At 44.4% G+C, this 60,948-nt stretch overlaps 3 protein-coding genes across 5 annotated transcripts; 1 reads left to right on the forward strand and 2 right to left on the reverse strand.

Annotated features, from left to right (window-relative positions):
- Window positions 1-20,006: 20,006 nt before the first annotated feature.
- On the reverse strand, window positions 20,007-31,348 carry st3gal7 (ST3 beta-galactoside alpha-2,3-sialyltransferase 7). 2 transcript variants are annotated; one of them, XM_029765340.1, is made up of 8 exons: window positions 31,086-31,346; window positions 30,384-30,529; window positions 30,086-30,206; window positions 28,159-28,517; window positions 27,669-27,855; window positions 25,452-25,592; window positions 20,600-20,749; window positions 20,007-20,413 (listed from the first exon to the last, which is right to left on the reverse strand). In XM_029765340.1, exons 2-8 carry the CDS (start codon window positions 30,521-30,523, stop codon window positions 20,327-20,329), a joined length of 1,185 nt encoding a protein of 394 aa, XP_029621200.1. In that variant the 5' UTR covers window positions 30,524-30,529; window positions 31,086-31,346; the 3' UTR covers window positions 20,007-20,326. The 2 variants fall into 2 exon arrangements, with proteins under 2 accessions (XP_029621200.1, XP_029621202.1); XM_029765342.1 differs by lacking the exon at window positions 25,452-25,592 and having other exon boundaries at window positions 31,086-31,348.
- Window positions 26,075-44,180, forward strand: ankrd2 (ankyrin repeat domain 2 (stretch responsive muscle)). Its single transcript, XM_029765344.1, has 9 exons — window positions 26,075-26,365; window positions 33,396-33,459; window positions 37,953-38,057; window positions 38,835-38,975; window positions 39,693-39,791; window positions 40,092-40,190; window positions 40,523-40,621; window positions 41,573-41,671; window positions 41,789-44,180. The coding sequence occupies exons 2-9, from the start codon at window positions 33,397-33,399 to the stop codon at window positions 41,903-41,905; spliced, it is 822 nt and encodes a 273-aa protein (XP_029621204.1). The 5' UTR covers window positions 26,075-26,365; window position 33,396; the 3' UTR covers window positions 41,906-44,180.
- morn4 (MORN repeat containing 4) lies at window positions 38,697-60,624 on the reverse strand. 2 transcript variants are annotated; one of them, XR_003879765.1, is made up of 6 exons: window positions 60,450-60,624; window positions 59,227-59,305; window positions 56,912-57,026; window positions 56,725-56,834; window positions 56,348-56,595; window positions 38,697-38,970 (listed from the first exon to the last, which is right to left on the reverse strand). XR_003879765.1 is itself a non-coding variant. In XM_029765345.1 (5 exons), the coding sequence occupies exons 2-5, from the start codon at window positions 59,291-59,293 to the stop codon at window positions 56,447-56,449; spliced, it is 441 nt and encodes a 146-aa protein (XP_029621205.1). In that variant the 5' UTR covers window positions 59,294-59,305; window positions 60,450-60,624; the 3' UTR covers window positions 55,811-56,446. The 2 variants fall into 2 exon arrangements, 1 of the variants encoding a protein (XP_029621205.1); XM_029765345.1 differs by lacking the exon at window positions 38,697-38,970 and having other exon boundaries at window positions 55,811-56,595.
- Window positions 60,625-60,948: the final 324 nt, after the last annotated feature.

Below are 60,948 nucleotides of genomic sequence, written 5' to 3' on the forward strand. Positions count from 1 at the left end.
GACCTGTTATCCACCTCTCCTCTCCCCCACAGTCGTAATGCCAGTACCCTCACCTCGTCTGACCTGTTATCCACCTCTCCTCTCCCCCACAGTCGTAATGCCAGTACCCTCACCTCGTCTGACCTGTTATCCACCTCTCCTCTCCCCCACAGTCGTAATGCCAGTACCCTCACCTCGTCTGACCTGTTATCCACCTCTCCTCTCCCCCACAGTCGTAATGCCAGTACCCTCACCTCGTCTGACCTGTTATCCACCTCTCCTCTCCCCCACAGTCGTAATGCCAGTACCCTCACCTCGTCTGACCTGTTATCCACCTCTCCTCTCCCCCACAGTCGTAATGCCAGTACCCTCACCTCGTCTGACCTGTTATCCACCTCTCCTCTCCCCCACAGTCGTAATGCCAGTACCCTCACCTCGTCTGACCTGTTATCCACCTCTCCTCTCCCCCACAGTCGTAATGCCAGTACCCTCACCTCGTCTGACCTGTTATCCACCTCTCCTCTCCCCCACAGTCGTAATGCCAGTACCCTCACCTCGTCTGACCTGTTATCCACCTCTCCTCTCCCCCACAGTCGTAATGCCAGTACCCTCACCTCGTCTGACCTGTTATCCACCTCTCCTCTCCCCCACAGTCGTAATGCCAGTACCCTCACCTCGTCTGACCTGTTATCCACCTCTCCTCTCCCCCACAGTCGTAATGCCAGTACCCTCACCTCGTCTGACCTGTTATCCACCTCTCCTCTCCCCCACAGTCGTAATGCCAGTACCCTCACCTCGTCTGACCTGTTATCCACCTCTCCTCTCCCCCACAGTCGTAATGCCAGTACCCTCACCTCGTCTGACCTGTTATCCACCTCTCCTCTCCCCCACAGTCGTAATGCCAGTACCCTCACCTCGTCTGACCTGTTATCCACCTCTCCTCTCCCCCACAGTCGTAATGCCAGTACCCTCACCTCGTCTGACCGTTATGGTGCAGAACATGTATCCTAGCAACATCAACCTGTAGGATACAGCTCCACGATAGGAGCACTGAGTGAAAGAAGAAGAATATTGTACTCTGTCTGAATGCTTCTGAACTTTAATAGCAACATAGTGTTCGTTTAGGATGTGGAGAACGTCTCAGCCTCTAATGTTTCTAAACTCCAGAGCCTTCCCTTACTAGTAGGGACTCAGGGAGTGACAGGGACTTTGTTAGTACAGGTACAGTAGCAGTCTGTATCATGCTCTGTCATCGATGTCTATGATGAGCCTTCCTATGTTTGCCCATGTGGCTCAGTAGTGATATGTTATACTTGCACTGCCAGTGTTTCAACTCACTAACCCTCTGCTCTCTGCAGGCAGGTATGTGGGGAGAGGTCATGAGAGGAGCGGTGCTCCTGTCTTCTAGTTTATGGGGCCAGACATTCAGGTGAGCTCCAGCTCACTAGGACAAAGTAACAACACAGTATTGCTGCACCAAAAAGGGCTGGAACCTAATTTGACAAATGCATGTACTTTAGACTTTCTCATAAATTGAATTTAAGTTAGACAGTCCTTGGAGGTAAAACAAATGTTGATTAACATTTATTTTGATCTTCAGCACCTGCTCAAAGCTAAAGGATCTGCATGTTCTTTAGATTCTGTATAATCTCATGAGATGAAATGCATATAAATGCAATTCTGCCTCAGATGGCAGAGGACAGTGTCCGAACCCTGGAAGCTCCTCCCCCTGACCTCTCAAACCCTAACAGAGGGTGGCAGGTAGCCTAGTGGTTAGAGCGTTGGGCCAATAACCAGAAGGTTGCTGGATCGAATCCCCGAGCTGACTCAGGTTCTGCCCCTGAGCAAGGCAGTTAACCTACTGTTCCCTGGGTGCCGAAGACGTTGCCTCTCTGATTCAGGGTTAAATGTGGAAGACAAATTTCAGTTTAATACATTCAGTTGGACAACTGACTAGGTATCTTGCTTTCTTCCTAAAGGTCACACTGAATAAAGGCTGCTATCCCATGATGCCTCACTCTATTTAATGTCTGCCACTCTGGCCTGGGATCACTCTGGTGCTGCTCACTAAGGACTGTACACACACACACACACACACACACATGGGTTAGAAAGAGGTGTGGGCTCCCGAGTGGTGCAGCGATCTAAGGCACTGCATCTCAGTACAAGAGGCGTCACTACAGTCCCTGGTTCAAATCCAGGCTGTGATTGGGAGTCCCATAGGACGGCTCACAATTGGCCAAGCATCGTCCGGAGTAGACCGTCATTGTAAATAATAATGTGTTCTTAACTGACTTGCCTAGTTAAATAAAGGTTACATTAAAATTACAAACAGTGCACTGATCTCACAACACAGGATGTTTTTTTAGATCAAGCCAGAAGAGGGCAGTGACGTGTCACTATGAGAACTTCTCTCTCTCTCTCCTCTCTCCTCTCCTCTCTCCTCTCCTCTCCTCTCTCCTCTCCTCTCTCCTCTCTCTCACCTCCTCTCCTCTCCTCTCCTCTCCTCTCCTCTCCTCTCCTCTCCTCTCCTCTTCTCTCTCTCTCCTCTCCTCTCTCTCTCTCTCTCTCTCCTCTCTCCTCCTTCTCTCTCTCCTCTCCTCTCCTCTCCTCTCTCCTCTCTCCTCTCTCCTCTCCTCTCTCCTCTCCTCTCTCCTCTCCTCTCTCTCACTCTCTCCTCTCTCTCTCTCACTCTCTCTCCTCTCTCTCTCCTCTCTCTCTCTCTCTCTCCTCTCCTCCTCCTCTCTCTCCTCTCTCCTCTCTCCTCTCCTCTCTCTCTCTCCTCTCTCTCTCCTCTCTCCATCTCCTCTCTCTCCTCCTCTCTCTCTCTCTCTCTCCTCTCCTCTCTCTCTCCCTCTCTCTCTCCTCTCTCCTCTCTCTCCTCTCTCTCCTCCTCCTCTATCCTCTCCTCTCCTCCTCTCTCTCTCCTCTCCTCTCTCTCTCTCTCTCTCCTCTCCTCTCTCTCCCTCTCTCCTCTCCTCTCTCTCTCTCCTCTCCTCTCTCCTCTCCTCTCTCTCACTCTCTCCTCTCCTCTCTCTCTCTCCAACAGTAAACTGGCCATTAGTCTGTGTTCCTGGAGACGTTTGCTAAGTTAGAGAAGCGTTTGAGTGAAGGTCTGGTGGGCTCAGCCGCCCGAGGCCAGACCCCCATGCAGGACCTCTGCAACAAACTGGAGAAGTTCATACAGGTGTGTGTAGTGTATACAGTCCTAGCTGTATAGGGAAGCTTCATGTCATTGAATTATTTTTTTATATCCTCCGAGTGCCAGGTTTAAAATATTCAAAAGATTGATAAAGTATTTATAAAGCATTTATAAGACATCTGTCTGTTTCCTCGCCCTCAGTCATTCCATCTACAGAGTGTGTGGACAGAGTTTAAGGGCCAGGCGTTCATGACAGAAGGACCTGGCTTCAGCAGGGAGTGAGAGTCTTGTCTACTGCCAACTAATGGTGCTTTTCCATCTAAACTGGCCCCACACCAGTGTTTTATGTTAATGTATGATATGAGGCCTCTAGCCCCTGCTCCCTATGTTCTACAGTAGATATGAGGCCCCTGGTCTCTGCTCCCTGTGTTCAACAGTAGATATGAGGCCCCTGGCCTCTGCTCCCTATGTTCTACAGTAGATATGAGGCCTCTAGCCCCTGCTCCCTGTGTTCTACAGTAGATATGAGGCCCCTGGCCTCTGCTCCCTATGTTCTACAGTAGATATGAGGCCCCTAGCCCCTGCTCCCTATGTTCTACAGTAGATATGAGGCCTCTAGCCTCTGCACCCTATGTTCTACAGTAGATATGAGGCCTCTAGCCCCTGCTCCCTATGTTCTACAGTAGATATGAGGCCCCTAGCCCCTGCTCCCTTTGTTCTACAGTAGATATGAGGCCCCTAGCCTCTGCTCCCTATGTTCTACAGTAGATATGAGGTCCCTGGCCTCTGCTCCCTATGTTCCACAGTATATATGAGGCCCCTAGCCCCTGCTCCCTATGTTCTACAGTAGATATGAGGCCCCTGGCCTCTGCTCCCTATGTTCTACAGTAGATATGAGGCCCCTGGCCTCTGCTCCCTATGTTCTACAGTAGATATGAGGCCCCTAGCCCCTGCTCCCTATGTTCTACAGTAGATATGAGGTCCCTAGCCCCTGCTCCCTATGTTCTACAGTAGATATGAGGCCCCTAGCCTCTGCTCCCTATGTTCTACAGTAGATATGAGGCCTCTAGCCCCTGCTCCCTATGTTCTACAGTAGATATGAGGCCCCTAGCCCCTGCTCCCTATGTTCTAGAGTAGATATGAGACCCCTAGCCTCTGCTCCCTATGTTCTACAGTAGATATGAGGCCCCTAGCCCCTGCTCCCTATGTTCTAATGTATACCTGAAAGGATTAGATAGGCTTAAGCTATACGGGGCTCCAGACAAACAGTTTTCAGTTGGTGGCACCAGCCCATGATTTTCTTTTCTTTGCACTGTCACGCAATAGAAAAAGAAGTAGTATTTATTTTATTTCACCTTTATTTAACCAGGTAGGCCAGTTGAGAACAAGTTCTCATTTACATCTGTGACCTGGCCAAGATAAAGCAAAGCAGTGCGACAAAAACAACACAGAGTTACACATGGAGTCAATAACACAACAGAAAGATCTATGTACAGTGTGTGCAAATGTAGAAGAGTAGGGAGGTAAGGCAATAAATAGGCCATGGAGGCGAAATAATTACAATTTAGCATTAACAAGTAGAGATACTGGGGTGCAAAAGAGCAAAAAGATAAATAACAATATGGGGATGAGGTAGTTGGGTGTGTTATTTACAGATTGGCTGTGTACAGGTACAGTGATTGGTAAGCTGCTCTGACAGCTGATGCTTAAAGTTTGAGAGGGAGATAGAAGACTCCAGCTTCAGTGATTTTTGCAATTTGTTCCAGTCATTGGCGGCAGAGAACTGGAAGGAAAGGCAGCCAAAGGAAGTGTTGGCTTTGGGGATGACCAGTGAAATTGTTGTTATCGTAACCAGTGAGCTGACTTATAGATGACCTGGAGCAACTGGGTTTGGCGACGAATATGTATTGAGGGCCAGCCAACGAGAGCATACATGTCACAGTGGTGGGTAGTATATGGGGCATTGGTGACAAAACGGATGACACTGTGATAGACTACATCCAATTTGCTGAGTAGAACGCTGGAGGCTATTTTGTAAATGACATCACCGAAGTCAAGGATCGGAAGGATAGTCAGTTTTACGAGGATATGTATGGCAGCATGAGTGAAGGAGGCTTTGTTGCGAAATAGGAAGCCTATTCTAGATTTCATTTTGGATAGGAGATGCCTAACTTGGCTTTCGAAGATTTTAGAAAGGCAGGATGGATGGATGTAGGTCTATAACAGTTTTGGTCTAGAGTGTCTCCCCCTTTGAAGAGTGGGATGACCGTGGCAGCTTTCCAATCTTTGGGGATCTCAGACGCTTCGAAAGAGAGGTTGAATATGCTAGTAATAGGGGTTGCAACAATTTCATCTGATAATTTTAGAAAGAGAGGGTTCAGATTGTCTAGCCCAGCTGATTTGTAGGGGTCCAGATTTTGTAGCTCTTTCAGAACATCAGCTGTCTGGATTTGGGTGAAGGAGAAGCAGGGGGGGGGGCTTGGGCAAGTTTCTCCAGGGGGTGCTGAGATGTTGGCTGGGGTAGGGGTAAACAGGTGGAAAGCATGGCCAGCCCTAGAAAAATGCTTATTGAAATTATCGAATATCTTAGATTTATCGGTGGTAACAATGTTTCCTATCCTCAGTGCAGTGGGCAGCTGGGAGGAGGTGCTCTTATTCTCCATGGACTTTACAGTGTCCCAAAACTTTTTGGAATTAGTGCTACAAGATGCAAATTTCTGTTTGAAAAAGCTAGCCTTGGCTTTCCTAACTGACTGAGTATTTGTTTCCTGACTTCCCTGAAAAGTTGCATTACGTGGGGGCTATTCGATGCTAATGCAGAACGCCACAGGATGTTTTTGTGCTGGTCAAGGGCAGTCAAGTCTGGGGTGCACCAAGGGCTATATTTGTTCTTAGTTCTACATTTTGTGAATGGGGCATGCTTATTTAAGATGGAGAGGAAAGCACTTTTAATGAGCAACCAGGCATCCTCTACTGATGGGATGAGGTCAATATCCTTCCAGGATACCCGGGCCAGGTCGATTAGAAAGGCCTGCTCGCTGAAGTGTTTTAGGGAGCGTTTGACAGTGGTGAGGGGTGGTCGTTTGATTGCGGATCCATTACGCACACAGGAAATGAGGCAATCATTGCTGACATCCTGGTTGAAGACAGCAGAGGTGTATTTAGAGGGCAAGTTGGTCAGGATGAAATCTAATAGGGTGCCCATGGTTCTGGATTTGGGTGGTACCTGGTAGGTTCCTTGATAATTTGTGTGAGATTAAGGGCTTCAAGCTTAGACTGTAGGACAGACTGCGTGTTAAGCATGTCCCAATGTAAGTCACCTAACAGTACGAACTCTGAAGATAGATGGGTGGCAATCAATTCACATATGGTGTCCAGGGCACAGCTGGGGGCTGAAGGGGGTCTATAGCAAGCGGCAACGGTAAGAGACTTGTTTCTGGAAAGGTGGATTTTTAAAAGTAGAAGCTCGAATTATTTGGGCACAGACCTGGATATTATGACAGAACTCTGCAGGCTATCTCTGCAGTAGATTGCAACTCCGCCCCCTTTGGCAGTTCTATCTTGTCGGAAAATGTTATAGTTAGGGATGGAAATTTCAGGATTTTTGGTGGCTTTCCTAAGCCTGGATTCAGACACGGCTAGGACATCCGGGTTGGCGGAGTGTGCTAAAGCAGTGAATAAAACAAACTTAGGGAGGAGGCTTCTGATGTTAACATGCATGAAACCAAGGCTTTTACTGTTACAGAAGTCAACAAATGAGAACGCCTGGAGAATGGGAGTGGAGTTAGGCGCTGCAGGGCCTGAGTTAACCTCTACATCACCAGAGGAACAGAAGAGGAGTAGGATAAGTTCGGAACAGAGAGTAAAAGATTCAAGGCATAATAATAGATTCAAGGCATAATGTACAGACAAGAGTATGGTAGGATGTGAATACAGTGGAGGTAAACCTAGGCATTGAGTGACGATGAGAGAGGTTTTGTCTCTAGAGGCTCCATTTAAGCCAGGTGAGGTCACTGCATGTGTGTGTGTGGGGGGGGGGGGGGACAAAAGAGCTAGGTAACGCATATTGAGCAGGGCTGGAGGCTCTACAGTTAAATAAGACATTCACTAACCAAAACAGCAATGGAAAAGGCATATTGACATTAGGGAGAGGCATGCTTAGCCGAGTGATCATAGGGTCCAGTAAGTGGCTAGGCGAGCTGGAGACACGGCGATTCAGACAGCTAGCGGGCCGGGGCTAGCAGGCTAGCAAAAGGGCCTTCGGGGGACATCGCGACGGAAGAGCCTGTTGAAACCCCCTCAGACGGTTATGTTGGCAGACCAGTCGTGATGGATTGGCGGGGCTCTGTGTCAGTAGTAAAAGGGTCCAGGCCAATTGGCAAAATAGGTATTGTAGCACAAGAAATTGGCTGATGGACCTCTTCAGCTAGCCGGGAGATGGGCCTAGCTCCAGGCTAGCTCCAGGCTAACTGGTGCTTGCTTCGGGACAGAGACGTTAGCCAGGAGTAGCCACTCGGATAGCAGCTAGCTAGCTGCGATGATTCGGTGTTAAGGTTCAGAGCTTGCGGTAGGATTCCGGAGATGTGGAGATGTGGTAGAGAAAAAGCAGTCCGACATGCTCTAGACAGCTAGCGGACAGCTAATCATAATATAAAGTCATACACAGTGTTTTATTAAGAGGTGTAATAGACTACTGAGATGGTATTCAAGAAATATGTTGTTTCATCTAACAACATGTCCATGCAGGAATGCATGATTAAAGATATTTTTATGTGCAACCTAATCCAGTTATTGTCATGCATTTTGGCTTGACAACTTGGCAATTGTTGTTATATTCAATTGTTGCAACTGGGCTCCAGAATTTTCAGAATATTATTTTGTTCAATAGAGATGAATTTCCCTACATCTTTATGTGCACTACATCTTTACTCAGGTGGTGTACATCTTTATGTGCACTACATCTTTATGTGCACCACCTGAGTAATTGGAAACGCAAAACATATTAGCTAGATCGCTAACTGCTGGCCACTGGTGTCTATGTATTATTAATCTAACAGTAAGTTTAATCAAAGATGAGCTCAATGTCCTATAAAAACATACACTATATATAGAAATGTATGTGGGGACACCTTCAAATTAGTGGATTTGGCTATTTCAGCCACACCCGTTGCTGACAGGTGTATAAAATCAAGCACACAGCCATGCAATCTCCATAGACAAACATTAGCAGTAGAATGGCCTTACTGAAGAGCTCAGTGACTTTTAATGCCACCTTTCCAACAAGTAAATTTCTGGCCTGCTAGAGCTGCCCTGGTCAACTGTATTGTGACGTGAAATCGTTTAGGAGCAACAACGGCTCAGCCGCGAAGTGGTAGGCCACACAAGCTCACAGAACGGGATCGCCAAATGTTGAAACGTACAAATCGCCTGTCCTCGTGTAACAGTTTTTCTTCCGTCCCTCTCCTCGCCCCTACCCGGGCTCAAACCAGGGTCCCTCTGCACACATCAACAACTGACACCCTCGAAGCATCGTTACCTATCGCTCCACAAAAGCCAAGCAAGGGAAACAACTACTTCAAGGTCTCAGAGAGAGTGATGTCACCAATTGAAATGCTACTAGTGCGCACCCCGCTAACTAGCTAGCCATTTCACACCGGTTACACTCAGTTGCAATACTCACTACTGAGTTCAAAACTGCCTCTGGAAGCAAGCCACACAAGCCTAATATCACCATGCACAATGCCAAGCGTTGGTTGGAGTGGTGTAAAGCTCGCTGCCATTGGACTCTGGAACAGTGGAAATGTGTTCTCTGGTGTGATGAATCACGCTTCACCATTTGGCAGTCTGACAGAAGAATCTGGGTTTGGTGGATGCCAGGAGACCGCTACCTGCCCAATGCATAGTGCCAACTGTAAAGTTTGGTGTAGGAGGAATAATGGTCTTTTTTTTCATGGTTCGGGCTAGGCCCCTTAGCTCCAGTGAAGGGAAATCTTAATGCTACAGCATACAATGACATTCTAGACGATTCTGTGCTTCCAACTTTGTGGCAACAGTTTGGGGAAGGCCCTTTCCTGTTTAACATGATAATGCCTCTGTACACAAAGTGAGGTCCATACAGAAATGATTTGCTGAGATCCATGTGGGAGAACTTGACTGGCCTGCACAGAGCCCTGACCTCAACTCCATAGAACACCTTTGGGATAAAATGGAATGCCGACTGCGAGCCAGGCCTAATCGCCCAACATCAGTGCCCGACCTCACTAATGCTCTTGTGGCTGAATGGAAGCAAATCCCCACAGCAATGTTCCAACATCTAGTGGAAAGCCTTCCCAGAAGAGTTGAGGCTGTTATAGCAGCAAAGGGGGACCAACTCCATATTAATGCCCATGATTTTGGAATGAGATGTTCAACGAGCAGGTGTCCACATACTTTTGGTCATGTAGTGTAGCAGCTGTAGCCTACTGCCCAATGGGTCCTATGCACTCACAATGGCTGTTGCGCATTTCACACGCTCCATATCTCAAGCCATATTAATATATTGGTTGTAAAATAGTTGCTAGGCCTATAGAGCTAAATATTGAGAGTTGAGAAAGACACATCATACCTGCAGAAAGATGAGTACCTCCTCTCTTCAACCAGCCAGGTCACTCAAGATCCACTGCAAAATTAGACGTCCGTCCAGGTAAGCAGGACGTCAGGAGATGATGTCAAAACCGGCCACTAGGTGAGTGCTATTACCATTAAGTAGGCCTGTGTTTTATATATATTTCCACACTATGAGGTAACACTGTTAAATTGTGAAAATTCTGATAATGCCCTTTTTAGTGTAAGAGCTGTTTGAAAATACATTTCAGCATGTTTTGGTGGGATGGAGATTTGACATCACCATGTGATAAATTAGTTAATAGCCCAATAAGAAAGACTTCTAAAATGCTACCTATAACAGCTCATTTTCAGTTTTCCCTTCCCTACTCAGACCACACCCTGACAGACTTAGCAAAATTCTTGCTTGAGAAATTGCTCTTTGCTAAGAAGCAATTTTTTTGTTGTTGACCATTTTAATTGAAATGATTTGATATTTAGATAAATACAGCTGTGTTGGGTTTAACCCTTAACTTAACCAGTCAGAATTAATACCTAAACATACTGTAACTTTCGAAATTTGACATTTATGGACAAGGTTTTGGACACCTGATTCTGCAGTGAAACTGATGTATTTTTCCCGCAATTGGATTTTAAAATCTTATAGCCTACATTCACAGCCTTCAAAGATTTTTTTTTTTCCTCCCGCAGTGCCGGGGAGAGGGTGGCTGGCTCATCACAGCAGCAGACCCAATTGAAACAGGGCAGAGACTTTCATTACAGGAATCATAAGAATAATGCACATCACTGTTAGACCAAATCATGTTTTTTTCTTCCTAAAATAACACAAAGTTTGGAGTGAGGTGATCATGTAAAATGTACAGCTCACACCGATGTGACCAATTAAAAACTTGCAGGGGGCTGGAGTCTGGAGTCTGGAGCCATGCAATATGGAGCCATGCAATATGATAACCTTCTGCTAGAATAAATGAAATGATCATCACATTGTTACCCACTGTCAGAGGAAGGTGCCATATGAGTCCATTTGGCAAAATGTGTATCAGTACCAGTTATCTCAGAACTATGAACCCTGTCCCTAGCCTGGTGTCATAGTATGGAGTCATCTGTGTGGGGTCTACAGATAGTGTTTCATCACAGAGAACACAATTGGAGGAGGGAGTCCACAGCGTCTATCACCCAGTCTACAGGGGAGAGCACTCACCATGCTGCAGTGCTTATGGGGCCCAGGACTAGCTAATAGTACCTGTCACTATAACAACCAACCGGTGCTATATGTACTGTGTAAAGGCCTGAAAGGACAGAGCTGTGGATATCAAGGACTTCATCTATAGTATGTAATGCATTTGTATATCATCATCTATCAGAAAAAAAATCTCCCTATGTATTTATTTGTTGCATTTTTTAAATGTATTTATTAATATGTTGGTTATTGTTTTGTGTTAAAGATGAAAAAATGTAATTGTCTTTACATAAACAAAATAGCATTCTGATGGAAAGGCTCGGCCCTGTTCTTATCCTCCTCTACTCTTCTCTCTCTCCTCTTGTTTTTCCTCTAGCTGCCTCGTCTCATCCTATCTGCTCTTATCCTCCTCTACTCTTCTCTCTCTCCTCTAGCTGCCTCGTCTCATCCTATCTGCTCTCTCTCTCTCCACTTGTGCTTACTCTTTCCCCTTTATTCTCCACCCCTCTCTCTTTCTCTCTCTCTCCCCTGTCTCAGGGAGAAGTTGATGGACTGGAAGGACTTCCTGTTGTTGAAGAATAAAAGGAACATCACCATGGTGTCATGTCCTGCCTCACAGTAACCCCGCATCCCCCTGGAGCCATGTTAGAAATCTCTAATGGCATCCTATTCCCTATTTGTGTTCTCCCAATGTTATGAGGTTAGAGAACAGCCTCAATTCGTCAGGGCATGGACTCTTAAAGTTGTTGAAAACGTTCCACAGGGATGCTGTCCCATGTTGACGCCAATGCTTCCCACAGTTGTGTCAAGTTGGCTGGATGTCCTTTTGGGTGGTGGACCAGTCAAATGTAGTGTTATTGGTCACATGCCCAGAACACAACAGGTGTATACTTTACAGTGAATATCTTACTTACAAGACCATTGCCAACAGAGTTAAAGAGTTAAAAAGAGTTAAAGTAAGAGTTAAAAAGAGTTAAAAAGTAAGACAAAAAAAAGTAAAGCAGAGTTAAAAATTAAGACAAATATTTGCTAAACAGAGAGAAAAAAAGGAAATAGTAACACAATAAAAACAATGAGGCTATATACAAGGAGTACCAGTACCGAGTCAATGATACACACGGGAAACTGTTGAGTGTGAAAAACCCAGCAGCATTACAGTTCTTGACCCACTCAAACCGGTGCGTCTGGCACCGACTACCATACCCCGTTCAAAGGCATCGAATAGCCCCCTTGATATGCAACTTTTCAGGGAAGTTAGGAACCAATATACACAGGCAGTTAGGAAAGCAAAGGCTAGCTTTTTCAAACAGAAATTTGCATCCTGTAACACTACCTCCAAAAAGTTCTGGGACACTGTAAAGTCCATGGAGAATAAGAGCACCTCCTCCCAGCTGCCCACAGCACTGAAGCTTGGAAACACTCACCACCAATAAATCCGCGATAATTGAGAATTTCAGGAAGCATTTCTCTACGGCTGGCCATGCTTTCCACCTGGCTACCCTGACCCCGGTCAACAGCCCTGCACCCCTCACTGCAAACTGCCCAAGCCTCCCCATTTCTCCTTCACCCAAATCCAGACAGCTGATGTTCTGAAAGAGCTGCAAAATCTGGACCCCTACAAATCGGCAGGGCTAGACAATCTGGACTCTCTCTTCCTATAATTATCCGCCAAAATTGTTGCAACCCCTATTACTAGCCTGTTCAACCTCTCTTTCGTATCGTCTGAGATCCCAAAGGTTGGAAAGCTGCCGCTGTCATCCCCCTCTTCAAAGGGGGAGACACTCTAGACCCAAACTGCTACAGACCTATATCTATCCTACCCTGCCTTTCTAAGGTCTTTGAAAATCAAGTTAACAAACAGATCACCGACCATTTTGAATCCCACCGTACCTTCTCCACTATACAATCTGGTTTCCGAGCTGGTCATGGGTGCACTTCAGCCACGCTCAATGTCCTAAACGATATCATGACCGCCATCGATAAGAGACAATACTGTGCAGCTGTATTCATCGACCTGGCCAAGGCTTTCGACTCTGTCAATCACCATATTCATATTGGCAGACTCAACAGCCTTGGTTTCTCAAATGACTGCCTAGCCTGGTTCACCAACTACTTCTCTGACAGAGTTCAGTGTGTCAAATCGGAGGGCCTGTTGTCTGGACCTCTGGCAGTCTCTATGGGGGTGCCACAGGGTTCAATCTTCAGGCCGACTCTTTTCTCTGTATACATCAATGATGTCGCTCTTGCTGCTGGTCATTCTCTGATCCACCTCTACGCAGACGACACCATTCTGTATACTTCTGGCCCTTCTTTGGACACTGTGTTAACTAACCTCCAGGCGAACTACATTGCCATACAACTCTCCTTCCGTGGCCTCCAAATGCTCTTAAATGCATGCAAAACTAAATGCATGCTCTTCAACCAATCGCTGCCCGCACCTACCCACCCATCCATTTCACCTGTCTTTCTGCTTGTCTCCCTATTATCCCTTGTGTACTTGTGTACCTGTGTTTACTATTTGTCTGTTGCCAGTTCGTCTTGTTTGTCAAGCTTACATGCGTTCGTCCTGTCAGCTCCTGTCTTTTCCCAGACTGTCTTTTTCTCATCCTCCTGCTTTTGACCCTTGCCTGTCCTGACCCTGTACCCGCCCGCCTGACCACTCTGCCTGTCCCTGACCCTGTACCCGCCCGCCTGACCACTCTGCCTGTCCCTGACCCTGTACCCGCCCGCCTGACCACTCTGCCTGTCCCTGACCCTGTACCCGCCCGCCTGACCACTCTGCCTGTCCTTGACCCTGTACCCGCCCGCCTGACCACTCTGCCTGTCCCTGACCCTGTACCCGCCCGCCTGACCACTCTGCCTGTCCCTGACCCTGTACCCGCCCGCCTGACCACTCTGCCTGTCCCTGACCCTGTACCCGCCCGCCTGACCACTCTGCCTGTCCCTGACCCTGTACCCGCCCGCCTGACCACTCTGCCTGACCCTGACCCTGTACCCGCCCGCCTGACCACTCTGCCTGTCCCTGACCCTGTACCCGCCCGCCTGACCACTCTGCCTGACCCTGACCCTGTACCCGCCCGCCTGACCACTCTGCCTGTCCCTGACCCTGTACCCGCCCGCCTGACCACTCTGCCTGTCCCTGACCCTGTACCCGCCCGCCTGACCACTCTGCCTGTCCCTGACCCTGTACCCGCCCGCCTGACCACTCTGCCTGACCCTGACCCTGTACCCGCCCGCCTGACCACTCTGCCTGTCCCTGACCCTGTACCCGCCCGCCTGACCACTCTGCCTGTCTCTGACCCTGTACCCGCCTGCCTGACCACTCTGCCTGTCCTGACCCTGTACCCGCCTGCCTGACCACTCTGCCTGTCCCTGTCCCTGAGCCTGCCTGCCATCCTGTACCTTTGCTCCTGCTCTGGATTATTGACCCCTGCCTGCCTTGACCTGTCATTTGCCTGCCCCTGTGGTTACAATAAACATTGTTGCTTCACACAGTCTGCACTTGGGTCTTACCTTGATTCCTGATAGGACCAGATTATTAATGACCACACATTCCAAAACAGACTGCAACTCTTTGTTAAGGGTTTCAGTGACTTCATTAGCTGTGGTTGCTGAGGTAGGCCAGTTGAGAACAAGTTCTCATTTACAACTGCGACCTGGCCAAGATAAAGCAAAGCAGTGTGACAAAAACAACACAGAGTTACACATAAACAAACGTACAGTCAATAACACAATATAAAAAATTAAATATACATATATATTTTTTTTCAACTATACAATTTTTCAATTCCTCATCAATCCATGGAGCCTTAACAGTTCTAACAGTCAGTTTCTTAACAGGTGCATGTTTATCAATAATTGGAAGAAGCAATTTCATAAATTAAGCAAGTGCAGCGTCTGGATGCTCCTCATTAATCACATCAGACCAACAAATATTTTTAACATCATCCACATGATCTCTTATACAGGCCCAGCTGTTGGAACAGGATATAGCCCCTATATTGTGATCACTGCATCCAATGGATACAGCTTTAGAACAAAGTTCTACAGTATTAGTAAAAATGTGATCAATACATGTGGATGATCTTGTTCCTGTAGTGTTTATAAACACCCTGGTAGGTTGATTAATAACCTGAACCAGATTACAGGCACTGGTTACAGTAAGAAGCTTCCTCTTGAGCGGACAGCTTGATGAAAACCTGTCAATATTCAGGTCCCCAAGAAAGTAGACCTCTGTTTACATCACATACACTATCAAGCATTTCACACATATTATTTAGATACTGACTGTTAGCACTTGGTGGCCTATAGCAACACCCCAAAAGAAAAGGCTTTAGATGTGCCAAGTGAACCTGCAACCACAACACTTCAATTACACTTGACATAAGATCTTCTCTAAGTATTACAGGGATATGGCTCTGAATATATACAGCAACACCTCCCCCATAAGCATTTCTGATTCTTCTATAGATATTATATCCTTGTATTGCTACTGCTGTATCATCAAATGAATTATCTAAGTGAGTCTCAGAAATTGCTAATATATGAATGATATCTGATGTTAGCAAGTTATTGATTTGATGAACCTTTTTTCTAAGGCTACATATATTAACATGGGCTATTTTCAGGTCTTTCCTGGGTAGCTTCTCAGAGATAAACATAATATGGAAAAGAGCAGACAAAGCAAGAGAAAAATATATACACTCAGCAGTCCATTAATCAATTGGTGTGTGTGTGTGTGTGTGTGTGTGTGTGTGTGTGTGTGTGTGTGTGTGTGTGTGTGTGTGTGTGTGTGTGTGTGTGTGTGTGTGTGGGGGGGGGGGGGGGGGGGGGGGGGGCTGCGGGGTTGAAGCTATGGACCCATAGGCTTGGCTCTCTCATCCCTTCCAGGCTTCTGGGAGGGAGCGTGGACAATGAGCCTGTCATAGCGGATGTAAGCAATGTCCCCGCACGCTCTGGCAGCTTTCATGGCTGGGATGACTTCTTTCCTCTTCTGGTACACAGCTTCAGGATAGTCCTTGTTGAGGAAGATATACATTCCTCTGACAGCTACCTTGTCCTTGAACCTTAGGAACTTGACCACCATCGTCCTGGGCCTATCACCTAGGCCGGTGGTGGGTTTTCCAGTCCTGTGGGCGTGCTCCACCTCAATCTTCCTGTGGTCCATCTTCAATTTCTTAGAGATCATTTTCCTCACTTTGTCCTCAGACTCTGTCCAGGTCTCATGTGGAGATTCTGCAATTCCGTCCACAACCATGATGTATCTGTCATTGTTATCATGGATTCACACACAGAACTGATGTCCTCTCTCAATTACTTACAGATTGCTGTCATCTTGCCATTCTCCTGTTTCGACTAATCGAGCTGACCCTGGGAGAACTGCAAACTGTTCTTCAGGTCCTGGACCTCTCTGGTCAGGTCATCAATTATTTTATTAGTAGAATCCACGAGTATTTAGACAAAAGCTATTTTCTTGTTGTTGTAAGAAATGCCTGTAGGTCTCTTTTTGTTCATGTAAAAGATCCTTCACGTGTGATAGTGAGACACCATTGTCCTCAACGGTTCTCCTGCCGGCTTTGGTCTTTGTCATGGTAGCTAGCAAAGTAGGTTATGCTATTACACCTCGCAGGGCAGGTCATGGGGAAAATTGAAATCAACAAACTGCAGGGATCTAGACAGCCACAAACCCGGGACAATCCGCAGTCCCATCCACAATGGCTAACCGCGTTGCGGGCTGCATTCAAGAAAATCCCGCTAGCTTAATATGCAGCTAGCTAGCAGCTAGGCTAGCTGAGACGCCAAATAGCTCCTCAGACCTGTCCTTGGTCAGCAGGATCACTGGAAAGAGACACGCAGTCCCAGCAACTGATGCCAACTGCGTCACGGGATCCAAACAAAGAAGCTAGCTAGCTAACATGAACTTTCCAACACACTTTCAAACAAACAAAACCGAACTCTTCCTCGTTTCCACGTTCAACAGGAAGTGTGCTTACATTGGGAGGCAGTCTGAGTCTGGTCTGAGTCCTTAAGGTGCCTTTTGGCAAACTCCAAGCAGGCTGTCATGTGCCTTTTACTGAGGTGTGGCTGGCCACTCTACAATAAAGGCCCTAGTGGTGGTTTGCTGCAGAGATGGTTGTCCTTCTGGAAAGTTCTCCAATCTCCACAAAGGGACTCTAGAGCTCATCGGGTTCTTGGTCACCACCCTGACTAAGGCCTTTCTCACCCTATTTCTCAGTTCTGGAGTCTTGGTGATTCCAAACTTCTTACATTTACATTTTTTTACATTTTAGTCATTTAGCAGACACTCTTATCCAGAGCGACTTACAGTAGTGAATGCATACATTTCATACAATTTCATACATATCATACATTATTTTTTTTCTGTGCTGGCCCCCCGTGGGAATCGAACCCACAACCCTGGTGTTGCAAACACCATGCTCTACCAACTGAGCTACAGGGAAGGCATTCTTCCATTTAAGAATGATGGAGACCACTGTGTTCTTGGTACTGGGTGTCAAGTAAAGTGTTAACGCAAAGGTTCACCCATTTGGAATGTTATTTCATTTTTGTGCGTCTCTGAGCGATGTTCAATTGATTCCCAGGGTCATTTCATGTTTTTATGTGTATCTGAACTGTTGCCATTCTAGCAGGCAGAGTAGCGAATACCTCAGATACATATGAAAACATGAAATTACCTCAAGAATGTTTATTACTGAACTTACTTAGGCTTGCCATAACAAAGGGGGTGAACAATTATATAACCAATACATTTTAGTTAGTTATTTTCTATTAATTTATAAACATTTGTGGAATTTCCTTTCACTTTTCTGTAGATCAGTGACAATTTTCTTTTGTAATGCAGCAAAATCATAGGCACTGTAGAGTACATAACCTTGTAATATGTAGGCCGGTTAAATGTAAATTGTGTAGAGGAGCAGGAAAAGGTCAGCATTTATGTGTAGGTAGGGGCAGGTTGTGGAAGATACTACAATGTGTTGAGGTAGGGGCAGGTTGTGGAAGGTACAACAATGTGTTGAGGTAGGGGCAGGTTGTGGAAGGTACAACAATGTGTTGAGGTAGGGGCAGGTTGTAGAAGGTACTACAATGTTCAGGAAGGAGCAGGTTGTGGAAGGTACTACAACGTGCTGAGGTAGGGGCAGGTTGTGGAAGGTACTACAACGTGTTGAGGTAGGGGCAGGTTGTGGAAGGTAGTACAATGTGTTGAGGTAGGGGCAGGTTGTGGAAGGTACTACAACGTGTTGAGGTAGGGGAAGGTTGTGGAAGGTACTGTACTACAACGTGTTGAGGTAGGGGCAGGTTGTGGAAGGTACTGTACTACAACATGTTGAGGTAGGGGCAGGTTGTGGAAGGTACTGTACTACAACATGTTGAGGTAGGGGCAGGTTGTGGAAGGTACTGTACTACAACATGTTGAGGTAGGGGCAGGTTGTGGAAGGTACTGTACTACAACATGTTGAGGTAGGGGCAGGTTGTGGAAGGTACTGTACTACAATGTGCTGAGGTAGGGGCAGGTTGTGGAAGGTAGTACAATGTGTTGAGGAAGGGGAAGGTTGTGGAAGGTAGTACAATGTGTTGAGGTAGGGGCAGGTTGTGGAAAGTACTGTACTACAATGTGTTGAGGTAGGGGCAGGTTGTGGAAGGTAGTACAATGTGTTGAGGTAGGGGCAGGTTGTGGAAAGTACTGTACTACAATGTGTTGAGGTAGGGGCAGGTTGTGGAAGGTAGTACAATGTGTTGAGGTAGGGGCAGGTTGTGGAAGGTACTGTACTACAACGTGCTGAGGTAGGGGCAGGTTGTGGAAGGTAGTACAATGTGTTGAGGTAGGGGCAGGTTGTGGAAGGTAGTACAATGTGTTGAGGTAGGGGCAGGTTGTGGAAAGTACTGTACTACAATGTGTTGAGGTAGGGGCAGGTTGTGGAAGGTACTACAACGTGCTGAGGTAGGGGCAGGTTGTGGAAGGTAGTACAATGTGTTGAGGTAGGGGAAGGTTGTGGAAGGTAGTACAATGTGTTGAGGTAGGGGCAGGTTGTGGAAGGTACTGTACTACAACGTGTTGAGGTAGGGGTAGGTTGTGGAAGGTACTACAATGGGATGAGGAAGGGGCAGGTTGTGGAAGGTAGTACAATGTGTTGAGGTAGGGGCAGGTTGTGGAAGGTACTACAATGGGTTGAGGTAGGGGCAGGTTGTGGAAGGTACTACAATGGGATGAGGAAGGGGCAGGTTGTGGAAGGTACTATACTACAACATGTTGAGGTAGGGGCAGGTTGTGGAAGGTACTGTACTACAACATGTTGAGGTAGGGGCAGGTTGTGGAAGGTACTGTACTACAATGGGATGAGGTAGGGGCAGGTTGTGGAAGGTACTATACTACAACATGTTGAGGTAGGGGCAGGTTGTGGAAGGTACTACAACATGTTGAGGTAGGGGCAGGTTGTGGAAGGTACTGTACTACAACGTGTTGAGGTAGGGGAAGGTTGTGGAAGGTACTACAACGTGTTGAGGTAGGGGCAGGTTGTGGAAGGTACTGTACTACAACGTGTTGAGGTAGGGGCAGGTTGTGGAAGGTACTGTACTACAATGTGTTGAGGTAGGGGCAGGTTGTGGAAGGTACTGTACTACAACGTGCTGAGGTAGGGGCAGGTTGTGGTAAGTAGTGCAGAGGTGGTCAATCTTGTTCTTAAAGGCCCAGTGCAGTAAAAATTCTGTTTTCCCAGGGTTTTGTATCATATTGCTGATTAATCTAACACTGTAAAAGTGTTCAGTGTTATTTCCTGATAGTTGCTGGTTGAAAATACAATCTACACAGGACCTTCTAATGAGCAGGTTTGCATGGGAGGGTGTTTCTGCTTTCCATGGTGGCGTCACCATGCAGTAAATTAGTTAATAGACCAATAACAAAGAGAGTTCCAAACCTCTGCCAATAACAGCTAGTTTTCAGTTTTCCCCTCCCCACTCAGACCACTCCCAGACAGTCCTAGCTAAATTCTTTCTTGAGAATTTTTTTTTTGCCCATTTTTATTTAAATCTATTACAGTAAGGTACTTAACTGTTACCCAGAAATGATTTGATATTGATATACAGACGGCTGCTTTGGGCATTTAATATATAATAATTACATATGACATTTAGCAGACACCTTTATCCAAAGCGACTTACATTAATGGGTGCATACATTTTTATAGTGCATAATACAGTATATAATAATAGTACATGTTTCAATTAAGCCTTGATTGGTTGAATCATCATGGTAGGTAAAGGAACCAGGGGTTGTTAATAAAGGTCACTGGTTCGAATCCCCGAGCCGGCAAGGTGGAAAAATCTGCCATTCTGCCCTTGAGCAAGGCAGTTAACCTCCAACCACAACTGCTAGAACAGGGTCCATCCCTGGTACTGTCTCTTTGTCACAACGCCCCTGTGAGGTCAGTCAAGACACCTGCAGCCACTAGCTCTCTGAGGAAGAGTTTCTCAGCACTCACATCATGTACCACCTGGACAAAGACAATCAATACAGGAAGATACTTAAGAGACTTTCATTTGAAAAATATATATAATTCAAAAGTGCTTCGCTGACCTGGACCTTACTAGTAGCACAAGCAAACAAATATTTTTATGGGAACAGCAAACAATCAGCGTTTGTCATTCTCTCTCCACTGCTCTTATATACTGTAGTGTACCTGGGCCTTGATGGCGTCCATACATAGACTCTCATAGTAGTGTAGTCTGGCACCGGGATGCTGCAGGTCATAACCAAACCCTGCCAGGCTCACCTCATCACACAGCTGTAGGGCCATCACCACCGCACTGGCACCTAACGTAGGAACCAACTAGAAGAGAAGACAGGATGGTAATTAAGTGTTTATTAAAACTTCATTGAGATAGGGGGCAGCATTGGGAAGTTTTGATGAAAAGCGTGCCCAAAGTAAACTGCCTTTTACTCAAGCCCAGAAGCTGGGATATGCATATAATTGATAGATTTGGATAAAAAACACTCAAAAGTTTCCAAAACTGTTAAAATAATGGCTGTGAGTATAACAGAACTCATATGGCAGGCAAAAACCTGAGAAAAATCCAACCCAGAAGTAGGAAATCTGAGGTTTGTAGTTTTTTTAAGTAATTGCCTATCCAATATCCCGTGTCTGTGGGGTCAGATTGCACTTCCTAAGGCTTCCAGTACATGTCAACAGTCTTTAGAAGTTGTTTCAGGCTTGTATTGTGAAAGGGGATCGAATAAGAGCTGTTTCAACAAGTGGTCAAGCTGAAAGACATTAGTTTAGTCTCGCGCGTGGCCGTGAGCGTGACGCTCATTCTCTTAACTTTCTAATGACAACAGAATTGTCCGGTTGGAATATTATTAAGATTTATGATAAAAACATTCTAAAGATTGACTATATACATCGTTTGACATGTTTCTACTAACTTTAATGGAACTTTTTTGACTTTTCGTCTGGACTTTGTGCCCGCGCTTTGTGCATTTGGATTACTGGACTAAACGCGCAAACAAAAAGGAGGTATTTGGACATAAAGATGAACTTTATCAAACAAAACAAACATTTATTGTCTAACATGGAGCCTTTTTGAAATCTGACACAGAGGCTGGATTAACAATAAGTTTATCTTTAATCCTATGTATAACACTTGTATCTTTCATCAATATTTATGATGAGTATTTCTGTAATTTGATGTGGCTCTCTGGAATTTCACCGGATGTTTGTTTGAGACAATGCATTTCTGAACATAACGCACCAATTTCAAATGAGGTTTTTGGACATAAAGATTAACTTTATCGAACAAAACACACATTTATTGTCTAACATGGAGTCCTGGGAGTGCCATCCGGTGAAGATCATCAAAGGTTAGTGATTCATTTTAATGCTATTTCTGACTTTTGTGACACCTCTCCTTCTTTGGAAAATGGCTGTATGGTTTTCTGTGGCTAGGTGATCGAAATTCCATCATTTGGTGTTTTGTTGATGGTGGTGGAAAACACTGTCTATGGTGCCGCTGGAGAATCTCCTGTATGTGTTCAATTGGGTTGAGATCTGGTGATTGAGATGGCCATGGCATATGGTTTACATCGTTTTCATGCTAATCAAACCATTCATTATAGGGGCATAGCCATGGTAGCTAAAATAATGGAAAAAAACAATGGCCTGCACAGCGTTTTTATACATGATCCTAAGCATGATGGGATGCTAATTTCTTAATTAACTCAGGAACCACACCTGTATGTAAGCACCTGCTTTCAATATACTTTGTATCCCAAATTTACTCAGGTGTTTCCATTATTTTGGCAGTTACCTGTATGTCCTTTAAAATTATTAGTAACCTTCCTCTGTTGCTGTGTGTATCAGTAGTAGTAACCTTCCTCTGTTGCTGTGTGTATCAGTAGTAGTAACCTTCCTCTGTTGCTGTGTGTATCAGTAGTATTAACCTTCCTCTGTTGCTGTGTGTATCAGTACTAACCTTCCTCTGTTGCTATGTGTATCAGTAGTAGTAACCTTCCTCTGTTGCTGTGTGTATCAGTAGTAGTAACCTTCCTCTGTTGCTGTGTGTATCAGTAGTAGTAACCTTCCTCTGTTGCTGTGTGTATCAGTAGTATTAACCTTCCTCTGTTGCTGTGTGTATCAGTATTAACCTTCCTCTGTTGCTGTGTGTATCAGTAGTAGTAACCTTCCTCTGTTGCTGTGTGTATCAGTACTAACCTTCCTCTGTTGCTGTGTGTATCAGTAGTAGTAACCTTCCTCTGTTGCTGTGTGTATCAGTAGTATTAACCTTCCTCTGTTGCTGTGTGTATCAGTAGTAGTAACCTTCCTCTGTTGCTATGTGTATCAGTAGTAACCTTCCTCTGTTGCTGTGTGTATCAGTAGTACTAACCTTCCTCTGTTGCTGTGTGTATCAGTAGTAACCTTCCTCTGTTGCTGTGTGTATCAGTAGTATTAATCTTCCTCTGTTGCTGTGTGTATCAGTAGTAACCTTCCTCTGTTGCTGTGTGTATCAGTAGTAGTAACCTTCCTCTGTTGCTGTGTGTATCAGTAGTAGTAAACTTCCTCTGTTGCTGTGTGTATCAGTAGTAGTAACCTTCCTCTGTTGCTGTGTGTATCAGTACTAACCTTCCTCTGTTGCTGTGTGTATCAGTATTAACCTTCCTCTGTTGCTGTGTGTATCAGTAGTAGTAACCTTCCTCTGTTGCTGTGTGTATCAGTAGTAGTAACCTTCCTCTGTTGCTGTGTGTATCAGTAGTACTAACCTTCCTCTGTTGCTGTGTGTATCAGTAGTAGTAACCTTCCTCTGTTGCTGTGTGTATCAGTACTAACCTTCCTCTGTTGCTGTGTGTATCAGTAGTAACCTTCCTCTGTTGCTGTGTGTATCAGTAGTAGTAACCTTCCTCTGTTGCTGTGTGTATCAGTAGTAGTAACCTTCCTCTGTTGCTGTGTGTATCGGTAGTACTAACCTTCCTCTGTTGCTGTGTGTATCAGTAGTAGTAACCTTCCTCTGTTGCTGTGTGTATCAGTAGTAGTAACCTTCCTCTGTTGCTGTGTGTATCAGTACTAACCTTCCTCTGTTGCTGTGTGTATCAGTACTAACCTTCCTCTGTTGCTGTGTGTATCAGTAGTATTAACCTTCCTCTGTTGCTATGTGTATCAGTAGTAGTAACCTTCCTCTGTTGCTGTGTGTATCAGTAGTAGTAACCTTCCTCTGTTGCTGTGTGTATCAGTACTAACCTTCCTCTGTTGCTGTGTGTATCAGTAGTAGTAACCTTCCTCTGTTGCTGTGTGTATCAGTAGTAGTAACCTTCCTCTGTTGCTGTGTGTATCAGTACTAACCTTCCTCTGTTGCTGTGTGTATCAGTAGTAGTAACCTTCCTCTGTTGCTGTGTGTATCAGTAGTAGTAAACTTCCTCTGTTGCTGTGTGTATCAGTAGTAGTAACCTTCCTCTGTTGCTGTGTGTATCAGTACTAACCTTCCTCTGTTGCTGTGTGTATCAGTAGTAGTAACCTTCCTCTGTTGCTGTGTGTATCAGTAGTATTAACCTTCCTCTGTTGCTGTGTGTATCAGTAGTAGTAACCTTCCTCTGTTGCTGTGTGTATCAGTAGTAGTAACCTTCCTCTGTTGCTGTGTGTATCAGTAGTAGTAACCTTCCTCTGTTGCTGTGTGTATCAGTACTAACCTTCCTCTGTTGCTGTGTGTATCAGTAGTAGTAACCTTCCTCTGTTGCTGTGTGTATCAGTAGTAGTAACCTTCCTCTGTTGCTGTGTGTATCAGTACTAACCTTCCTCTGTTGCTGTGTGTATCAGTAGTAGTAACCTTCCTCTGTTGCTGTGTGTATCAGTAGTATTAACCTTCCTCTGTTGCTGTGTGTATCAGTAGTAGTAACCTTCCTCTGTTGCTGTGTGTATCAGTAGTATTAACCTTCCTCTGTTGCTGTGTGTATCAGTAGTAGTAACCTTCCTCTGTTGCTGTGTGTATCAGTAGTATTAACCTTCCTCTGTTGCTGTGTGTATCAGTAGTAACCTTCCTCTGTTGCTGTGTGTATCAGTAGTAGTAACCTTCCTCTGTTGCTGTGTGTATCAGTAGTACTAACCTTCCTCTGTTGCTGTGTGTATCAGTAGTAGTAACCTTCCTCTGTTGCTGTGTGTATCAGTAGTATTAACCTTCCTCTGTTGCTGTGTGTATCAGTACTAACCTTCCTCTGTTGCTGTGTGTATCAGTAGTAACCTTCCTCTGTTGCTGTGTGTATCAGTAGTAGTAACCTTCCTCTGTTGCTGTGTGTATCAGTAGTAGTAACCTTCCTCTGTTGCTGTGTGTATCAGTACTAACCTTCCTCTGTTGCTGTGTGTATCAGTAGTAACCTTCCTCTGTTGCTGTGTGTATCAGTAGTAGTAACCTTCCTCTGTTGCTGTGTGTATCAGTAGTAGTAACCTTCCTCTGTTGCTGTGTGTATCAGTACTAACTTTCCTCTGTTGCTGTGTGTATCAGTATTAACCTTCCTCTGTTGCTGTGTGTATCAGTAGTAGTAACCTTCCTCTGTTGCTGTGTGTATCAGTAGTATTAACCTTCCTCTGTTGCTGTGTGTATCAGTTGTAGTAACCTTCCTCTGTTGCTGTGTGTATCAGTGGTAACCTTCCCCTGTTGCTGTGTGTATCAGTAGTAATCTTCCTCTGTTGCTGTGTGTATAAGTAGTATTAACCTTCCTCTGTTGCTGTGTGTATCAGTAGTAGTAACCTTCCTCTGTTGCTGTGTGTATCAGTACTAACCTTCCTCTGTTGCTGTGTGTATCAGTAGTAGTAACCTTCCTCTGTTGCTGTGTGTATCAGTATTAACCTTCCTCTGTTGCTGTGTGTATCAGTAGTATTAACCTTCCTCTGTTGCTGTGTGTATCAGTAGTAACCTTCCTCTGTTGCTGTGTGTATCAGTAGTACTAACCTTCCTCTGTTGCTGTGTGTATCAGTAGTAGTAACCTTCCTCTGTTGCTGTGTGTATCAGTAGTACTAACCTTCCTCTGTTGCTGTGTGTATCAGTACTAACCTTCCTCTGTTGCTGTGTGTATCTCTGAAGTGCTAGGCCTGTCTTGCGCATGATCTCTGTGTTAAGTATCTGGATGTTCTCCGGCTTCAGAGGAATGTTCTCCACAACGTCTCTCCAGAACCACAGCTTGGACCACCAGCTCTAGACAACACAACCACAGGAAGCAGAAACAGCTCTAGAACACAAACATAGACAGGTTTGGGGAGTAACTAATTGCATGTAATCAGTTACTTGTAATGTTTATGAAAATTGACTGCGAATGGGCAAATAGGATGATTTTGGTCATAAAGTCAGCCTGGTCTAAAACGGAGTTTAGAGTCTGAATGTGTCACAACGAGTAAATGAAGGTTAGTTTACAAATATGTCAACAATTCATACCCCCATTTGCCTATTAACACGTGGTGGCACCGTGTTTTCTGGGAAAAGACTGGGCGTGTTTGCTTTGCATGGGTCTGGTGGTAACCTAGTTGGCGCAAAACAAAGAAATGCCTGAAACTATATCCCCTACATACTGGTCTTGACAAGAAGAAAAAAATATTTTTCACTGTTCAACCAATCCAGTAAATGTAGAGGAGGAGTTAAGATGGAGTGTCGCCTTGTTAACGTCCAAAAGTGGAAGTTGTGTCACAGGCTCTCAGCAGAGGTTAGGCAGGTGCAGATCTCTCCTTAGAGGACAAATGGAATGGTTGAAAATTAGCAAACCCTGCACACCCAGGGCAACGAACTCGCCCACTGGAAAGTCTTCCCCAGACAGTGGTTAGTACTTGCCCTTGCTCAGGAAATATCTACTCTAGTGAAAATGGGCTTCCATAAAGTTGTTCAACAATCTTAGGCAGATGGCCAGGATATGGATTAAATCTGACTGTCTTCTACTTGGGGTGTCAACCATCAAACCTGAGACTGGTGTGCTGTTGGTAAGTAGCTACATTTTGTTTATAGCTAGCTAGTTATAGCTCTCGAAAACATTAGGCGCCATTCTGCCTTTTCCCTGTAGTTCTCAGCAATTAGCTTTGCTTACAACTGCCTCATGTGAACTACAGTCCCGACGCTGTGTTTTAACGTTTAGAAACATCAATAATCATCGCTTGAGATACAGCTTTCGAAACATTATGGCCCTTGTCTTTTATCAGTCAGAAAAAATCCTTCAAATAAAACAAATACACTTACTGTAGCAGTTTTGCACAGATCCATACAGCTATGGAGCCTCCATCTGACCAAACTACACTTCCGCTACACTTCCCAAGTTACGCGTACATAGTTGTGCGGAGCATACTAGATAGCTAATTTGCACAACGGTCGCCTCTTGTCTTCCGTAAACAAATGATGTAACATGGAGATATGGCTGTGTGGGAACACTAACCCTATCAAGCAGTGTATCAATTTAACCTTTTGTTTTTTGAAAATTATATGAAATATAAGGACCTTATGCTTCTAAAATCGTACCGCAAGCAATGTTACGATTGAGCATCGGGGCTCTTAACAAAACACCTTCGTCCAATGACTCTTATGTGTAATGTAATGGAACTGAGAGTCATGATCAAGGGCTAGCTAGCTACATGTCATTCTTTGATAGGCTTTGCCACTATGACACTAGGCTATAATACTGTGAAGTATCTAGCTACATATATAGCCTCTCCTTAACATATAACGGGAGAGGAAGATTTGCATATCTAACGTTGCACCTGAAGACAGGTTTGATCCCTGCTAACTAATGTTAGCTAGCTAGCTCATAATCAAGCAAACGTGACATGTTTGATGCAGGTTGCCGGCTTTCTTTCAATAATGTTTAAACTCAAACTGGCTAGCTACTGTCCTTATAGGTTTTGATTGAATGGCAAAGACACACCCATGAAACACCCACATCAAACCACACCCCCAACACAACTCTCGTTTGCCTTCTCTCATGGCTGCTAGCATTTCTTAATGACCATTGATGAAAAACAAGGCCAAATCAGGAAGTGCAGTTGACCTTTAAGTTTATTCCACCTGAGTGAGTCTGACAACAAGTCAAAGACCACTATGATAGCATACCAAATGCAGTAACTGAAAGTGCAGATTATGTTAGGGTAATCCAAAAGTTACATTACTGATAAAAATCTTGGACAGGTAAGTAGTAACTGTAACGGAAAGTAACGGACAGCAGAATGTATAGAAGCTACTTTAGAAATCATCAAACAGACAAACAGGAAAACAAACAGGAAGTAAACACATTCCCACCAGAGGCTGTTTGGTGATGACAGAGGTGAGCCAGTCCAGGTCCAGGCACTTGTAGACCACCAGGGTAACCAGGGAGGTGTGTCTGTACTCGCTGGGGGAAAGGGGAGCTCCCTCTGGGTACATCAGACGGACAGTGGTCCGGGAGCCTGCGTCCCTCTCAAACCCTGACACTGGGGCGTTGTTCATCCTGAGAGGACAGAGAAGAGTGTGAAGGGGAAGGAGAAAGAGGAGGGGAAGGAGGTGAGAGAGGAGAAGCAGGAAGACACAGCTTCAGACAATACAAATCTAATCCAGTATATCCCCTTAGTGACCAGGAGTGGTAGAGGTTAGTTTCGTTGCTTTGATGTATTTATTTTAGCCGTCTGGAATACTAAAACCGGGATTGGTTATAATATCAGAAACAGAAGGGGTCATGGAAAATATTATCTGATTTAAAAAGATCGTGCTTCTTTTACAATTACATTGATTGTTTGTTTGATTGGTCATTCACCTGATGATGACATCATACTGGTCGATATGGGATCCCAGGTGGCTGCCATGTAGCACCCCTCCACTGCCCACCACCACACACCTCCTACAGCCCCCACCCCTACCTCTCCCCTCCAGGGATGGGGGCAGGCCGGGATGAGTTAGAGAGGCCAAGGCCCTAGCCACCCTCTCGTCACAGCCCTGGAGGCCCAGGGGAGGAGACAAGTCCCAGGGAATAGGCCTGTTTGCTGCAATCCCCGGCTGGAGGAACACAGGGATGTCCTGGAGGTCTGGAGAGGAGTCCAGGGAGAGGAGACGAGACACACACCAGCCCGGATGGCAGGGCTGCACAAGCAGGGAGGCAGAGCGGTTTAGTAATACCTGGAGGAGAGAGGAGAGGGGAGAGGGAGGGGGAGTTTAGCAAGACCTGGAGGAGAGAGGAGAGGGGAGAGGGGAGAGGGAGGGGGAGTTTAGTATGACCTGGAGGAGAGAGGAGAGGGGAGAGGGAAGGGGAGTTTAGTGTGACCTGGAGGAGAGAGGAGAGGGGAGGGGAGAGGGGAGAGGGAGGGAAGTTTAGTATGACCTGGAGGAGTGAGGAGAGGGGAGAGGGAGGGGGAGTTTAGTGTGACCTGGAGGAGAGAGGAGAGGGGAGAGGGAGAGGGAGGGGGAGTTTAGTAATACCTGGAGGAGAGTGTAGAGGGGAGAGGGAGGGGGAGTTTAGTGTGACCTGGAGGAGAGAGGAGAGGGGAGGGGAGAGGGGAGAGGGAGGGGGAGTTTAGTATGACCTGGAGGAGAGAGGAGAGGAGAGAGGAGAGGGGAGAGGGAGGGGGAGTTTAGTGTGACCTGGAGGAGAGAGGAGAGGGGAGGGGAGAGGGGAGAGGGAGGGGGAGTTTAGTATGACCTGGAGGAGAGAGGAGAGGAGAGAGGAGAGGGGAGAGGGAGGGGAGTTTAGTGTGACCTGGAGGAGAGAGGAGAGAGGAGAGGGGAGAGGGAAGGGGAGTTTAGTGTGACCTGGAGGAGAGAGGAGAGGGGAGAGGGAAGGGGAGTTTAGTGTGACCTGGAGGAGAGAGGAGAGGGGAGAGGGGAGAGGGGAGAGGGGGGGGGGAGTTTAGTATGACCTGGAGGAGAGAGGAGAGGGGAGAGGGGGGGGGAGAGAGGGGAGGAGGAGGGGGAGTTTAGTAAGACCTGGAGGAGGGAGGAGATGGGAGAGGGAGGGGAGTTTAGTAAGACGTGGAGGAGAGAGGAGAGAGGAGGGGAGAGGGAGGGGGAGTTTAGTATGACCTGGAGGAGAGAGGAGAGGGATGGCATCATGAGGATGGAAAATTATGTGGAGATATTGAAGCAACATCTCAAGACATCAGTCAGGAAGTTAAAGCTTGGTTGCAAATGGGTCTTCCAAATGGACAATGACCCCAAGCATACTTCTAAAGTTGTGGCAAAATGGCTTAAGGACAACAAAGTCAAGGTATTGGAGTGGCCATCACAAAGCCCTGACCTCAATCATATAGAACATTTGTGGGCAGAACTGAAAAAGCATGTGCGAGCAAGGAGGCCTACAAACCTGACTCAGTTACACCAGCTCTGTGAGGAGGAATGGGACAAAAGTTACCCAACTTATTGTAGGAAGCTTGTGGAAGGCTACCCAAACGTTTGACCCAAGTTAATTTAATGGCAATGCTACCAAATACTTATTGAGTGTATGTACACTTCTGACCCCTGGGAATGCAATGAAAAGCTGAAATAAATAATTCTCTCTACTATTATTCTGACATTTCACATTCTTAAAATAAAGTGGTGATACTAACTGACCTAAAACATGGAATTTGTACAAGGATTAAATGTCAGGAATTGTGAAAAACTGAGTTATGTATTTGGCTAAGGTGTATGTAAACCTCCGACTTCAACTGTATGTATTCATGTATTCATGTGCTTTTGTGTGTGTTCAATACCATGTCAGTGTGTTGGTTGTCATTAGCCCCTGACAGAGGGTCTGAAGGTATAAGAGCAGGGACCAGGACAGCAGAGTAGCATCCCACCAGCAGCACCAGACTCAAGGCTAGGTTGTTAGTCCTGGAATAGAAAGGATATACATGAATGACACACACACACACACACACACACACACACACACACACACACACACACACACACACACACACACACAGACACACACACACACACACACACACACACACACACACACACACACACACACACACACACACACACACACACACAGAGCCACACCTGCTGAGTAGCATCTCCCTGGTGCCAGGTGTAGGTCTCCTGTGTGTAACAGGTGTTATCTCAGTGAAGTCAGCATCAGGCACCGGAGGAGAGCTGTAGTCATCTGGGTCCTCCACACTAAGGTGTTTCAGAGTCACCATGCTGACCTGGGGTCAGACCAGGGAAAGGTAGGATCAGGATTGGGCTTGTGGCTAGGGTTAGGGTTCAGACAGATTGTGGCCATGCAGCAGGGGTGGCAGGTAGCCTTGAGGTTAAAGCGTTGTGCCAGTAACCGCAAGGTTTTTGGTTCGAGTCCTGGAGCTGACATTGTGAAAAAAGCTGTTGCTGTGCCCTTGCTGGACAATGGTGTTTCTGTCTGTTACCCCATTCCCTGCAGGTGTCTCAGTGAGAGTTGGGCTATGCAATAAATGCATTTCCATTACAGGGCAAAAATAAACACCCTTCAAATTGTTATAGGGTTAGTGTCACACCAGGAAGGTTAGGGATGAGATCCTATTTTTCTGTGCTTGTCCTGAAATCCATTAAATCTATCCACACCAAGACATTGACAATATTGACTGAAGGTTGCTGTTGCTAGCTAACTCTTCACAGCCATTAGTAAACTTAACAAAGACATATCTCAGTGACAAACTTGGCTAAATGAAGGTTGAATAGAACAATTCTAAATATTTTATATAAGAAAAATAAAAGAGAAATACCTACCTGAAGACTAGGGGCTCAGAGATGTTAGAGAAAGTCTGTAGACAGCAGTTGTCTGTGGGGTTCTTCTGTCCTCCATGCTCTGGTGACGACAAGAAGGCAAATTACTCTAATCAGCTAAAATGGCTGCCACACTAAACTGAAGATGTCCCTAACCGCTGATCTAAGGTCGGTTTTGTGTTTGTACTACTTGTGGTAAACGTTAAGATGAAGGTGAGGGTGAGCTGATTCTACATCTGTGTCAGAGAGTGTGTTATGCTCTTGATGCACCAGTGAACTCTGCCTCCTCCTTCCTAACTGAAAATTAATAATTCACCTACTGTTACACAGTAAGACGGTCAGGCTCACAGGAATAACAGCCGGTGTGTGTGTGTGTGTGTGTGTGTGTGTGTGTGTGTGTGTGTGTGTGTGTGTGTGTGTGTGTGTGTGTGTGTGTGTGTGTGTGTGTGTGTATGCTAACGTAAACTACCGTTCAAAAGTTTGGAGTCACTTAGAAATGTCCGTGTTTTTTAAAGAAAAGCACATTTTTGGGCTATTAAAATAACATAAAATTGCTCAGAAATACAGTGTAGACATTGTTAATGTTGTAAATGACTATTGTAGCTGGAAACAACAGATTTTTAATGGAATATCTACATAGGGGTACAGAGACCCATTATCAGCAACCATCACTCCTGTGTTCCAATGGCACGTTGTGTTAGCTAATCCAAGTTTATCATTTTAAAAGGCGAATTGATCATTAGAAAACCCTTTTGCAATTATGTTAGCACAGGTGAAAACTTTTGTTCTAAATGAAGAAGCAATAAAACTGGCCACTTTAGACTAGTTGAGTATCTAACTTCATTAAATAGTGCCCGCAAAACACCAGTCTCAATGTCAACAGTGAAGAGGCGACTCCGGGATGCTGGACTTCTAGGCAGAATTCCTCTGTCCAGTGTCTGTGTTCTTTTGCCCATCTTAATCATTTATTTGTATTGGCCAGTCTGAGATATGGCTTTTTCTTTGCAACTCTGCCTAGAAGGCCAGCATCCCGGAGTCGCCTCTTCACTGTTGACGTTGAGACTGGTGTTTTGCGGGTACTATTTCATGAAGCTGCCAGTTGAGGACTTGTGAGGCATCTGTTTCTCAAGCTAGACACTCTAATGTACTTGTCCTCTTGCTCAGTTGTGCACCGGGGCCTCCCACTCCTCTTTCTATTCTGGTTAGAGCCAGTTTGCGCTGTGCTTTTCTTTCAAAAACAAGGACATTTCTAAGTGACCCTAAACTTTTGAACGGTAGTGTATGTGCGTAAATACGGGGCCATCTGTACAAATGTAATAACTTTTGTACATGCCTTTTTACATTGATCCGTCTGAGCACGAAGGCATACTCATATTGAGGCTTGTTCTGTGCACTGCTCTCGGCCCATGTGTTCTGGTGATGTCACACACACACACAGCCTAAGTAATACCTATATTTATTTACTGCTCTCTAATGTCCTCTTAACCTGAGATTTATATCAATCACCATGACTCATCCTGCTGGATCACACATTTATTACAGCTCAGATAAGTAGCATGCTCTGGTGGTGGGCTGCTCAGTATTTTAGCCTGACCTTTGCTATCAACTGCTTTTCAAAGGTGTGCATGTGAAAGGGTGGTGTGGTGTGTGTGTGTGTGTGTGTGTGGGGGGGGGGGGGGTCAGGGAACTGTGAACAACATTTGCAACATACAAAGGCTTTTGCTACAGACTGATAAACCTACTGATATTTGTGTCAAACTGCATCCATAAAGGACGATCTGCGACGCCGGTCTCTGATTGGTTGCTTCACAGTATGAGTCTTGCCGATATTTACAAGGTGTCACTTGACGCACTTATAAATAACGTAATCGTCCAAAACTGTGTGTTTACAGGCCTGGAGTCTGGAGGCCTTGTGAAACGACAGCTAACAGGGCTGGCACAGGGGCAACAAACGCACCCTGTGCTCATACCTCTAGAGCGTGTGTGTGTAAGGGGGTGGGGGGGTCACACACATGCACACACACACGCGCTCCAGGTCTACAGTAGTAGACCTGTCTACTAGGATTTCACAATGCCCCTGGTGAGCCTGGCATTCCAATTAGGAAGTATAAGATCATCTGGACTGCCACATCCCAGCTAGTAACCAACCGGTCCCCTGAGCAGGAATACTGACGTTTAGACAGACAATCTGTTTGCTATTCAGCTGTTAGAACTGTTAGATGTAAATTGGAAGTGAGAATTGTGAAGTTGTTTCAACCACAGGTTGTGTTTCTGTCGTTTTGTTTCCATTTCAACCCTGAACGGACACCTCAGTATGGAGGAGGATGTGCAGTGGGCTTCCAATGTGACAGCAGAACTGGACCTCAAGAAGTCTGAGGTAGGGGGAAATTATCAGTTATTTAGACAGTTTTAAATTCAAGATGCATTCCAGTAGTAAATAGGTAACATGTCATTGCGTTATCATAAACAACAATGGTGTATTAAAAAAAAAAGTCCTTACCCCAGGACACTTCAACGGGTGACTATCCAGGAAAACAAATGAAAGGGAGCACTCTATTGATATGGCTAGTGGGACACTGACCTGCGAGGTTGTATACTTTAGAGCATCAAGGCTGAATCCGATTCATGACATAACAGACAAATGTTTTACATTGAGAAAGTTGCCTTAGAGCTCAAATAATGTCATCATATTTAGCCACAGATGAGTATTTAAAGGTCCAATGCAGCCTTTTCTATCTCAATATCAAATATTTTCTGGGAAACAGTTGTTTTCAATTAAAATGGTCAGAAATAAACAAAAATAGCTTTGAAGCAAATTTCTCAAGCAAGAATTATACTAGGACTGAATAAGGAAGGGAAAACTGAAAACGATCTGTTATTGGCAGAGAGGTTTGGAACTCTCTTTCTTATTGGTCTATTAACTAATATACAGCATGGTGATGTTACCATGGAAGGCCAAAACTCCATCCCACCAAAACAGGCTGAAATTTCAGGAGATCTTTTCAAACAGCTCTTACACTAAAAGGGCTTTATCATAATTTTCACAATTTCACAGTATTATTTCAACCTCATAGTGTGGAAATTATATAAAACACAGGAAAATATCTGGGCCTTTAAAACAATCACGTATCCAACTGTACATATTAACATAGACACAAACATGTGTACACACACCCGCACATACATGCACTTGCATTAGCTGGTGTAAACTGTGTGAGGCTGAGTGACCTGAGCTAGCCTTTGCTGTGACTGTGTGACTATGTGTGACCCATTGACTGTATAAGAATGGACAAAGCCATCAATGACGTCACACCATTCATTCCTATGTGAAGACTCAATGGCACATTTAAAGCTCAGGAAGTCGGTTTTAGCTTGCCAAGATGGCGTCTCTTGGGGGTGTGGGGGGATTCTCAATAAATAAATAAATTGCACAGTTTGAGCTACTTCAGGAAGTGGGGTGAACGACTGCTCAAACTCATTGATTATCTCAAGTTTAAGTCCGACCGGGGACTGCAGGCTGCCGGTAGCAACACATGTATCCTTTTAACTTGTTCTTTGTGAGATTGTTTTATAATTCGTTCAAGGACATACTGTACATCTGGTGTAATAGAAGCAATAATTGATACCGGGACTGTCTTCTGATTTTAATTTTATTCACACAAGTATTGACCACGAAGATTGCCATTTTCCCATTCAGTACATAGGTGGATCCTGCTTTCTGAAAACTTTCTGAAAACAACAGCCTGCAGTTCTCTGGTCGGCCATGAACTTCATGGCTTCAATGAGAGGGGGCAGTTCTCCCCCTGGTGTGACCTATAGTTAACTGAGGTATCTATAACCACGAGACCCTTTGCTGCTTCTAAAATAGTTTACAGCTTATTAACTTAACAGCCTGACCTCTGACCTACAGTAGGCTATCTATAGTACATTGCTACATCTTTACAACTAATACATGAAACCAAGTAATTACTGAATTATAAATAAAGTAATGTCCTTGATTATACATGTATTTTGTTTCATAGACTTTCATAGACATTTGTATGTCATGGTGTCTGCAAGGATTTTACTTCAGGATTTTTGTCTATATTTGTTCATGTTTTTACCGTTCTAATATCATCATTTCAGTTTGAATATTCATTTGAATTCATTTGAATATTCCATGCAAAAATACATGATATTGCATGGACAAGTGTTCTTGTAGATTCCTCTATGATCCATGCCCCTCAACAGATGGCTTGATACTGCCTCCAGGGAGAGCGCAGAGTTAAATCTCACCTTCCTCTGCAAGCAGACAGATTTGGGATTCACAGATTTTAATGAATGACTTAATTTATACTTTCTTACACCAGCAGTTCAGCACTAGAGGGCAATTAGCTTGTTAGTTATACATTATATTTACCACTAATCTCATGTTACAGTTTTGTTCATCGCTTTAGTGCAATATTTAGTGCAAGCATGTGGTACAAAATGCAAAACAGATCATCAAACAGGAAATTGTTCCAAAACTTTAAACACATTTTCAATTGACTAAGTACAACACACAAAATCATAAGTCACTTTTTCACAAAACTTAATCAGTGTTTTATCTAGAAATGTTTCACGTTACATGTCACGACTTCCGCCGAAGTCGGTCCCTCTCCTTGTTCGGCGGTCGACGTCACCGACCTTCTAGCCATCGCTGATTCATTTTTCATTTTCCATTGGTTTTGTCTTGTCTTCCTTCACACCTGGTTCCAATCCCATCAATTATATGTTGTGTATTTAACCCTCTGTTCCCCCTCATGTCCTTGTCGGTGATTGTTTGTTTGTATGATATGTGGAAGTTATGTTCTGGTGTGTGACGGGTTTTGTACCCACTTGTATTATTTTACATATTTTGGTTTTCTGAGTTTTGTGAGCACTTATTAAACGACTCCGTTTACACCAAGTTCGTTCTCCTGCGCCTGACTTCCCTGCCACCAGCACGCACCCACTACATTACAATACATGTTCATATAAAGCAATTGCCTTTCACAATGCAATGCTCACGTTACTTTTGATATGATTATTTTAGTAAAATACATTTTACTATTACTTAATCGATAATCACTTAACTGTTTGGTAAACCTACAAATGTTAAACGGGCTTGTCTACTACAGATTTAGTGAACTAAATCATTAAAATGTATGTCTGTAAAGTAGAAACATAAAAAGTATTATATATTAATTATTGTAATTTTAACTAGGCAAGTCAGTTAAGAACAAATTATTATTTACAATGACGGCCTACACCGGCCAAACCCGGACGACACGGGGCAGATTATGCGCCGCCCTATGGGACTCCCAATCATGGCCAGTTGTGATACAGCATGGATTCGAACCAGGCTGTCTGTAGTGACACTGTAGTGATGCCTCAAGCGCTGAGATGCAGTGCCTTAGATCGCTGCGCCACTCTTGAATGTACTACTATGACGATGACTATTATGATTTTACTTCACAGTAAATTAAATAAAAATCTGTTATTGACAAGATCAGAGATGTACTGTATGTAACAAATCAAAGTTTACTGGTCGCGTACACAGATTAGTAGATGTTACAGCAGGTGCAGTGAAATGCTTGTATTTTTAGCTCCTACAGTGCAGAAATAAATACAATACCAATATGAAAATAATACAGAAATAAATACAATACCAATATGAAAATAATACAGAAATTCGAAAACAAGAAAGAAATGCATCCTCTATACAGTAAACATGTGTCCAAAATGACGTTTCTGGGGTCTTTTTGATCAGGAGATTTCATACTGCTTTACTAAAATATCATTGGCCAATAGAGTACTTTAATACTGGCTAATACAGCACTGTAATACCGTAATATATGCCATTTACGTAGCAGACACTTTCATCCAAAGTGACAACAGTCCACATATTTTGGTATGTGACCCCAGTGGGAATAAAACCCACAACTCTGGTGCTGCTGGTGCCATGCTCTTACTAACTGAGCCATGTACAGGACCACTACAACACATAACTACATTACAATACTGTAAAATACAATAGGCGATTACAATGCAGGTGGCAGATGTATGATTTCCATCCCCATGAGCACACTACCCTCCTTCAGGCCATGGATTCACCATGCCAAAAGGTTTATCTCCACGTGCATGAACAATTAACATATTTACTGTTCATTCTTTCTATGGGCGAAATGCTCAAAACAGGCTTGATACAAACTAGTGCTGCTAAACATTGTTTCCTTAATTTCTTTCATTTGATTACATGATGAAAGATGTGTCCAATGACCACACCTTTGATCACACATGGGATAGAAATTATGGAACGGTGATGTTTAGTCCATTTTAATGGGTAGTGCAAGTGATGTAAAACACAGTGTAATGTATTGCACTTTACAGTACTGTAGCTTACTACATTCAAAGGGCAATTTGTTGCTATTGGATTAGCTGGTTGTTCAAATGACTAAACTGAGAAGATATCATTATGTTGTGTTTTGGTGATTAAACCAATGTACTCATTATATTTCACAGTAGACTTAGATTTTGGATCAATGGTTGTGTGGTGAAAGATGTCTGCAAACAAAATGAATGCACAATGAAAGGTTTTGATTGTAAAATGGCTGCTTTACGAGTGTTGCCAATTTGGAGTTTTGTACAAACAGTTTTTAAAATTCACCACATACTTGTGAAAATAGTTCCAAAGCGGTTAAAGAAACTGTAAACATAAGTACTTTACTGCAGGCACAGAAGGGTTATGCAGGTTTTCTACAAATGGAAAAGAATGTTTTGCTTGTCTTTCTATTTTTGCATTTCTGTTTTAATTGTAAAGTATATTAAGGTGAGTTATGATTTGAATATTATTTCTATGCTATTAACCAGCGTCGCAGAGCGCGAGCAGTGAAGCTGGGACATATAAAGTGGGACACACCTGAACAGGAAGAACCAGGCAGTGAACCCACCAATCACAATGTTGAAAGCATCCAGGTAAAGTCAAAGGAAAAATAAATAAACTTCTGATACATTTGGTTATGTGCTCACCCTCAGTTCCATTAGTCTGTGAATCCTACATTCTAAATCCAGGAATAGTTTCATGTCAATACATTCTACTTAGCTCTCTTTTACCAGGCTTGTTATTGAGACAATATTTGATTCTATTCACCTGTATTTTATGAAGAACACACAACCTATTCACATCTATCGCAAGAGGCTGTTTCTATTTCCCCAAGGTTGGTTAGTGCCAACATCATTGTTCTATTACCAGATATTTTGCTGAGAACATGTTCTCATTTACAATCACAACCAGGCTATGAGGTTACCATGCTATGAATGTATCTGGCCATTAGCCACTTCAACATGAGCCCCTGGCATCTCTGCTTTTCCAGGCACTGACCTGACCCTCTCACCCCCTCTCCCCTTCTCTCCCCTGTAGTAAATCAGGTGGAGGCTAGCTACTGTTCAAACAGCTGTTGGTTTACACTAGACACAAAACAAAGGAAGGGAGGCCAGTCACTCATACCAGACTAGGGCTGGTGTATGAAGAATGAGCGAATAGTAATACTTTAAATAGTTAAGACAATATTAGATATCATTCATTACACGATGAATGTAATCTATCTCGTGTCGTGTTTTGGCAGTCGTATTCTTTATTGTTGTTATTATGTCAAGGTAGAGAGAGAGAGAGAGAGAAAGGGGGTACCAATTCTGAGTCAGTCTGTATGAGAGTAGAATCTAATCTTCTGACCACCATCTTGTCTCCCCTAGCCAGAGGAGAGAGAGAGGAATTCATTTTCAGAGGGGAAGATAGTTGATCAGGGAGGACCAGAGAGCATCAAGGAGATCTGCCAGAGGAGGAAGTTGAAGAAGTCGGGGTCCTCATCCAAGGTGGCCATGGACATACCTGTGGTGAGGCAAAATTTATATCATATTTAGCAATATTTATTTTTGATGACCGGAACAATGCAGAATATACTCTGTTTGTCATTTTGAAGAGTGGGACCAGGGTTTGCTGATTCTGGATCAATTGCTAAGTCCCAGAGAGTAACACAAACACGTTTTTATGGGTCTCTGTGTTTGTCAGTTAGGACCTGTAGACACTTTTGACTTCATGAAGGCAGCGACTCAGGGTAAACTCAAAGTGGTGGAGAAATATCTGGAAGATGGAGGAGACCCCAATTTCAGTGATGAGGAAAGTACTAGTCTGTATGGTATACGGTCAACTTATTATGTCACGTGATCTGGATTTTAACCTTTATTAAGCTTTTACATAGAACGATTACTTTTACACCGAACGATCTAGCACGATCCTCAGACAATTGCTTTAATTTTTGGTCTAATTCCCATTTCTGGAAAAGGCTCAAAACAAAGGTTAAAATCCAGGCATGTGACTTCACTTCACAAAATATATGTATTTACTTGTTGAAAGATCTGGCCTCAATAGTTCAAAGTTCAACTGTAATGTCCAAGAGGTAAATTGAAATGATTGTGGCCTAGCAATCTGCAATGGCCTTGCACTACTGTAGCAGTAGCACAAAATATATATTTTTTAAAAATGGTACCTTTTATCTTAAACAAATATCATTTTAACATTTCAACATCTTACATAACTAAATATTTTTCCAGTTAAGGAGGACAGCACTGCACTTTGCCTCCATCGAGGGACACTCCACCGTCATCCAGAAGCTTCTAGAGAAAGGAGCTAACATCAATTTTAAAGACCGGGTGAGAGACTCTTGCCATTAATACTGTATGTTCTATAGTCAATGTATGTTGCCATGATAAAAGCTATGAAATTACATAATTGACATAATTGTGTTTTTAACTCCAATGCTAAGGAACAAATGGACAACTTTTTTTGAATCACATATACAACATGTAACCTCTATATAACCTCAAGTATTGCGCTGATAATTGTATAATTGCTAAGGTTATAGGGCTGTGGAATGGAAAGCTGGTGATGAGTCAGTTGTTAAGCCTCAGACATTGTACATCGAAGGTGGCCATGTTGTGTGTGTGTTCCAGCTGGAGTCCAGAGCTGTTCACTGGGCCTGTAGAGGAGGAAGTCTAGCTGTGATCAAGGTCCTCCAGAAATATGGAGCTGACCTCAACATCAGGGACAAGGTGAGACGTGGGTGTGTGTCATGATGCTTTTGTGCGACTATAGCCACTGACATTTCATTCATTATGGAGTTAGCCAGCTAACAGAATGGCCATCTACCCATGGCCTTATCATTTCACCAGTCCAGGGTTGTCCTCAGTGGGGTTAAGATATATTAAGAACAGACATGTTTATTTGTCATTTGACATGTAGAATTGGGAAGATTTCAGCTACAAGGAATTGTTATCTGCAGCATCTTTCACAACGTATTTCACATCAATCCCGGTGAAGAGGGGGAAATGAGGAGAAATGCGCCCGTGTTGGCTGTAACTCTCTCTCTCTCTCTCGTCCCTAGCTGATGGCCAGCCCTCTCCATGTGGCCACCAGGACAGGCCATTCTGACGTAGTGGGACACCTGCTGAACAGTGGAGCCAAAATCAACGCCAGAGACAGGGTAGGACGTCATGCTTTCTCACTGCATCATACCTGGTCTAATATGATTTTGTAAGCCAGTGCATCATACCTGGTCTAATATGATTTTGTAAGCCAGTGCATCATACCTGGTCTAATATGATTTTGTAAGCCAGTGCATCATACCTGGTCTAATATGATTTTGTAAGCCAGTGCATCATACCTGGTCTAATATGATTTTGTAAGCCACTGCATCATACCTGGTCTAATATGATTTTGTAAGCCAGTGCATCATACCTGGTCTAATATGATTTTGTAAGCCACTGCATCATACCTGGTCTAATATGATTTTGTAAGCCACTGCATCATACCTGGTCTAATATGATTTTGTAAGCCAGTGCATCATACCTGGTCTAATATGATTTTGTAAGCCAGTGCATCATACCTGGTCTAATATGATTTTGTAAGCCACTGCATCATACCTGGTCTAATATGATTTTGTAAGCCAGTTTTGTATTGGTGCTTAAAAACCTTTTATCATTCCTTTCCTCTTGAAATACAATAAACAAACATCATCATTGTAACAATGTGGCTCATCATCTTGGTTGTCCTCGTTGTCATCATTATCTTGGTTGTCCTCGTTGTCATCATTATCTTGGTTGTCCTCGTTGTCATCATTATCTTGGTTGTCCTCGTTGTCGTCATTATCTTGGTTGTCTTTGTTGTCATCATTATCTTGGTTGTCCTCGTTGTCGTCCTTATCTTGGTTGTCCTCGTTGTCATCATTATCTTGGTTGTCCTCGTTGTCATCATTATCTTGGTTGTCCTCGTTGTCGTCATTATCTTGGTTGTCCTCGTTGTCGTCGTTATCTTGGTTGTCTTTGTTGTCATCGTTATCTTGGTTGTCCTCGTTGTCATCCTTATCTTGGTTGTCCTCGTTGTCATCATTATCTTGGTTGTCCTCATAGTGTTGTATTGTATTTGTGTATTCCAGGAGGGGGACACTCCGCTGCATGATGCTGTGCGTCTGGGCAGATATAAGATACTCAAGCTGCTCATTGTTGGAGGGGCTGACACCAGGCTCAAAAACCATGTGAGTATCACATCTTCTCAAATAAAACTTGAGGTTGGCATAGACATTTTCTATTCAAATGTGTCTTTTTGCTTCCGTGTGTAACTGTTTGTACAATCACGCGTCTGTGTGTTTCAGGAGGGATTTACAGCAGTGGAGCAGGTGAAAGAGTGGCAGTTTGACACCAAGGAGACTCTGGAAAAACTGGACCAGCTGAGGGAGGTGGGTCTGGTACCCCCACTGGTACCTATCTAACCAGACCACCAAATCAGCCTTCAGCCCTATATTCCTCCACGTCCCACTGGTACCTATCTAACCAGACCACCAAATCAGCCTTCAGCCCTAAACCTCCACGTCCCCACTGGTACCTACCTAACCAGACCACCAAATCAGCCTTCAGCCCTAAACCTCCACATCCCCACTGGTACCTATCCAACCAGACCACCAAATCAGCCTTCAGCCCTAAACCTCCACATCCCCACTGGTACCTACCTAACCAGACCACCAAATCAGCCTTCAGCCCTAAACCTCCACATCCCCACTGGTACCGATCCAACCAGACCACCAAATCAGCCTTCAGCCCTAAACCTCCACATCCCCACTGGTACCTATCCAACCAGACCACCAAATCAGCCTTCCACACCCCCACTGGTACCTATCTAACCAGACCACCAAATCAGCCTTCAGCCCTAAACCTCCACATCCCACTGGTACCTACCTAACCAGACCACCAAATCAGCCTTCAGCCCTAAACCTCCACATCCCCACTGGTACCTATCTAACCAGACCACCAAATCAGCCTTCAGCCCTAAAGCTCCACGTCCCACTGGTACCTACCTAACCAGACCACCAAATCAGCCTTCAGCCCTAAACCTCCACATCCCCACTGGTACCTACCTAACCAGACCACCAAATCAGCCTTCAGCCCTAAACCTCCACATCCCCACTGGTACCTACCTAACCAGACCACCAAATCAACCTTCAGCCCTAAACCTCCACATCCCCACTGGTACCTATCCAACCAGACCACCAAATCAGCCTTCAGCCCTAAACCTCCACATCCCACTGGTACCTACCTAACCAGACCACCAAATCAGCCTTCAGCCCTAAACCTCCACATCCCCACTGGTACCTATCCAACCAGACCACCAAATCAGCCTTCAGCCCTAAACCTCCACATCTCACTGGTACCTACCTAACCAGACCACCAAATCAGCCTTCAGCCCTAAACCTCCACGTCCCACTGGTACCTACCTAACCAGACCACCAAATCAGCCTTCAGCCCTAAACCTCCACATCTCCACTGGTACCTATCTAACCAGACCACCAAATCAGCCTTCAGCCCTAAACCTCCACATCCCACTGGTACCTACCTAACCAGACCACCAAATCAGCCTTCAGCCCTAAACCTCCACATCCCCACTGGTACCTATCCAACCAGACCACCAAATCAGCCTTCAGCCCTAAACCTCCACATCCCCACTGGTACCTATCCAACCAGACCACCAAATCAGCCTTCAGCCCCAAACCTCCACATCCCCACTGGTACCTATCCAACCAGACCACCAAATCAGCCTTCAGCCCTATACCTCCACGTCCCACTGGTACCTATCCAACCAGACCACCAAATCAGCCTTCAGCCCTAAACCTCCACATCCCACTGGTACCTACCTAACCAGACCACCAAATCAGCCTTCAGCCCTAAACCTCAACATCCCCACTGGTACCTACCTAACCAGACCACCAAATCAGCCTTCAGCCCTATACCTCCACATCCCACTGGTACCTATCTAACCAGACCACCAAATCAGCCTTCAGCCCTAAACCTCCACGTCCCACTGGTACCTACCTAACCAGACCACCAAATCAGCCTTCAGCCCTAAACCTCCACATCCCACTGGTACCTACCTAACCAGACCACCAAATCAGCCTTCAGCCCTAAACCTCCACATCCCCACTGGTACCTATCCAACCAGACCACCAAATCAGCCTTCAGCCCTAAACCTCCACATCCCCACTGGTACCTATCCAACCAGACCACCAAATCAGCCTTCAGCCCCAAACCTCCACATCCCCACTGGTACCTATCCAACCAGACCACCAAATCAGCCTTCAGCCCTATACCTCCACGTCCCACTGGTACCTATCCAACCAGACCACCAAATCAGCCTTCAGCCCTAAACCTCCACATCCCACTGGTACCTACCTAACCAGACCACCAAATCAGCCTTCAGCCCTAAACCTCAACATCCCCACTGGTACCTACCTAACCAGACCACCAAATCAGCCTTCAGCCCTATACCTCCACATCCCACTGGTACCTATCTAACCAGACCACCAAATCAGCCTTCAGCCCTAAACCTCCACGTCCCACTGGTACCTACCTAACCAGACCACCAAATCAGCCTTCAGTCCTAAACCTCCACATCCCCACTGGTACCTATCCAACCAGACCACCAAATCAGCCTTCAGCCCTAAACCTCCACGTCCCACTGGTACCTACCTAACCAGACCACCAAATCAGCCTTCAGCCCTAAACCTCCACATCTCACTGGTACCTATCTAACCAGACCACCAAATCAGCCTTCAGCCCTAAACCTCCACATCCCACTGGTACCTACCTAACCAGACCACCAAATCAGCCTTCAGCCCTAAACCTCCATGTCCCACTGGTACCTACCTAACCAGACCACCAAATCAGCCTTCAGCCCTAAACCTCCACATCCCACTGGTACCTACCTAACCAGACCACCAAATCAGCCTTCAGCCCTAAACCTCCATGTCCCACTGGTACCTACCTAACCAGACCACCAAATCAGCCTTCAGCCCTAAACCTCCATGTCCCACTGGTACCTACCTAACCAGACCACCAAATCAGCCTTCAGCCCTAAACCTCCACATCCCACTGGTACCTATCCAACCAGACCACCAAATCAGCCTTCAGCCCTAAACCTCCACATCCCACTGGTACCTATCCAACCAGACCACCAAATCAGCCTTCAGCCCTAAACCTCCACATCCCCACCGGTACCTATCCAAACAGACCACCAAATCAGCTTTCAGCCCTATACCTCCACATCCCACTGGTACCTACCAAACCTTACCACCAAATCAGCCTTCAGCCCTAAACCTCCACACCCCATTGGTACCTACCTAACCAGACCACCAAATCAGCCTTCAGCCCTAAACCTCCACATCCCCACTGGTACCTATCCAACCAGACCACCAAATCAGCCTTCAGCCCTAAACCTCCACATCCCCACTGGTACCTATCCAACCAGACCACCAAATCAGCCCTAAACCTCCACATCCCCACTGGTACCTACCTAACCAGACCACCAAATCAGCCTTCAGCCCTAAACCTCCACATCCCCACTGGTACCTATCCAACCAGACCACCAAATCAGCCTTCAGCCCTAAACCTCCACATCCCCACTGGTACCTATCCAACCAGACCACCAAATCAGCCCTAAACCTCCACATCCCCACTGGTACCTACCTAACCAGACCACCAAATCAGCCTTCAGCCCTAAACCTCCACATCCCCACTGGTACCTATCCAACCAGACCACCAAATCAGCCTTCAGCCCTAAACCTCCACATCCCCACTGGTACCTATCCAACCAGACCACCAAATCAGCCCTAAACCTCCACATCCCCACTGGTACCTACCTAACCAGACCACCAAATCAACCTTCAGCCCTAAACCTCCACATCCCCACTGATACCTATCCAACCAGACCACCAAATCAGCCTTCAGCCCTAAACCTCCACATCCCACTGGTACCTACCTAACCAGACCACCAAATCAGCCTTCAGCCCTAAACCTCCACATCCCCACTGGTACCTACCTAACCAGACCACCAAATCAGCCTTCAGCCCTAAACCTCCACATCCCACTGGTACCTACCTAACCAGACCACCAAATCAGCCTTCAGCCCTAAACCTCCACATCCCCACTGGTACCTATCTAACCAGACCACCAAATCAGCCTTCAGCCCTAAACCTCCATGTCCCACTGGTACCTACCTAACCAGACACCACCATTTCAGCCCCTGACTTGGTGCATAGGGCTTACCTTCAACTCCCATCCTGGACAGGCACAGTGTGTGCAGGCTTTTGAGTCCTCTTAGAGAAAATAGTGCTATCTAGAACCTAAAAGGGTTCTTTGGCTGTCCCCATACCCTATTTGGTTCCAGGTAGAACCCTTTCCACAGACGGCTGTATATGGAACCCAAAAGAGTTCAATCTGGAACCAAAAAGGGTTCTTCAATGGGGACAGCCGAAGAACCCTTTTGTAACCCTTTTTTCTAAGAGGGTATCTCTCAAATGTAAATCAAAACTAGATGGTGAAGTGAGGTTTGTGCCCAGTGGGCTACCGCATAATTGATCAAGTCAGTTCACTGCAGACCTACAGTCATGGCAAACTCTCATCATCTTGTTTTCTGGTTATATTTGATGTAACAGGATCGTACCGTTACAGTAGTGGCCTGATAATATATTCTCTACTCTCCTAGTGTGTGTCTGCATGGCTCTCAGGAACATAAACCAAGCACTTTTACTTGTTATAAGCACTTTTACTGTATTTGTAATATATTTCCTGTATACCCATGCCCCTTATGTACATGGTATTTGATTCATGTGTTGTCTGCAGTGAGTATTTCTAGGACACAACAGGCTGAAGTTCAGAGATTAGTTCTGTGTGCTGTTATACCAATGAGGGTGAGACTGCTGCTTTCATGTCATCTGCTTTTGCTGAAAACACATTTTTAGAAAAGTCCTTTCAGCTGAGCAGTGTGGTGCTGGTGACTGGACTTAAAAAAGCAGCTCATTGGCGATTCTCTTCTGAAGAGCTTTAAAACCCCTGAAAAGCTGTGTTCTTGCATTTGAATCGACATTGAATTGAAGTCTGTGCCTAGTGGGGACACTACCTTGTCATATAGGCTAGTCACCTTCAGCCTATATGTAAATGTAAATTGCAGATAATCCATATGAGAATCCAAGATTCACAGTACATTCACTGCTGGCTTTGCTCTCCAACATTACACCATCCATGGGGATATTAAATCAACAAATGATGTACAAATGTATGTCGAAGTGCATTTTTGTTCTTGTTGTTAAAAGTCTTTATGAGCAGTATTTTATGAGCAGATTTAAAATACTACCAATGCAGTAGGCCCATGTGTTGATTGCATCATCATAGCTTTATATCAGCATTAGGTTTTGATTTGAAAACACATTTGGTTTATCCTCCACCATTATTACAGTAATTAAAACATTGACTGTCCATCAGCAGTTGTTCCACGTTTAAAGGTCACTGAAAAACTGTCAAATTGACAGAGGCTAGAGTCACAGACAATGTTTAGTTAACACTGGCTCTATTGTCTCTGTGGTGCCCCAGGGGTAGATGGGATGGTTGGGGTGGCTGTTTTTCCTTTGTTAAACCCCAGGATTGGGTTAGAAATGTGTGGACATACTTCCGTGGGTCCAGTGGAAATATTTTCCTGTTGTCATCATAGGTACAGTCCTGCCTGAGGGAAAACGATCTCTAGCTCAGGGCTAGCCCTGTCAGAATGTCTGTTGGTTTGATTACATGGACGTGTATCTCTGAATAGTGGAAGGACTTAAAGCAGTAGTAACAATAGTATAAGCCCTGTGAATGTGAGTTCACTGTACCTTTGCCAAGAGGTCTGGATAACTGTAAGGTTGCTGGTTCAAGCCCCACTCCATAGGTTCTCCCTAAATCACTACAATGGTATCGATTTGAGTGCAATGCCTGAAAAGCACCTGAAAGATAAAGCTATTAATATTAGTAGTAATCCTCACTTTACAGAATATGTTCCTGCCTAGTTAAATAAAGGTAAAAAAATAAATAATAAATAAATAAACCTGGTTAAAACTTTGACTTCTGAGCCATCGGGGGACATTGTTGCCATAGTGACAGCATGTTGTGTATGGATTATGTACAGAAAAGGTGCATCCAAGTGTGTTGGTTTTGAATAACAGATAATGTATGTGTATGCCAATGTTATTTATATTAGCTTAGCTATAATCAACTGCATATTTCTGTATATCATTTACCATGTAGTGTACTGCTGACATCCACACATAAAGCTTATTCCAAATAAAATACATTTCAGTAGTATATCCAGTAAGCCTCCCTTTGTAGTAGTGGGATCTCCATGTTACCTCCTCTCCTTGGTAGAGCAACATGCTCAATGCCTGTGTATTTGAGGGAGGAGATTGGATGGTTAGCTTCAACAAAGTGAGCTGCTACTGGATAGTCAATGTTCTCACACCTGATTGAGCTGCGGTGTTCAGCTATGGGTTGTTTTTAATTGTCTTTTCATTTGTGCTACGTAGGCTTTCTCACGTGAACAGGTGATGAGATAGATTACTCCCTTGGTCTTGGATGAGATGATACCCTTAACCGTGATTTTTCGACCTGTATAGTTCTAGATCATTAAACATCAACTTTTCAAAATGCACACTAAAACAATGATACTTGATACTGCATATCAACAGTCTTATATGTCGCCTTCTCTTCTCCTGAACCACATCTGCTCTGACATGAAAGAACAGCACTGGCACAGATCAAAACTACTTCCAATTAGGTCTCCACCATATTGCTCTCTTCTACACTGTATTTACAGTTAGTGAAATTGAAGAGGAGACGAGGAGACCACTATAGACTATTGAAATGAAGGAGAGGAGATGAGGAGAGGAGACCACTATAGACTATTGAAATGAAGGAGAGGAGATGAGGAGAGGAGACCACTATAGAGTATTGAAATGAAGGAGAGGAGATGAGGAGAGGAGACCACTATAGACTATTGAAATGAAGGAGAGGAGACAAGGAGAGGAGACCACTATAGACTATTGAAATGAAGGAGAGGAGATGAGGATAGGAGACCACTATAGAGTATTGAAATGAAGGAGAGGAGATGAGGAGAGGAGACCACTATAGACTATTGAAATGAAGGAGAGGAGATGAGGAGAGGAGACCACTATAGACTATTGAAATGAAGGAGAGGAGATGAGGAGAGGAGACCACTATATAGTATTGAAATGAAGGAGAGGAGGAGAGGAGACCACTATAGACTATTGAGATGAAGGAGAGGAGATGAGGAGACCACTATAGACTATTGAGATGAAGGAGAGGAGATGAGGAGACCACTATAGACTATTGAGATGCAGGAGAGGAGACAAGGAGAGGAGACCACTATAGACTATTGAGATGAAGGAGAGGAGATGAGGAGAGGAGACCACTATAGACTATTGAGATGCAGGAGAGGAGACAAGGAGAGGAGACCACTATAGACTATTGAGATACAGTCCTGGAGTAGAGTAGTATGAAGAGGGGGAGGGGAAGGAAAGGAGATCCCACCTGCAGCAGTCCACCAGACAGACCTGTTAGCTTACTATTAAACGGTTATAACAACAGGGCTGACTTAACTGCCACCGGGTATATGTCAATCTCTTTAGTCTACAGAACCTGTAGAATTCTCTGTTGTGAAAAATGATGTTGTTTGTCATGATGAGTATGATTATTTTGTTTATGGTTATTTTTATAGACTACCTGGCAGGAAACCTTACTCAAGTACACCACAAATATATGAGCCGTTTATCTTCCATTTTGATTTATTTCTTGTTGCCATAGAATCCCATTGACACTCTCAAATACTTAAGTATCTTACTGCCTGGCGTAGTGAAAAGAAGCCATTCTGAAACTTCAGATGAATGTCATGACAACCAAGGCTGACTCATTACTGTCTCACTATGAATGAGGATGTCTGGAGAGATAATATAGGACGGAAACCCTAATGAAGGGTATGCTTTCAAGACACAACAACAGAGAGACATATATGAAGGTTTAACTAATGCACATAAAATGCCGTACAAACAAAACATCTTTGCCTGTAGGCCTCCATACTAGGCTCTACATGTATAACTCAAGCTTCCTAAAATGAGTCCGATATACCAGACATGACAGACTTACACGTACATGATGTTTCAAATGCCTCACGTCAATTCACTTCATTTATTCAATGACTTCTCTATTAGAAAATTTCAGTTGAGGTACAAATTTCCAAAGACTTTCTTTGTAAAATTATCTGCAAGAGACAAACCTTCGCAGACAATACATCGTATTTGTATCTGTCTAAATCAGACCTGTCATATTATGGTTTCTTGTGGGTGGGTCATTTACAGCGTTTGAGCTTCTCAACAGCACCAGCTCTTGCCTTTTGGAGGCACCAAGCAAAATTGGGTTGGGGCCCCCACCTCACAACCTTTTGACAAGCAGATTTTTTGGGGGACCCCAAAAATGACTGGAAAGAGCGTTAGTTCTGTATGTGGCGGAACATTGCACCCACATCTATTCATCCCCTTAGCTTTGAGAGGACCGTGTTAAACACAGCAAACTGCACGATCAAATGGGTTCCAACCACAGCAGAATTCACATTATTGACAGAATTTGTATTTATTTCTGTTAACATTCACTTTGTGGTATAGGCAGCTCTTTGTCTCTTTACAGGGAAATGTTCAGGATACCCAGTGAAAGAGAACTCGCCATTATTTTGATTTGGAAGAATACATATGTGGAGAAACCTTTATCGTTGTAAGAAACAATCTTTCTATCAAATAAAAACGTTACATTTATTAATTGATTATTTTTAACATAACTATTTTCTCTAGTCTGTGTTGCCTATCGAACAAAGAGATCTCAACAAAGGTACAGATTTATTAGCAGCCAGAATGTCAGCAATAAGAAGTCTCCTGTCAATCTCTTTGTGTTTGTTATTAGCATAAATCCCTATGGGATAAGTCTTTAGCATATAGCATTGATCTCCATGTCATCCTACCCTGTGGGGAATAATGGAGTATATCTTGATAATGATGGTCTCATTACAGACACGTCTGCTTCCCAAATCCTCTGTGTCTTTAGTAAAGGCTCTAGTTATCCACCGACAAAACCATATATTTCCTCATTCAGAGTAAACTGTTAATGTACAATGGATTCATTCGGGTTTCATCACACTATAGCCATGATCAATTCTAGTAGAATACAATTCAACCCAACAGAATACAGATACCAACCGTCCTATGACTAATAATGACAAGTAACATAGGTGTGTAACTAATGGTTAATAAAGTGTCCCTAGCCTATAAAGTGTCACTTGTCCCCTAACTGAGATATACTGTAAGACACACATGTAATGCTATACACACCATAGAGAATAAACAGCCTGCTATCAGATCAACCATGTCCTTCCCTCATGTCTTGACAAAGGGAAGGATATGTGACAGAAATGTTGCATTTGTTATATGTTGTTTTTTTGAAGTATACGGACTGTGCAAGAGTTCCCTTTTACCATTTCCCTCTATTCGTTCCGTTAAAGCTAGAATCTTCCATTGGAGCAATAACTAAGCATATTCCCCATCCGTTTCGCTAAAAAGCTAAGGGAGGGTCTGGAGAAATGTAACCACTCTCAAATTCAAAGACAGAGCTATGGATTCAAGGACTGAACATCAAATGTATAATTTTAGCCATGTTTTGAGACTATACAGTGTTTGTTTAAATGTACGAACCTCTTAAGGATCCGCCCATTTTTTTCAATTTTTGCCTAAAATGACATACCCTAATCTAACTGCCTGTAGCTCAGGCCCTGAAGCAACGATATGCATATTCGTGATACGATTTGAAAGGAAACACTTTGATGTTTGTGGAAATGTGAAATGAATGTAGGAGAATAACACATTAGATCTGGTAAAAGATAATACAAAGAAAAAAACACTTTTTGTTTTGTTCCGTCATCTTTGAAATGGAAGAAAAAGGCCATAATGTATTATTCCAGCCCAGGCACAATTTCGATTTTGCCACTAGATGGCAGCAGTTTATGTGCAAAGTTTTGGACTGATCCAATGAACCATTGCATTTCTGTTAAAAATGTTGTATCAAGACTGCCCAAATGTGCCTAACTGGTTTATTAATACATTTTTAAGTTCATAACTGTGCACTCTCCTCAAACAATAGCATGGTATTATTTCACTGTAATAGCTACTGTAAATTGGACAGTGCAGTTTGATTAACAAGAATTTAATCTTTCTGCCCATATCAGATATGTCTATGTCCTGGGAAATGTTCTTGTTACTTCCAACCTCATGCTAATCACATTAGCCTACGTTAGCTCAACCGTCCCACGGGGGTACACCGATCCTGTAGAGGTTAAACAGACTAAAACAAGTGTATATTTGGGTTCTGATGGGTTCTGAAAGTTAAACTAAGCACATGAGTAATTTGTAAGTTATATTCTTCAAGAATCAATGATGTAGCAACTAAGGACTCATGCCTGTCAAAATCATAGGGTTGAACCTACTCTCTCCTTACAAATGACATCCTTGGAGAGGCTGTTAGAGTGGAAAACCACTCGAGTCATTTGAGTTGAATCCCGTCATCACCACAGCATGTGTCTCAGAGGATAGTCTGTCTATGTGTGTGTGTGTTAGCCTCATTAGGATGTCATGCTCCTGGATACACCCTCAGAACAAATGGAGGGGTAGGAGAGGAAGAGGAGGTGGAGGAGGAATTAAGGAAGAGGTTGGGAGGGGTTACAGAGGAAGGACGAGAGAACGGATGAGGGTAGAAGAGGTTGAGATAGGAGGGAAAGGAAGAAGAGGATGGCAGAGGGGAGGAAGAAGTTCATTTTGATCCTCATCAAATGAACAGTTCCCCTATTTCGACAATTTCTCCAACACACCCTGTTAAGGCAAATGTGAAATGTGTGTTTTACCTACAATACAAACATATCAATAGGTCATTATTCACATAAGTCTCAGTATAGGACTAGTTCACCAGAGCGATGCCTATTTGATCAATAGCTGAAAAATGAAATGCTTGATTCTTTAAATAGTGCAATTCCATTATGATAATCCATCTTAATGTTGTAGGTGAGAACCACTATTCAGTGAATAATAAATGAATAATGTTTTGGGACACTTCCACGTTTTCAAAGCAATACATCTGCGGGCAATGCCTTGTTCGAGACCTAAAGTGAGACCGATTCAAGACCGGAGCAAATTTAGTTTGAGTCAAAACCAAGACTGGGGGGCGAGTGCTAACCTGAGAAGCAGCCTGCCAGAGTTATCATGAAGCAGCGCTGTTCAATGTCGGTCCAGGAGGGCCGAAACACTTCTGGTTTTCATCCTCTCCTTCTAATAAGGAACTAATTCAGACCTGGGACACCAGGTGAGTGCAATTAACTACCAGGTAGAAGAAAAACCTTTGTGTGTGTTCGGCCCTCCAGGACCGACATTAAACAGCCCTGACATAAAGATATTTCAAGACCAAGAGAACAATGTGACCAGACAGGGTCCCACACACATGCATTAAGACATAGATTAAAGTACAAGTAACAGCTCATTTAACTGCATACTTTTCATTCTACTTGAATAACAATCATACCTGTCTTTATTCTATCGTCATGTTCAGTAAATCTAAGCACCCTCCTGACCTGAACAGGCGTCAGATGGAGTATGGAATTAAGATTGCCAGTAAGCAGTGTTTCCCTGTTCTAAAGTGAGATGCTGTGACTGTGTTGTGTGTTTCATTGCAGAAACATTGTCCTTGTTGTAGTTCTAATAATTTACATTTCAGACACTGTAGGCTTATGGTGACAATTGTTGTTGCTGAAATTTGCTACAGTCCTGACTGACAGACATAGAGACCAATCCCTAGGCTGTGTAGAGTCAGTAGCCCCTCCTAGCAGAGCAGGCAGGCATTCAGTTTGCTCCATGTCCATCCAAGGTATGTTCTGGGTGAATTCACACAACCACAGTTCCACACAATGAAAGGCATCCCAGTTTCCCTTTCGCTTGTTGAGGTGATAGACTTCTGCTATGTACAGAAGAGCCATAGCGGTGTACAGAAAAACACAAAATGGTGTGTAGTATAGAGCCATAAACCTGGTGTGGGCACCAAGGTGAGGCATATACCACCTCAGTCATCAGCTTCATCAATAAATGCATCGATGTCGACGTCCACATAGTGACCGCACGTACATTTCCCAACCAGAAGCCATGGATTACAGGCAGCATCCACACCGAGCTAAAGGCTAGAGCTGCTGCTTTCAAGGAGCGGGACACTAATCCGGATGCTTAGAAGAAATCCCGCTATACCCTCAGACGAACCATCAAACAGGCAAAGCGTCAATACAGGACTAAGACTGAATCGTACTTCACCGGCTCTGATGCTCGTCGGATGTGGCAGAGCTTGAAAAATATTATGGACTACAAAGGGAAACCCAGCTGCAAGCTGCCCAGTGATGCAAGCCTACTAGACGATCTAAATGTATTTTATGCTGGCTTCGAGGCAAGCAACACCGAACCATGCATGAGAGCACCAGCTGTTCTGGAACTTTAAAAACTGGCCATTTATTGATAAGCCGCGGGCCAGATGGATTACCAGGACGTGTACTCAAAGCATGCGCGAACCAACTGGCAAGTGTCTTCACTGACATTTTCAATCTCTCCCTGACCAAGTCTGTAATAACTACATGTTTTAAGCAGACCACCAAAGTCCTTGTGCCCAATAAAGCGAAGGTAACCTGACTAAACGATTACCGCCCCGTAGCACCCACATCAGTAGCCATGAAGTGCTTTGAATGGCTGGTCATGGGTCACATCAACACCATCATGCTGGAAACCCTAGACCCACTCCAATTCGCATACCGCTCCAACAGATGACGCAATCTCAATCGCACTCCACACTGCCCATTCGCACCACGACAAAATTAACACCTATGTGAGAATGCTGTTCATTGATTACAGCTGTGTTCAACACCATGATGCCCACAAAGCTCATCACTAAGCTAAGGACCCTGGGACTAAACACCTCCCTCTGCAACTGCATCCTGAACTTCCTGACGGGACACCCCCAGCTGGTAAGGGTAGGCAACCCAATTTCTGCTACGCTGATCCTCATCAATGGGGCCCCTCAGGGATGCGTACTTAGTCCCCTCATGAACTCCCTGTTCACCCATGACTGCCTGACCAAGCACGACTCCAACGCCATCCTTAAGTTTGCTGACGATACAACAGTGGTAGGCCTGATCACCGACAACGATGAGACAGCCTATAGGGAGGAGATGAGAGACCTGGCAGTGTGGTGCCAGGACATCAACCTCTCCCTCAATGTGAGCAAGACAAAGGAGATGATCCTGGACTATAGGAAAAGGAGAGCCGAACAGGCCCCCATTAACATCGACAGGGTGGAGCGGGCCGAGAGTTAAGTTCCTTGGTGTCCACATCACCAACAAACAATTATGGTCCAAACACCCCAAGACAGTTAAGAGGGCACGACAACACCTTTTCCCTCTCAGGAGACTGAAAAGATTTGGCATGGGTCCCCAGATCCTCAAAGAGTTCTACAACTGCCCCATCAATAGCATCCTGACCGGTTGCATCACCTCCTGGTATGGCAACTGCTCGGCCTCTGACCGTAAGGCGCTGCAGAGGGTAGTGCGTACGGCCCAGTATATCACTGGGGCCAAGCTTCCTGACATCCAGGACCTCTATACTAGGTGGTGTCAGAGGAAGGCCCAAAAAAAATTGTCAAGTCACCCAAGTCAGACTGTTCTCTCTGCTACCGCACGGCATGCGGTACCCGGAGCGTCAAGTCTAGGACCAAAAGGCTCCTTAACAGCTTCTACCGCCAAGCCATAATACTGCTGAACAATTAATCAAATGGCCACCCAGACTATTTACATTGTTTTTACACTGCTGCTACTCACTGTTTATTATCTATGCAGAGTCAGTTAACCCTTACCTACTTGTACAAATTACCTCGACTTACCTGTACCGTCGCACATTGAATCGATACCGGCGCCCCTTGTATATAGCCTTGTTATTGTTATGACATTTTTTTGTTACTTTTAGATTTTATTACTTTAGTTTATTTAGTAAATATTTTCTTAACTATTTATTGAACTGCATTGTTGGTTAATGGCTTGTAAGTAAGCATTTCACGGTAAGGTCTACACTTGTTGTAGTCGGCGTATGTGACAAATAAAATTTGAAGGCAGAACAGCACTGGTGTAGCAGGACACAGAAAGGCAGGGCAGAGAGAGAGACAGAGACAGAGACAGCGAGAGCATGACAGGGTTGGGGTCAATTCTGAATTTAATTCAACCCATGAAATGCCAAATTCTATTTAAATTGCCCACACCCCACAGGAAGCAGACTTTGAAATGAAGGAAGTAGACATTTAATTCAAACCAATTCAAAGAAATTTAACTGAGACATGAAAGTTTCATTCCTTTGACATATATTTTACCAAAAGCATATGCAACTTATTACTACAAAGAAAACCCCATTTAAAATATTAACTTGATTATAACTCAGAGGTAATGTTAGGTTTAACCTACAGTATGTTATACATAGTATTAGTAACTGTACATTGTGCATAGGCCAAGTGATGTGTAGAATAAATTAGACATTTGAATTTAAATAAAATACATTGAATTAAATTATACTTCCTTTAATTCAAATTCAATTCTTCTTTCTGTGGGATGTGGCTAATTCAAATTCCAGAATTTAATTGGAACTAAAGACCAATTCACAACTCTATTTACAATTGACCACAACCCTAGTGCATAACCCTGTTGTCCATCCCTGAGTGCCTGTATGAGGACGTTGTACCCTGGCCATGGTTGCGACCCATTGTTCCACCATTTTGGATCTAAGATGAGTCCAGTTGCTGAACATAGTGTCCTGGTGGGGTCTCGGGTGTCTGCAGGGTCATAGAGCCAGACTGCGGGCGGTCGAGGCGGCTCCCTGTGCCTGCAGTACCACCCCTTGGCACTTCTCCCTCTTCTGCAGCTTGTGGTTCTCAAACAGGCCCTCATTACGCGGCACACCATGGTTCCCATCTGGAAACGTCAGTAACCCTGGACAACAGACAAGATGGAGGATGAGCTGCTGATTGGAATACAAAAAATAAGAACAGCAAGATTGGGTAGTTGTGTTTGTTTTGCAACTGTTTCTTCTACTAGAGCCTTGTGGTTTGATGAACGTACCATATCCCTCCACACGACCACTCTTGAACTCTCCTTCAAACTTCATTCCATCAAAGCGACTGAAGACCCCGGCTCCCTGGAACTTCCCCTGGGTAAACTGACCCTCATACCTAGGGATGAAGAATTACAAAATATGAAATAAAGAAGATGTACACACGCACGCACACACAGACACACGTACACACACCTGGATCCGTCTGGGAAGAGGAGCACCCCCGAGCCTTGGAACAGTCCATTCTCAAACTGTCCCGCGTAGCACGTTCCATCTGAGAACTTCAGCTGGCCCATTCCATGTCTCCGACCTGAGAAAATACAGGAAACAACATTTAAGTTATTAAACACAGAAACAGAAAATACAACAATCTGAGCTGTTACATTACTTTAGAAATGCAGCATTTCTTCCTTCCTTATCATCAGATAATTAAACCTACTGCATGGCCCAATGCTCTTGTAATAGGCTACTTGATCGGTTGATAATCTGTGCTTCTTGGCACGAGTCCTGAATACACACCATTTTGAACTGTAATCTTCCTTCCCTCTATCAACTAGAGGTTTAGTATATTAGGATACCATCTGCCTCCTTAAAGTTGTCTAATCCAGCAGGTTTAGTATATTAGGATAATCTAGAGGTGAAAGAAACACACACCTATTTAGGTGAGGTGCTGGCTAGCGGACTGGAACACTTGAAAAATAAAGGAGAGCCACACACTCTAGGAGCTCAGATGCAAAACTATTTATGTCCAACGTTGAGACAGACAAACTGTCTTTATACCCTGTCGAAACGTTGGACATAAATAGTTTTGCATCTGAGCTCCTAGAGTGTGCGGCTCTCCTTTATTGTTTTAAGTATATTAGGACACCATCTGCCTACAGTCTCCTTAAAGTGGTCTAATCCAGCAGGTTTAGTATATTAGGACACCATCTGCCTACAGTCTCCTTAAAGTGATCTAGTCCAGCAGGTTTAGTATATTAGGACACCATCTGCCTACAGTCTCCTTAAAGTGGTCTAATCCAGCTGGTTTAGTATATTAGGACACCATCTGCCTACAGTCTCCTTAAAGTGATCTAATCCAGTAGGTTTCTAACAGGGATTCCTACTTCAGAATCTGTCTGCGAATGATTACACCACACACACACACAAGAATTCAAGGAATTCATGTGTCTGCTGCCTGTATGATCCAATACAATATGCATGTGGCTGTTCTCTCCATATTTTTTTTAATTTTACTAGCCATATAACCCTAAGAATGTGTACTTAGCCAATCATCTACAGGTCGGATACAAGAAAGTTTAGGATATTTATTCTACATTTTACAGTAAACGTTACGGTATATAAACTGCAATCCTGCTCTCTTGACCTTATTTGACCTTGGATTGGACGTCTATGCTCATTAAAACCGTGGGAACTGTTCATTACAGGGCTGTGTTGTTTGAGGGAGCTGACATTTTAAACAAAGAGTATGTTTTAACGATCTCAAGTTTAGAAATATTCTCGTGAATATTATAGTTCCTCCTGGCAGATGTGTTTGGCTGTTCTGCTGCTTGAACTTTGTCTCCTCAACAGGGGTTGAGTCTGAGCTTTCTAGTGTGTGTTTCCAAAAGCAGTCCAAGGTCTATTCCTGATGGGGCGGCAGGTAACCTAGTGGTAAGAGTGTTGGACTAGTAACCGGAAGGTTGCAAGATCGAATCCCCGAGCTGACAAGGTAAAAAGAGGTGGAGGTCAGCCTTGACGTCATGAGTTAAAGGTTAGTTAGGATTTGGCTTAATAGACTACGACTGTGTGTGTGTGTGTGTGTGTAGTCAGAATAATAAGATCAAACACTTTTAGAAATGGGGAGACACATGTTTGTCACATATGTTTCTATGTTTAAAAACCTAGTCTGGTGCCTTACAGAAAGAACAAAGGACAGGAGGAAGACAAAGGGCTGTTAAGTTCACAGTATTCCCCCAACCCCCATCCTCTCACTGGTATTCATCCTGCCCAGATTACCCCTAATTACTGACAGCACCAACTACTGAATAACTAAATAAATAGGTACAGTTAAGACACAGAGAAACAGACACAGAATACTGTTAGTTAAGACAGAGAAACAAAGCCACGGGAGACTGGTAGGTAACATATTATGGAGTCAGAGACACCAGGGGACTGCCTAGATAGGCTAGCTGCTGGTAATGAGGCTGTAAGGATGTTATATCCGACAGCTCTGTGGATGAAAATATCTGTCTGATGCTCCCCCCTGAAGATATTACGCTCAGATTATTCAGCCTATGAATTGAGTAACCTCTTCAGTGTGAAGGCTTCACAGTAATATTAGAACGCAACACGGATTAGAGAAAATTACCAGACTCTCATATACATGAAGGCCTACATACCAGTATAAAGCATGATTCACTGATGCTTTGGCACCATATTGATCAGCCACTATATGTGCCTACTGTACAGTATAATGATGTCAAATGAAGTGAACTTGATAAAGAAGGTTAATAGAGGAGATGTCTTGCCTTCTTTCCACTCCCCGTGGTACTCCTCCCCAGTGGTGTAGGTGAACGACCCTCTCGTCAGAGTCATGGCTCCTCCGCTCTGCACACACACGCACGCACACACACGCTGTCTTAACGTAACCCTGACGTTAGTGTGACCTCAGAGGTACAGTATGTTAAAGTCAAGGGGAGAGAGGGCTGGGGAGAGGGATGGTGAGAGGGGATAGAGGGATGGATGGTGAGAGGAGGGGAGGGAGGGACAGTGAGATTAAGGGATGGGGAGAGATTGAAGGATGGGCAAAGGAGGCTGGGGAAAGACGAATGGAGAGATGTGAGACAAACGGATAGGCTGAGGTCAAGGAGAGGATGGACAGAAGACAAGGATGGATGGATGGAGAGAGAGAGAGAGAGAGAGAGAGAGAGAGAGAGAGAGAGAGAGAGAGAGAGAGAGAGAGAGAGAGAGAGAGAGAGAGAGAGAGAGAGAGAGAGAGAGAGAGAGAGAGAGAGAGAGAGAGAGAGAGAGAGAGAGAGAAGGGACGAGGTAGGCGTGGGGGCAGAGGACTGGTGCTGAACTCCAGAGGCACAGCAGGAAAGACAAAAGATCAATAGCTCTCCAGAGAGTGTACTGTCGAGTGTTCACACTTGAGGTGGGCTAGCTAGCCTATGGACAGTGCATCACAAAAATCTAAAGCAGGGGCCTCTACTGGACTCTGAATGGTTTTTACACACACAGACAAAGGAAAAGGGGAATATGTGTTGGAGGATTAGGATTGGCAAAGCGTCCCTTAATTTTCAATCATTTCTTATCAACTTGCAGCAGGAATATAACCTAATCAGTCAGAGAACTTGATAAGGTAGGCTATTCGCTGCCACATTGCCATGTGAGAGAAATGCTGCCAATGATGTAATTCAAGTATGAACCCGTTGACACTGGATGAGTAATAAATTATTCAAAGACTCGTCTATATGTAAATTAGGCTACAGTGACACCGCTCTCCCAATGCAGCTATATTCTCACCTGTAAAACACCTAGTTGAGTAATCCTAGGTGATCACACGTCTGCCTTCATACATGTTGTCAACATTCTTAATATTATTTCGCCGGCGTATCGTCTATCATGTCTGTATATTACAGTAGCTACTGTAGCTACTGTAGCTACAGTAACTGAGCCAATTTGGACAAATCCTGAACTGCATTCTATTGACAGTGTACATAGCCTACAATCAAATAACCAAACGGCTTACCTGTGCGCTACCTTCTCTGTCTCTGGAGCATTGGAATCCACCTTTACGACATTAGCGAGTTGATTTGACGATTAGAGAGCAGAAGCACATATCGACTAGTGGACATTATAAGCCTGCCGCTATAAGCTTCAGTGTTCCTGACGCGGACCGTATGGCATCACTACGCGCTTACATAGCCGTGCTGTTTCATTGCAGGGCTTAGTCTGCCGCTCATTTAAACCCTGTTCTGATTGGTTTGATGTGTTACAGCAGTGGTTCCCAGACTGTGGGGCACGCCCCCTGGGGTGGGGGACGGGGGACGGGGGGGGCGAGGTGTCGGCAGGGAGGCGCGGGTTCATAAAAACATATACACTACCGGTCAAAAGTTTTATAACACCTACTCATTCAAGGGTTTTTCTTTATTTTTACTATTTTCTACATTGTAGAATAATAGTGAAGACATCAAAACTATGAAATAACACATATGGAATCATGTAGTAACCAAAAAGGTGTTAAACAA

This window comes from Salmo trutta, chromosome 10, assembly GCF_901001165.1.
Source record: "Salmo trutta chromosome 10, fSalTru1.1, whole genome shotgun sequence".
Lineage (NCBI taxonomy): Eukaryota > Metazoa > Chordata > Actinopteri > Salmoniformes > Salmonidae > Salmo > Salmo trutta.

Excerpts from the sequence above, each read along its gene's own strand:
- st3gal7 (XM_029765340.1), bottom strand. The coding sequence starts at position 30,523 with ATGGTGACTCTGAAACACCTTAGTGTGGAGGACCCAGATGACTACAGC. Across the intron at positions 30,207-30,383 it reads AGGGAGATGCTACTCAGCAG|GACTAACAACCTAGCCTTGA; the intron begins GTGTGGCTCTGT and ends TTTCTATTCCAG. Across the intron at positions 20,414-20,599 it reads TGGACGCCATCAAGGCCCAG|GTGGTACATGATGTGAGTGC; the intron begins GTACACTACAGT and ends GTCTTTGTCCAG.
- ankrd2 (XM_029765344.1), top strand. The coding sequence starts at position 33,397 with ATGGAGGAGGATGTGCAGTGGGCTTCCAATGTGACAGCAGAACTGGAC. Across the intron at positions 38,976-39,692 it reads TGGCCATGGACATACCTGTG|TTAAGGAGGACAGCACTGCA; the intron begins GTGAGGCAAAAT and ends ATATTTTTCCAG. Across the intron at positions 40,191-40,522 it reads ACCTCAACATCAGGGACAAG|CTGATGGCCAGCCCTCTCCA; the intron begins GTGAGACGTGGG and ends TCTCGTCCCTAG.
- morn4 (XM_029765345.1), bottom strand. The coding sequence starts at position 59,293 with ATGACTCTGACGAGAGGGTCGTTCACCTACACCACTGGGGAGGAGTAC. Across the intron at positions 57,027-59,226 it reads CCACGGGGAGTGGAAAGAAG|GTCGGAGACATGGAATGGGC; the intron begins GCAAGACATCTC and ends GTATTTTCTCAG. Across the intron at positions 56,835-56,911 it reads CTCTTCCCAGACGGATCCAG|GTATGAGGGTCAGTTTACCC; the intron begins GTGTGTGTACGT and ends CTTCATCCCTAG.